The following is a 72089-nucleotide window of genomic DNA, read 5'->3' on the forward strand; positions in this document are numbered from 1 at the left end:
CAAAATTACACTGACTGAAACTGTCATCTGATTATATAAACAAGGTAGGATTTAGGGAGGATTTTGTGTTGAATAGAGGTGGTAAGTGTTTGCCCTCTTGGCTTTACTATTGTGTAGCAAGTGTGATGTTAATATTGATAATGTAATTACTATATAAAACTATGGAATACAGAGCTCCTGCTTTTAGACAATTACCATGTGAAGAGGAAATAATAACCTAATGTATAAAAAATTAAATGTGACATGCGGAATTATACAGACTTGGGTTAGAATCTTAGGTCTTCCATTTATTAGCTATGATTTACTGGATCTTACTAAGTCTCATTTTTTAAACCCTTTTGCTGCAATGGATATATTCAAATTAATATATCCAAAACTTTTATACATAAAAATAATGCATTTATATACAAAGCAGCTCAAATTGTTATTATTAAATGCATAAAAGAGTCAAAATATCAACTTTTTGTTTTTTGTTGATTTCTTAAACATTTTGGGAAAAAAACTTGAAATCCATTAATGCAGAGAAAGTTAATATGTAAAACTGGGATAGGTTTGTTGGGAGATTCAAATGTGATAATGCATGAGAAATGTTAAGAGCAAGGAATGTGGTGAGAGCTTAATAAATATTACTCTTTAATAATATTAATGAAAAATATAGAAAATATATACACATAATTATAATTAAAATCCTGAAAATTTGTGAAAATAGTAACTTAAATAGATTTGTTTATTGAATCACACACTGTTGTAATATTTGTAATGAGCAAATGCATTTAATTGAAAATTAATTTTTAAATAAAAATGTAGCCCTTTCTATTTGCAACTTTGCAGTTATCCCAGAAGTATGGAATTGCACACGTTTGTGATTTATTCTCACATAAGCCCTAGCTTCTGATATTTTTTCATGAAACCAGCAGCATGAGTAGTGTTTCCAGTTTGTGGTGGTTGATAAAATCTTGTCTACGAAATGCATCCCCTCATCTCAGTGATTCCCAAAGTGTAGCGTTCATAATGAAAATACATGAATTCATCAAACATTAAAATTGAACTATCCTAGAGATTCTAATTCAGGTTGTGGCAGACTGGCCAAGATGTGAATCTTTTTTTTTAAGTATCGATAACTCTGATTTCGGTAGTTTGGAACAACGCTTTGAGAACCACTGCCAAATGGTCTCTCTGCAATGTGTATCTTGGTAATAAAAACCAAGAAATCGAGGCTGGAGAGAGACCATCACTTTATGAAGAACAAAGAGACTGCTTTGGAGTTGATGTTCTCAACATTTTTATTTTTGAAAATTTATGATGGTCTCCAGTCCCTGTACTATAATCAGAAATGAATTGACAGTGAAATTGGTAGTCACTGGGTGAGGAAAAGAGGCATGTGTGAATGCTTTGTGTGTGCGATGGTTAGGATTAACTCAGTCAGGAGGCTTTCATGGATGTACTGAAAGTCTAATAAACTGCCTACGAGGAAGAACATAACATTACATTTCCTGGTAAGCCCACCAGCACAAAGGCCTTCACAAAGAGTACAACTTGAAAAACGGCACAACCAAGATTTAAATTTAGGTATTCCTGCAGGCTGTCACTAAAATGCTCATAGACATCTCTTGCATATAATATGTATTCAGTGTTTACTTCCAATTACATATAGAAACGAAGAAGAAGCAATCAAATGTGTAGTGATCTCTTTAAAAAGGGGACCGATACCATAGATTTGGAACTCAAATATATATTATAGTTTATGTGTAATTATATATATTATATATTAATTAGATTCCCAACATTAATGTCTTTACTTAAATCTCATTCCCCCAGCAGTGTTACCATGTCTTTAATTCATTGAGCAGCCCCAATAGAATGAAAATATGAAATTCCTGTGGGCTCAATCTAAATTGTCAGATGATTTTTGGTAGTGATGTCCAGAGAATGAAGTTACTTGGTAATCACAGGCCACGTGAAAACCTCAACATTCTTGTCTTTCTCAGCAAATTCTCTGTAATAGCCGTATTTACTTAGCAACCGAGATTTCTTTTCTCCCGAGAAAAGTTCAAAATAGTGTGTGATTTGCAATTAAATAGGATTTTTATTATTAAAATAATTCAGAATTAACTAAAAGTGAATCCTGTCAAAGTTCTAGTAAAAATATGCAATAAAGTTCCTTTTAAAATGACACTTAAACCATCTTAAGTTTGCAGCATCTAATTTTAATAGGTACACTGTCTTCTTTAACAATATAAAGTAATACATGCTAATTTATTTAACAAATGAAAAAGGAAAAGCTTGCTATAGGACTATCCCACCACAATAACACTTGTTAAGAAGCATTTTGGGGTAGCCTGTTAAAATCGTTAAGTCTTTAATTACAGATCATTTCTCCTAGCTTTATGGATAGTGGAAGTATGAAGCTAAATAGAGTGCTACAGACCTACAAACAGATGTAATCAAATATAATCAAGAAAATAGATAAATAAAGCAACTATATTATCCTTGCACATGGGAAAACATGGAATAAAAAATACTGACCTTAGCATGTTGTAGGCTAGAGTGGAACCTACCAAATGAGGCTAATTCATGACACAAACATAGTCCAGTAAGGTCAAATCGTTTTTTAATTCACATTTATGTTATTATTTTTTTTTACTTTCTTCTTACTTGTTATTTCTTTTACTTTTTTAATCTTCATTTTGTTTGTTTGTTTCTTCTTAGAATTCAATTTGGGATGTTACTTTCAATTTATTTATTATTCTAAGACAAATATAGATGGTTATCAACAACTGTGTTTCTTTCAAGTAGGTGCTTAGAAGACGATAACGATTTGATGATGAGGGGTTAGTGTTATTAATTCTAATTAATTTTTTATTAAAAAGTAAGGAATGAAGGGGAAAGAAAAACATGTCTCAGTAGGAAAAGGAACATCACACGAAAGCTTGTGCGTGTCATTAATAGCTGTTTATCATAGATAAACTGCAAGGAAATCATGATTGCTAAAGCATTCAAATACTCAAAAGCATGAAACCAGAGCGAGAACAATCAACTTAAGGGAGGCACATACTCCAGATAATAAGAAGCTCAAAAGAGGGTAAGTTGAAAAGTAAGAAAAAAATGTAGCACAAAGCGAGATAATTTAATGAAGATTCAAGTGATGCTATCCTGCCTAGGACTATGGTTTCCATAATTACATTTACATCTTGACATAATTAATGTTTATGTAAAATCATGGGGAATAAAAATTACCAACCTTTTGGCATGTTCAAATCAAGTCATACTTTGCTTTCTTAAAAGCTTGGTTTCAATGAGTAAAATTAATGGCCGTTAAAGGGCTGAGAAACTGAATTCCACAAAACAATCCATTTCTTGTTGATGCTGGATAAAGAACACTGCTGTATAATTTGGCTGTTATCTTTAGGGGAGAGAGAGGTGAGCAAGGGAATTTGGATAGGTAAGGTGGGGAAACTAAATTTAAATTTGCCATCTAAGGTAGTAGAGAACTCATTTTCCCTTTCAGAGAGAGTAGTGGAAAAGTACCGGTGTACAGGAAGGTATGAGGTGGGGGAGAGAGAACCACAGAGGCAGCCAGAGCAAGCAGAGGACAGGAGAAAATGTACCATTAGGAAACAGACCATCCTACTCATAAGATTATGCCACCACTTCCCTGTTTGGGACTCGGATGAATCAAATGAGGGAATTGCACGAGGTAATCTATACGGTCTTTACCAGCTCCAAATTGTAAAAATAAATGGCAAGGGGAAGACTCTTGATTCTTAGAACGGCCCATAACTTCTGAGGGGTTAAAAAGAAGATGGAGTTCAAGGCCAATCTTAGTTTCCTTTGTTAATTCCTAGTCCATTTCTTCCATAAGAAGCTTGTATGCATCCCCAAATAACTATGGTTGCTATGCTAATTCTTCTTCCTCAAACATCCTTGGGGATTACTGGTTCTCTCTATTTCTTCCATCTCTTATCACAAGAGAGAACTAGCCATTCTCTGTGAAAATACTAGATTCATATTTACTGCTTTATGATGTTTGCAGGTTCATAGAATGATAAACTGGCAGGAAATCAGAATTATAAATCAGCTCTCTCAGTCCACAGCCAAGAAAATAAAAATGAATCCCAGAGACACTAAGGAACCAACTCAGAGTCACACCTGCAGCTATCATAGATCTAAGAACGGAATCCACATTGCTTAATTTCCAAACTACTTATTTTCTCCTCTTTACCACTATGTAGCTGAATTATTATCACAAATTATATTATAGTATCACTTGTTTCCCAAATACTGTATTAAAATATGGGACCATATTTCATACTTTTTCTTTTCTTTTCTTTTCTTTTAATTTTATGTTTATTGATATTAGCTTTGAGAAAAAAAAAAAAAGGTTAATGAGTATTTCATGAATCTCATTTCTGGCCAATCCAAAATGCTTTTCATTTATCAGTTTCTCATTTTCGTCTTTGCTTTCAAGCTCATTATTCTACTTCATCTCCACTGAACTGTGCTTATCATCTGTTAACCAACATCTCTTGCAACATGACTTTTCCAAATATTAATCTAACTGACATTGGTGGTGATGGGCGGGGGGGTTGTGGGAGAGTTTGTTGTTGGCTGCCACTTGGTATCAGATTCAGATTTAGGATTTAGTTTCTTTCTATTCTGCAAAGACCTCCTTAATTAACCTTTCTGTTTTTTTTTTTTTATTTTTAATTTTAATTTTTTTATGAAAAGGGAGAAAAAACACCACACCAGTGACTTTCTACAATGCAAAATGATTTTGAATGATTATGCATTCATGGATTGTCATAAGTGGAGGGACTGTTAGTGTATAGCATTCTTATCTACTCATCTTTTTTATTGATTGCACATCAGACATTTATCAGACACTTTGCAGAAGAAACAGAGATGAAAGCACAGGCCTTCCCCTCAAAAAACTCACTTTGGATTAGGAGTGGCTGAAGGTAGACAGGGAAATAGTCACTGTCAGCGATCACTGCAAAGCTTTGTGCTCGATTGTCTCTTAGTATGTGATATCTGCACATAGGCAGACCCATGTCCAGCCTGGGAAAGTCAGGGGAGGCTTCCAGAAAAACCTGTATCTGAGCCTATTGGTGAGTCACAAGAAGGAGTGAGCCAAGTGAACCTGTAGCATGGCAAACGGTAATATAACACACACAATTAAAAAACCCAGCGCGAAACAAAACGGGCACATTCAGGAAAATATAATAGTTTTGGAACGACCAGACTGTAGGAAATTCCTGGGCAATAGACAGACACTCCTCATTCCTGCCGTTCCCTTTATGCCAATCCAAAGAGTTGGACCTTCATGTTGAAACCACAGGAAACCCTTGAAAGACTTTAATTGAGAAAGCAGTAGAATGAGATTTACATTTTTATAAGCGGCCGCTGACAGTGATATCAAAGAGACGGGGCAGAAATTGGGGTATATAAAGACATGAGACTTGAAAAATGGCAACCAGAGAAGAGCTTCTTATAATAATCCAAGTAAAAACAGATGAGGTCCTGTGTAAAGGTAGCCTCAGGAAGAATGCGAAAGGAAGGTGTACTGAAAACCTTTCAGGAGAGTAAATGGATAGTCCAGAAAACAGAGGGGCCTGCGGATGTGACATGAATCAGTCCGGGCTACACACTTAATGACTCCCAGTGCTGCATTTGGAACCAGGTGCCTACCTCTGGTCAAGGAACATTTCTGCAATGCCACTTTGCCTCTCTGAGTCTACGTTGTGATAATGACAATAATTAAATTTAAGATGGATTGCCTATTTATAGCAAAGGGCTATATTTAAGAGACCCAGTTTTCCTCATTATTCAAGGCAAGTAAATGCAGGCGTTTGATTCAAATAGAGTAGGATGCTAACAACCTCCTCAATACTTGTCCTTCTTAAAAACAAATAGACATCGGCTACTTTTGATTTAACCTTAGAGTAAATATCAGTTCCCTTTATCCATGATCAAGGTGACAAGAGATCTCCTGAATTTTCTCCCTGGATTTTTGTTTTAATCCAAAGCAACACAATATCAACAGGGACTCATGCCAAGAGTGAGGCAGGTCACATCAGCCCTCATTCCTAAACATATTTGGGGGAGTGGATAGGAGTAGGAGTCACGGAGAAGTATGGGGTTAGCCGCAAAGACCACATTGTTTTAGGCAAATGCATTCTCTGTAGCCTTTCCTGCCCTTTCTCCCTCTCACCAGCTTCGTTTTTCTAAATCCTGTTCATCTTGATCTATACCTAAATGCCCCCCACTCACGTTGTCTTCCCTGATGGCCTGTACTAGCGAAATCCTCGCATTCTAAGCTCCTATTGTATCCTACGTTCCCCTGTTGGTAGCATTAATTATACTTATGATTACTTGTCAAAAATAGACTATCTACATTCTGGGGAAAGAGTCAATGACAACCTTCTTTACTGCCTTTTTAGGCTCATGAAATTGCTGATATTCTATGGAGTTTTGACTTAAAAACAGCAATTTCATGGGCTTCAGACTCTTATATGCCTTAACTCTTAGCAGAGTACATGTCTGAATGATTAAACACAACGTATGTCTTAGGATAAATTCATCAAATATGCTTCTGTTAATGAACACAATCAAATAGGGCATTGGGGAGATTTGTATAAAGTGTATTTTTTCTCTAGATCTCATTTGTTAATGATGAACTAATTTATCTGTAACAAAATGATTCATTATATAAGCATTACTTATTTATGGGACATCAATGTTATAGAACACATCACAATAATTTTTAAAAAGAGATGGAAAGTTTAATAGTGATTAATGCTAGTATTTATGACTAGTGAATGCAATGCTCTCTACTTAAATCAAATGGTTTCATTAGATTAAATCAAGTGGATTCATGCCCTGCTGTCCTGATACACCCTCTCTTTTCTCATTCCCTCATTTGACCCAGACTGGAATCCTCCTTTTTTCCTAACTTTCATGGGGGAATCCTGGAGACACATATGGTCTGGAGTAGACAGCTTAAATGACCATCCTTAAGGTTCTTTTGGTACTTGGAGAAAAAATATTGAACTAAAAATAGTCATGGCCTTATGAAAACAGAAACAAATACACAAAAAACAGTATTATGTAAGGTTACCTAGAAATACAAGGATTTGAAGACTTTGGATAAAAATTTTAGCAATTATTTTAAACAGGCGTTGGCAAAAATACAGCCCTTGGGCCAAACAGCTCGCCACCTGTTTTTTGTCAATAAAGTTGTATTGGAATACAGCCTCTCTGATGTATTTGCATGTAACCTATTGCTACTTTCTCACTAAAACAGTGGAGTTGTGAGTGGTTGCCATAGAGATCATATTGTTGCAAGGCTGCAAATATTTAGTCTTTACAGAAAACAAATTTGTCAAGTCCTGATTCGAGAAATGCGTTTTCCCCTTCTTCCTCTTCCCTCCTCCACTCTGGTTCAAGCCATTGTTTTCTCAGTCTAGTTGTGTAGGACACAGTTCCCTGGCCCATGCTAGTATTATGAGCCTTGCGCTCCCCCGCTGGGGCAGTCGGTCGCCAGTCGTTGATCGGCCACTCACAGCAGCTCACAGCAGCTCTCGCTGGCTGCTCATGGCAGCACACGGCAGCCCACGGCCGCTCACACTGGCTGCTGACCACTCCTGACAGTCCACGGGTCGCCCATGGCAGCACACAGCAGCCCATGGCAGCCCAGCTCCAGGGAGAGCTGTTGTGCCCAATCTTAGCTCTAGAGGGTGCAGTTCACTGGCCCATGTGGGAATCTAACTGGAGACCTCAGCATTAGGAGTACCTGAGTCACCGGGCCAGCCTGAGAAATGCATTCCTATATCGGCCAAATTGTTTAGAAATTATTGGTTGAAAATCTGACATATATAGGAATGCATAGAGACAATGATACATCGTGCAAATGACTGGCATTATTATTCCATTTGTCTCTTACAACAAAAGGTAAAAGGTAATGGCATTGTCACCATGAGGGTTGATTTCCAATTAAGTTTGAGCTTATGGAGGATAGTGTAGTTTGTTGAACATGCAATGATTCATGTCAGAATGCTCATGCACTGACTCAAGATACAGCAACAAATCCGAATCACTGAAACTTCCTTTGTTCTTCCTTTCATTTCTTCAGAGTAGATTGACATAATGCTGTAAAAATCAAAACCCAGGGTCTGTGTTTAGATACTTAACTGGGATCTCTATGGATCCCCATTTCTTCTTTTGATGAGCTGTGAGATTTGCCCCAGTTAGACTGAAAGAATAATGAACCCCTACAAAACCAACGAACCAACCAAACAAATTCTAGGGGTTATGAGCCTCTACTTGATGTTGAGAGGTTTCCACAGGTATCATGAAGAGATTAAGTGTGGAGAGCCAAATGAAGGCCAAGCCCCAGTCAGGTCCAATCCTGTTGGTCACAGATGGTCCTCAGACTTAAATGGCCTCTACATCCTCTCAGGTCCCATTGGTGCTCCCAAACACCTTTCAATATAATAATTCAAGGTTTTTCCCCAACTGATTTAAGAAAGTTATCATTTACTAGGCAACTACTTCTTAAGTTTTCTTCCTAAGTTTTGATCAGAGTTGCATTTTCCACTTGTGCCATATCTTGTTTCCATCCTTGGATGACATTTTTAAGTCCTTGTGGTTTTTCTATGGCCAAGTTATTTACCCCATAACTGTCATTAGACAAGCATTTGTCCATTCATTGCTCACAGCTTCTGTCATATTACAGTCTTCAGTGTGTCCTATAGTCATTTATATCTGGTTTTTATTTCTGGATACACACACACACAATTACCAGTTATATCTGCCAATGTTTTTTTTCCATGCAGATTTTGTTATTCATTAGAGCATATTGTATTCTTCCAGCAATAATGGCTTTCTATTTGGCTTAGAAGTTAGTAGTTTTGTGCCATCTTTTTTCAATAGTAAATGCAAAAATCATAAAATAGTACTGACTCTCTGCGTCACTAGTTTTTTTCATTATCCTGGATCTGGATGGACCTGATTCCCAAGGTTCCTTATAGTTAAACAGTGATGATTAAATCAGCAAAGCAAATGGAAGTAATTCTTTATCTGTACCCTGAAACTACAAAATTGTCTGTTTCTGTGTTAGGAGTTGTTTAATATTTGTTGATTTTGTTTAGCTTTTCTGCTTTAAAAATACAATGTACTGGCTAGTTCTGTGAGAACCAGCATGCTTCAGTATAAAAGAACTACCCATTCTTAAGCTAAGAACAAGTGGAAAATAATATATATGTGTGTGTGTATATATATATATATAATATAGTATTACATATTATTCTATATATAATAATTCAGTTTTATTTAAATTTGAGGTAAAGTACTTCATTATGGCTGTAGGTGACACAAAGACCGAAAATCTTTTCCTACTCTCTAGAAACCTCCGTTATTAAAGTGGCTAAATAGTGGTTTGCAGACATAAGCACACATTTTTTTTTTAATTTAATAAAAGAAATATCTATCTGTCTCAATGAATGCACTAGATGTTGAAGATAGAAAGATGAAAAAAATACTATCTTCATCTTTAAGGAGTTGTTCTTTGTGGGCTACAAGAAAAAAAGTGAGCCCCTAATAGAATGCCACAATGTAAATACTAAAACTGGCATTAATACACAGACACAGTAATTCAGAGACAGAACTTAAGCCATTACACTTGTTGTCTTCTTGAAATTTAAATGGGCAAATCTATAAATTAGCTAAAGAAGCCTTAGAAAAACAGCTAAGAAAGTCAGCAGTGATCCATAGGAGAAAAATAAAAAGAAAAGTGTGAACTCTGAATCAAATGAGAGAGTTGTATCAAATAATCCATCAGAGCTTGTGTTGGTTGCAAAAACACAGAATAATTACCACCAAAATAATGAAAAGGTCAGAACATGTTAAAATAAATGAAGTGAGCCTGTGCCTGTTGCCAACATCTTTCACTTTAATTGGCATTTGTTTTTAAAGAAATACTGTGACATTTATACTTCAATTATATATGATAAGAATACTAACCAAGTGGCAACACAAACAAAAGTGCTAAAAAAGTAAAATTATACATTTGGAACAGAAACAAAAATAACAAAAGTTTACATTTATATTTAAGTCTGGGTTGACCTCCTACTAAATGCACTAGAATTACCATTGACTTAAGCATCTGAGTCCTTCACACTAATCAATAAGATGGTTTTTATTAACTGAACTAATAATGTTTAATTGATATATTTAGTTTTATGCCAATATAGACAATATGGAACTGACATCTCACATATATGCTGTACTTGGCATTAGACTATTATTATTTTTTTTTTAGAGAAGAATTCATGTTGTTCATTTGTATAACAAATCTTCAAGGTCTTTGACTGCATATTGAATAAAGTCTTCACTCCTTTTCAGTAACTTTAACCTATCCCAAATGTTGGACCTAGTTTACCAAACTTATTGCTTATTTCTCCCTTGTATATATTTACTTACATTTAAATCATTGACTTATTGCTTGTCAAACTGAGAGCTGCTTCCTCTTTCAGAGCCAGCATAGAATTTGGTTCATTTATAGCCAATGAGAGAGAAATGACTTGCAGAAAAGTATAGAAGAATCCAATCAAAGGATTTTATTCCCTATATACCACAGTAAATGCAATGCCAAATATTGCAATGGTGTCTCCCAACTATCTACCTAAAATGTGAATGTTTGAGGCTCTAAAGATATCTAAAATAAACCTTGTTAGATGATGGGCTCAAATGAATCGGGTTGTAGCCCCTGACCTACAGGGGAAGGGCAGGGATGGTGGGTATTTTACTTCTTGTATTGCTATGATTGATTATAGACCTACAGATAAAATTCTGATACCATCTGAAACAGTGCATGGCCATGTTTTTGTTTATTTTTATAGGACTACAGAAATCAAGGAAGCATGGAAAAAGTATTTTATTATTTAAGGCATTAACATGAGTTATATAATCCTATCCCTGGTTGCAGTCCAAGTCAATTGCTTAAAAGTGGCATTTCAGTAACTTCTGTATGTGTAAGAACTGAAAAACCTTACAAGGCATTAATTTTATTATCAACTTTTATTGAAAACTACAAGGACTTACAAGGCACTACCTAGCAGGGAGGGGTTTGGGAGTTGGGAAATCCATTATTTACGTGTGTGTGTGTGTGTGTGTGTGTGTGTGTGTATTTACATATATATGTATATATATGTAGTGTGTGTATCCATATATCAATTAATTTGCATTATCTACAATTTTTTTCATCTGCTTCCATGTCTTTCTTTAGATAACTTCTTCCATAAGAAATACCTATTCAAAATAGGTATACATATTTATCTCTAAAAGTCTCACATAATATTTTAAGGGCAAGAAACATTAAAGTACACTCTCAATTGCTAAATATAGTTTATAATTTTGTTTCTATTATGGCAAATATTCCTTATTCTAGTAGTTAGCTAATACACTACATAATTATAAGTTTACCGGTTTTTCAAGACAGGCTCTGAAATGACACCTATAGTACGTCCTCAAATAACATTGTTTCATTCAATGTCAAATGAGGGTCAAATAGGTTAATATGACCAATTAAAAGATGGAAAGAAATGTTCAGATAGTCTACTGGAGGCACATCTAAATTAAAATTTAAAAATCTCAAAAATTACAGAGAGAAAAAACATACTTCAGTCAAATAAAAAGCCAAAGAAAACTGGGGTAGCCATTTTATATCTCACAAAGAGAATTAAAAGCAAAAAAAAAAAAAAAAAAAAGTTAAGGTTAAAAGATAGCTGTTACATGCTGGTAAATTAAACAATAGTTTGTGAAGTTTTAGCTATTATAATATATGCACCTAATAACTTAACATATATCAAAAAGCAACTTGATTTTTGAATAACTTGTCTCAAATACTGAGAGTTGAAAGAGAAAACCTGAAAGTATCTGGAAAACATAATGAATGCCTGTAAATTATTAGATATATAGAGAAAACTACATCCAACAAAGAAGCTAGTTTGATTTAAGCACCATGCATCATTTATAAAAATATATTGTGTGCTGGGCAACAATGGAGCCCTGTTCCATTTGTTTTTAAAACTTATGTATTACCAAGTAACTGTTTAGTTAAAAATGAAATCACAAAGTAAATCAAGAAATATGACAATATAAGTGATAATATCACACTGAAAGTTAGAAGGCACACAAATAAAGCAGTATTTAGATAAAATGTATATCTTTAAATGTACTTATCAAATAAAACTAAAGATAAAAAAATAAATAACTGTAGAAAATCCCAAGAATCAACAACAACAAACCTTGAAGAAATAAACAACTGTAACAAGGTTGTAGAATACAAGGTTAATATACAACAGTCAATCATTTCCTATATAAACCAGCAATGAGCAATTTAAATTAAAAAAAGCAAACAAAAAAGCCCCCCCTAAAACCCTATAATACTATGTACATTAGCACCCCCAAAATGAAATACTACAAAATACATATAAGGTAAATATGAGAAAACTATAATGAACAAAATAAAAGAACTAAGTAAATTAAGAGATACTCCAAATTCCTGGATAGTAAGACCCAATATTCTCAAAATGTTAATTCTTCTTACCTTGATCTTTAAATTCAATATAATCCCAAACAAAATCCCAGCAAATAATTTTGTGGGTATTGGAAAATGATTCTAAAGTTTATATGTAGAGGTGAAAGACCTAGAATGTGTTATATATGAGGTCTGACAAGTAAATTCACAAACTCATTGCAACGATGTTGCTAACCTTTTTTTGATATCAGAGGGATTATTCATTATAAATTTGTACCAACTGGATAGTTAACCAAGTTTACTATTTGGAAGTGCTGAAAAGGCCCTGTGTGAAAACGTTAGACGACTTGAACTTTTCACCAACAATTCATGTCTCTTGCATCAAGACAATGCACCAGCTCATATGGCACTGTCTGTGAGGGAGTTTTTAACTAATAAACAAATAATTGTATTGGGACACCCTCCCTCTCACCTATTCTGGCCTCCAATGGCTTCTTTCTTTACCTGAAGATAAAGGAAATATTGAAAGGAAGACATTTTGATGACATTCGGGACATCAAGGGTAATATGATGATGACAGTTCTAATGGCCATTTCAGAAAAAGAGTTCCAAAATTACTTTGAAATGTGGACTACGTGCTGACATCAGTGTATATATGCCCAAGGGGAGTACTTCGAAGGTGACTATAGTGATATTTAGCAATGAGATATGTAGCACTTTTTCTAGGATGAGTTTGCAAACTTAATTGTTGGACCTCGTATAGAAGCCAACATGATATTGAAGGAGAAGAAAAAGTTGGAGAACAGGCACTATCTGACTTCAAGACTTGCTATAAAGCTATAGTAATCGAGACAATGTGGTATTGGTAACAGAAGAGACAAATAACTTTAAGGAACAAAATAGAGATCCCCAAAAGAGACTCATACAAATATAGGCAACTGATTTTTGACAAAGGAAGAAAGGCAATAAAATTGAGCAAAAATAGTTGTTTCAACAAATGATGCTAGAACAAATGGACAACCATGTGCAGAAAAGTGAATCTAAATGCAGACCTAATACCCTTCAAAAATTAATTTAAAGTGAATTACAGTCCTAAATATCAAATTAAACACTCTTAAATGATAACAGAGGAGAAACAGATTTACTTAGATATGGCTATAACAGCAAAAGGAATACCTCCTAATTCATTCTATAGGTTTAGCATTATCCTAACAACAAAACCAGACAAAAAATTACAAGAAACGAAAACTATAGACCAATATCTCCCATGGGCATAGATGCAAAAATCCTCAACAAAATATTAGCAAATTGAATTCAAGAATGTAGTAAAACAATTTTACCATGGTTGAGTAGAATTTATTCCAGTTATACAAGGCTGGTTCAACATTCAAAAAACCAATGTAATTCATTACATCAACAGATTATGAAAGCACATGATCATATCAATAGACGAAGAAAAATCAGTTCACAAAATCCAGCATGTATAATAAAAACTCTTAGTAAAAACTCTCAGGAATAGAGGGGGGACTTCCTTAAGTTGAAAAGAATGTCTACAAAAGGCCTACAGCTGACATTATACTTAATGATGAGTAACTTGAAGGTTTCTCACTAACATCAGGTACAAGGCAAGGATGACCCCTGTCATCACTCCTTTTCAACATTGTACTGGAAGTTCTTGCTAATGCAATACGACAAGAAAAGGAAATAAAAGGCATACCAGCTGGGAAGGAAGCAATAAAAGTGTCTTTGTTCACAGATGACATGATTGTCTATGTAGAAATTCTGAAGGAATATATAACAACAACAATAAAAATTTCTGGAACTAAAAAGTAGTTATATCAAAGTTGTAAGATCCATTATTAATATACGTAGGTCATTTTGGTTTTTGTATACTTGCAAGAAACAAGTAGAATTTAAAATTTTAAACAGTGCTATTTATAATAGCACTCTATAAAATGAAATTGCTTTTCTATATACAATGTCAAGAGACTGAGAAGACAAGCCACAGAGTGGGAGAAAATACTTGCAAAATACACATCTGATAAAGAACTATTATGTAAAATATACAAAGAACTCTTATTAGGTTGGTTCAAAAGTAATTGTTTCAAAAGCAATTGTTTCAAAAGCAATTGTTTCAAAAGTAATTGTTTCAAAAGCAAATTGTTTCAAAAGCAATTGTTTCTAACCTTTTAAACTGCAATGACTTTTGCACCAACCTAATAAAATCAAACACAGAAAACAGACAGCCCCATCAAAATGTTGACTGAAGACCTTAACAAACACCCCTCTATAGAGGATATACAGATGAAAAATAAGCATATGAAAAGATGGTCAACATCATATCTCATCAAAGAAATGCAAATTAAAATGAGATAGCACTACACACATATCAGAATGGCCAAAATCTGGTACACTGGTAACAAGAAATGCTGCAAGGATGAGGAGCAACAAGAACTCTCATCCATTGCTAATGAGAATGCAAAATCGCACAGCCAGTTAGAAAGTTTGGCAGTTTCTTATAAACCTAAATATACTCTGATCATGTGATTCAGCGATCCTTGGCATTTACCCAGTCGAGGTGAAAACTCATATCCATACAAAAATATGAATATTTAGAGCAGTTTTATTTATAATTGCCAGATATTAGGAGCCACCAAGATGTCCTTCAGTAGGTGAATGGATAAATGAACTTTTGTACATCCAGACAATGGAAGGTTATTCAGCAGTGAAAGTAAATGAGCTATTAATCCATGAAAATACATGGAGGGAACGTAAGTGCATATTATTATACTAAGTGAAAGAAGCCAATCTGAACAAGTTACGCACCATATTAATCCCACTATATTACATTCATAGAAAAGGCAAAACCATGGAGACAATAAAAAGATTTGTGGTTTCCAGAGGGTGGTGGGGGGAATGAATAGGTGGGGCACAGAAGATTTTTAGAGCAGTGAAAATATTCTGTATATGCTAGTGATGGACACATATTATTACACATCTATTCAAACCCATAGAATGTATAACACCAAGAGTAAACTGTAATATAAACTTTGGGTGATAAGGATATGTCGATGTGTGTTTATCAGTTGTAACAAATGTACCACTCTGGTGGGGATGTGGATAATAGGAGAGGATATATAAGCATGGGGGCAAGGGTGTATGGGAAATACACCCCTCTATTTTCTTGTGAACCCAAGACTGCTGTACTACTCAAAAAATAAATAAATAAATAAATGATAATACAAAAAAAACAAAGGCAAATATCATCTTGGCTAGAGTCAATAATATGTGTGCCATGTGCTTGATTCTGGGTTATAAGGAAACACAGGAAGCCCTCCTTGGCTCCTAGCTAAAGTCATTTCCTTACCTTATCCTGCCTTATTGTACTGGATAATATCAAATTTCATGTGATTAATACTATTATTATCAATAGCAAAGTATCAATGACAAGACTAAATAGTACATGCTTGTAAATTAAAAATGTTTTGATGCTTAATGGTTCAAAATGTTATCCCACCACATGGAACATTTCATTGAGTTTTTGTTTCCTAGGAAATTTGGTAGAATTGAAATAATGCCATGGTTTGGATGAGAGAAAGAAAAATTAAAAAAAAAAAAAAAAGAAAGAAATGGAGGGAGTGGCAAAAGAATCCCTTTCTTCAAAAGGCATTCTTTTTCTCTGGATATAAATAATGTCACTGATATTGTTTCTAAGGTTTATGCTACTGTATTTTCAAAAGTGACTAATCAGGAAGGCTGTGTTTTGGAGCAAATAAGGAAACAAACTGTAATTCAAGCCATGAGTGGGTGGACTAGTTTGAAACCTGGTGCTATTAATGACAGGTTCCAAGGTAAGCCTTCTCACGACTGCTAGCAGATGAATGAAATAGGTGGTTATTTGTTTTGTTTTGTATGCTTTATTTAAATAGACTATTTGCCACCATTCAGGCATACACAGATTTTCCTACTCTGAGGCCAAACTCTGGTGCTGCTCACAAAACTATCCCATTTTTAATGCAGCACTTTTGAATTTTATACTCCTATATCCTATACACAGCTTAGCTCTCAAGTGTGACACATGACACATGTGTATGTATCTTTTTTTTTTAATTTATTGGGGTGACAATTGTTAGTGAAATTACATAGATTTCAGGTGTACAATTCTGTATTACATCATCTATAAATCCCGTTGTGTGTTCATCACCCAGAGTGTATGTGTCTTTAATCATCTTGCTCCCATTGCCTCGTCTTTCTTCAGACATCTTCACTAGTTATTTCTCAAAATGAAAGAACATGGTGTCACAGGGGTTTCCAATGAGTTCTTCCAGTAGTATTGGGAGAAATGGATGTTGAGATGGGAAAGTCATATGCCTGTGAGAGAAGGAATGTTTTCTTTCTAACAAATGATGTTAGAGTATGCCTTAGGGTATCAATTAAAATTTTATGTTTTAAATAAGAAAAATAATAAAAAAAAAAGAACAACAACTGTGTATTCGCAAACACCTCTCTTTGCCTTCATTGCCTTGACACTTGTCAAAATTTTGTTCAGAGCAAATACTGATTTGTTCCTCTGTTCAAAATTATCACCCTCCTTCCCAAACACACACAAACATGATATGTAGGTTCAAGGCAATTCATCTCATAAATGTCTGCAGTGTATATTTTCCTCTTCTGTTTCTACTTCGATCAAATATTTTGGGGCGTGGTTCCTATACACTCAATGACAACTAGGAGGACACTTTCCTCTTCTCTGGAATTGTGCAGATAGATGTTAAGCCCTGAAACTGACCTATTGTGTGGGTACCAAATAAGCCACAAGAAAGATGCTCAGGTCTAATTTGGACATCTATTGAAAATTTGTTAACTCATGGATATTCTCCAGGCTCCTTCCACTAAAGACTATTTTGGGGCCATTAAATCTTGGTCCCTGAGTACACATCCCTTGAGTCATCACACAGACACCACTTTCCTCTACCTATCTATGTAGCCACCCAAATTTTTTTGAAACCAACTTCTCTTAAGCTTTCCTAACTTAATTTGCTCTTTATAGTTCATGTCCATTTTACTTGATAACCTCTTCTAATTCTAATGTGCATTCTTATATTTTCAGCCTCATTCTTCTTAATCTAAAAAGAAAAATGTAATTGCAGCTACTTAGTTTCTTAGAATTATGCAAATATTCTATAATCTGACAAATGAATGTTGTCAGTCGTAATACTGTTTGTCATAAATTGAAGAAACTGAAGAAAACTTATACTCTATTATCCCAGTTATCACAAAATTCTTAATGTTACATATGGAGAAACAAAAGTCCTTTAGTTTTAACATGAAATATTGATATTAACCCATTTAGCCTCATGCCAAATATAGTTCTCATTACATGAGACTTTGGCTCAACTACCTACTTGAAGTTCATTCCTTCTTTCTCAACAAGCATAGGCAGTGTATCAGGTAGTAAAGTTGTTAACGGCAAGCACAGAAGTTCCCTAACTATACTCATATCTCATTGGGGCAGACAGATAACAATAAAAAGGTCACATACATAGCCGTAAAATTACAATAATGGCCACTGCTCTGAAGTGTAAATATTATACATCATGTGATGGGAGTTTTGATGAAGAGTATTTGACCAAGTCAGTTAAATTGTAGCAAACTTCTCTGAAAAGCTAAAATTTACAAGGTAAGAATTATCAACTATGTGAGTAGGAACAGTAAGAATATTTTTAGCAAAGGATGTAACGTGCACAGAGACCCTGCAGTAAAAGACTGATTGGACACACAAAAATATGACATGGAAAGTGACGGGAACATGGAGAAGAACTGGCAAACATGGTTGGTGACACCAGGAGGGATCACCACACAGGCCTTTAGCTCAAGTGAAGGAGTTTTGCTTTATCCCAAAGGCAGAGGGACACCGCTGAGGGCTGAGTCTCACCATCTCTGCAGCAACTGCCCTAGACCAACCCCAGCTTCTCTCACCTGAATGTTACACCAACTTCCTCACGGCTTCCTGCTTGCTCCTCGTCCCTCTCAAGGTCTATTCTCAGCAGCCGCCAGAGGGATTGATTTAAACTCAGGTCAGATTGTGTTACTTGTCTGCTCACAGCCCATTGCTAACATCCTGTCTTTCCCAGAATAGCACCCAAAGTCCATCTGCTGGCCTTATGACGCAGGATGACTGTGTTCACAACTCCATCTCTAGTCATTAGCTAATCCTCTTTTCCCTGGCTCTCTCTGTCACAGTTATCAAACCCATGCCTATTTAGAACTCTTAAAGCATGCTCCTGCCTCAGGGGTTGGGCACTTTCTATCTTCTAGACTGGCCTTCTCCCAGGTGTGCACCAGACTCACTCTCTCGAGTACACAGGTCTCTCTCAGGGAGGTTTCTCACCAGAAAGGTCTTGCCTGACTTCCCTGTATAAGATAGCCACCACCCCGCACCCATCACTCTCCATCACCATCTCAGCTCTATTTTTCTTCATAGCATTGACAGCTACCTGACATATTATATCTTTTTGTTTCTTAGTTGTGGTCAACCTGCTTCTACTGAAATAGACGGTCTTGAGAGCTGGGACTTGTTTGTTTACTGCTTTATCTCTAGTGGGTAGAAAAGTGTCTGGCACATAGAAGGTGCTCAATAAATACTTGCTGAGTTAATGAATAAATGAAAGACTGTGGGATATTCTTCACAACAGTATTTTCACCCATCAAATCGTTTCCATTTTTCTTCTGAATGAGAATGTTCACTTGAGTCCAGACAGCATACAGATATATCCTTGCCATCAATCAAGAGCCATCTCAAGTCTTGCTTATTCGCTAAAAATTCTTCTCTATAGTCACCGTTTTTTTTCCTTTAAATTCCCAATAAGCTTTATAATCTAAACCAGTAATTTATAATTACCCACAGTCTTTTGTTGCTTCCGCCTATTTCATATCTGTTGAACATAAGTGATGGTAATTTGAAAATATTTACTCAACTTTCTTTCCTTTTCTTTCATGTGCAGTTGTCAATGTAATGCTATGTAGCGAGAGGTAAATGCATACTTGTCACTTGCTTGTGATAAATACTACCTATCATTTTTAAGTACAGCAGGAAAAAGCAGTGTATATTCATTAAAAAAAAGTAGTAATCAATTTTAGTTGAGGCATAACTTTTGTGTGATGGATTAGTGAAAATATACTTGGAAAGGTTAAGTTGGATGCTTTAATGTTTTGTTGAAAAACTTAGCATTTTTTTCTATAGCAATGAGGAAATATCAGTTATTGCAGATCAATGAAGAGCATGGTAATTCTACTCTTTCGCAAGATATTTCCTGCAGTACTGTTTATGCTAATTGGTTAGAATACAAAGAGAAGCTGTTTGGTTTGAAGTCCATCAAAGTAGGTCATGCTGAACAAGGGCACTGGAAGTACAAACAGAAAGAGAAGCATCATAATTTTTATGATCTTCACTTTTCTTCAAGCATTTACTAACTGGGATCACTGCTGTACTGTGTTAGCTGTTCGGATTACAAAGATGGAGCTGTGAGCTTCCTGGACATACCGGACAGTAAAATCACTTTATGATCTATGCTTTTTCCTTTCAGTCCCCAAATTTCAGTTCCTATTTACAATGTCATGATGCATATTCATTAAGACTAACAAAAGTAATTTACATTTGCATAGAATTTTACAATTTTAAAATAGCCCTCATGTGTATTATGTTATTTGATCTCATAAGAATACTCAAAGTAGGCTGAATGGGAAATGTTCTTCAATTTTCAACAAGAAAACCGCAGATCAGATCTGTTAAGTAACCGGTCCAAGGTTACACAGCTGCCTGTGGATTCAGAATTGAACCCATATGTCCAAGTTCTGAACACAATATGGTTTTCCTTAGAATTTCACTTCATGTATTTTTTTTAAAGTTCACGTGAAAGTAGTTTTTTTCTCTACTGATTCCACTTTAATTCCCTTCTCCATATCCTATGGTTTATTATCTAATTCCATTAGTTATTTTGTTATTGGTTTTATAAGAGATCCACAAAATGCCATGTTATATTATTTGTGTGATATAGTTGTCAGGCTCTACATGTCAAAATTATAAAATATATATATTCAAAGCATCTATTTTTGATATTGTTTTTTTTAAAAAAACTAAAAAACAAAGATATTTTAAAGACAGGTTTCATATATAATATAATATCACATGTCATTTTAATATTTTACAGTGAAAATTTATAGACTTTAATTTCAGTCTGTGTAAACATTTAACATTTGTGTAAACATTTCAAATTTGTTATTTTTTTCAAATAAATACAATATGAAATGTTAACAACTGAATCAGATGGAATAGTAAAATATCAAATTCTTTTGGAAAATGTAAAACTAGAAGCTATGACTCTCATCATTTATGCTCTTTGAAGACATAATATTGATTAGCTTAGCAGAAAGGCAAATTGAATTATGAGAATGAACTGACATGAATTTCAGATATTCATAAAAGTAAATATCAGTTCGTTATCATAGTTTTTCTTTTGTTTTTAAGAAAAATTATACCTAGCACCTGTACCTTCGTCTCCAAACAGCATACTGTAATAAAAGAAACTGGGGCTCCTTGGAGAAATGGTTGATTCGAGAGTTGGAAATACCCAAAATGAGCCTTGGGGAGCTCGTAGTGCCAGAAAATAAGGAAGTGCTCAAATAAACAAAGGTTGGAGACATCTTAAAAGGAACAGGATCCTGAGAGAAAGAGTAGTCAATGGGCAAAGTTGGAACAATGTAAACAACAAAATAAAGTAGTATTGTAATATAAACCAAGTAAAATGTTAATAAAATTAACATAATGAGACCATTCTGATATAAATGACCAATGTGAGAGAAGGAGGAAAATTTTAAATTACCCCCTTCGTCTTCTCCAGATTATAGCTCGCAACATGCAACAGACTATGATGCTTAGGAGCTAATGAAAACATCATAATTGAGGATGAGCTAGGCATGCTAGGAACAGTTCATATTGAATAATGAACACCTACACCTGCATAAAAGGATATGTCAAAGGACTGGAAAATTCAAACTGGAGAAGACCAACAGATAATTAACATGAATGAGTAACTATTAGGCATAATGGCCGTATCATGGACAATGAAGGTGAGAAGTTTCTCATTTTCATATAAACAGTAAGGAGAATTAAGGGACACTCGATCAGCCAGGGTGCTGCCAAATGCTGAACAAGTCTCATGTCAATCAAGGACGAGTAAACAGGAAACAAAACCTGCACTCGATCTTTGAAATGATAGTGAACAGAAAGGAATAAGAAATATTGTCCAGATGTTTCCACCAAAGAATGTCTCTAAAGAGCATATCACTGAAAACAATTTATTAAAGGAAATCGATGAAAACTGGAGATGATATATGCCTGATATCCCGAAAAAATGATGCAATAAAACATGAGCACAATAAATTGAATACGATACAAAAAGAACAATAGGAGTGGAAATTAGAGAATCTGTTTTGAAGGAATTAAAAAAGAAAGAATGAAAGTAAATTTAAATAGAGTAACCAAGTTATTATCTCTATTCATAATAGCAAAAGACAGAAAAAAGACAAGAAAGTATTCGAAGAAGTAAAGAAAATCTTAGACTCTCCTAACATGTAAAGAAAAACATGGATTAAATAAGTAGAAATATAATGATAGAGCAGTTAGACAATTGAAGAAAAAAGCATCATTCAAAAATATACTGAAACCATTTTTTTCTGAGCTAATGCAAAGCTTGAGTATCCAGATTAAAAAAATCATAAAATATTATTAAATATTGATACAATGGTAACACCATCAATCTATAACCTGGAAAATTTTTTGAATTGCAGTGAAAAGAAGAAATAATCTTTCAAGCATTTAGTTAGTAAAACATAATACCTACAAAGAAGTCATATTCAGAATGATTAAAAACTACAAAGGTACACAGCATTATCTACAGAATTTTGAAAGACAAAGCTAAAGAAATTTATACACCGGTATTCACATAGATGATGGGAGAAAGACGTGCAAACATTCAGAAAATACACCATTTAATTATGGTTTCTGAAAACAGCACTGGAAAATATTCTCCTGGTAGCTGAGGTATGCATAAAAATTAAGAATGAAAAATTCTTGAGATTAAAGAACTGGCAATGATTTTGAAAATAATTAAATGCAAATTTTACGAAAGATAATTTTTAAGTTAATGAGCCAAAATAATTTAGTGCTAGTTCTATTGATAAAATAGCACTGAGGATTGAGCTAAATCATTTAAATTATTTCTTGTCTCTACTTTTTCCATTTGCAAAACATTGCCATGTACCAGTAATGTCAAAGTACTAGTTCTTATTTTAAAGACACAGGGACATGTTGGCCATTTGCTTTTTTCCGCAGTAGTCTTCTCAGAAAGGCCCTGTGATCAGGACGGTCCCTGACCCTGCACGCCTTACACCAAATTGTTGCTCCAAAACGACATACTGCTGCTCTGTTTGATTTGAACTTCGCCAGGACAGGTAAGAATATTTTCATGGATTCCATTTAATTAAAATGACAGAACACAGAATAAAAGCTATGGAATGTTCTTGATTTTCTGCACATGAGTTTTTTCTTCTACAAAGTCTTTTAAAATAGTTTTTCTAAGCCAAAAAACTCTGTGATGTATCCATTGTCTTCTACGACTGCCTTCCACCTCACCACCAGCACTTTCAACTTCTGCTGTTTCCTGAATGCAGTGAAAAGGAGGCCTTAAAAACATGAAATAAGTTCTTCCTGTTTTCATGCCTATGTTCATCAAAAGGTGAAAGGCCCTTTTCAAAAAATATTCCTTCATAAATCAATTCAGAGGACATATGTCCATTCGTGTAAGGAAAATCATTTGAATTCAACTCATAGCAATCTGACCAAGTTCGGAGCTGTACATAAGGATAATACGAAATCTAGGTTGTTGATTAAGGCTCCATAGCTGCAGGAAGACTAACTCTTAATGAAAACTTCCAAAATTTCCAGACTTTCAGAACATCAAATGGTGATTGAAAAAAAGAATACACCATGTTCTGGAATGATTTCAAGTAAGTTTAAATGACATATAAACAAAGAATCCAAAAGAATTCAGAGGTGATTAGGGATTTGGTAAATCATGCCCTTTACATATCTTTATTAATCTCTGGAAGCAGTGCTAATTATGATCAGTTTGACTTTTTATAGCTATACGTTTATAATGTTAATAGTAAATATTTTATGGAATTTGTTCTATGTGCCAGGCATTTTTTATGTGTTTACATGTATTAACTCATTTAATAATTGCATTCACCCTATGGAGTTGGTACGCTTATTACCATACCCTTTTTTACAGAGCTTTTGTAAATGAAGTCATGCTTAGGGCCTCATAAGGTGAACCCATGCTTAAACCTCAAGACTGAAAGTGAGTAGTCCAGTCCTAGAGTGCTATTAACACACTTCACTGCCATCCTGTACTATGATGGGAAGTCACAAATCAGGGCTTAATTTCCCAACTACATTTTCCTTATTAATTTCATTTGGAAACTTGAAGACTGGATGCCAACATAACCAGTTTTATAATTTAGTTATTTTTAACATCTCAAGAATTCAACTTTGTTATTGTGATCCTTCAATATTAGACTCCACGGACTTTTAAAAGCAAATACGTCAGGCTTTCTACAATTTCAAGAGATGAGTCTATATGGCATAGTTTCAGTGCCTATTGTAACTTGGAGGAAAACCTTCATAAACTTTGGTTCTTTGAGATATAGAAGACTATTTTCAAATTCCTCTTGCAAGAACCTATTTGGATGGCATCAGCCTTGAATTCCAAATGGAGCAGTACATCAAAGAAAGGAAAAATGATGGTATCTGTATTATAAATCTGAAGGAGAACTGGGAGGAGCTTCAGCTGGCAACTTAACTCATTGTCGCCATTAAATGTTCCCTTATGTTACAGTCCTATCCTTCAGAAACAGGATGCTCTATTGAAATTGGCTGCCGCAGCTGCAACCCTACCCTGGGAATGACTGCTGGGCATTTTACTCAAGGGAACCACATTCACTAAATCTGGCCACCTTTTCATAATTCTCATTTGTGGGTGATTACTGGCTTAGGGCTGGTCAGCAGCCTCTCAGAACAGCAGTTCATGTTAACCCAATGTCACTGTCCATTGATAGTCCACAGACAACGCCTTTGTAGGAATCCATCAGAAGCTTGCTGTGGGTTGCATTTGTGCATGTTGACTGGTGCACTGCCCCCAAACTGGTGCCCTCTCGCCTCCTTAAGGACTTTGCTTAAGTCCTTTCTCTCTTTTCTGAATCTTTCTCAGCAGTGCACACATATGCTATTATTCTTCCCATCTTAAAACGTCCCTCTGTCGTAACCAAGCTTCCACATCAAGCTTTAGCCTCCATTACCTCTTTTCCTTTTTCAGCAAAATTCCTAATTTTATGTATACTCACTCTCATCACTTTGTCTCCTCCCATTTTCTCTTGAACTCACTTCAATGAGGCTTTTCCACTGAAACCGCTCTTTTCAAAGTCCCCAGTGACCTCCACATCACAACGCTGACTTCCAGATTGTTAAGCCATCTTTAGTTCTTCCCTTGCTCCACCTACCAGCAGTATGCAATCAAGTTCATGGCTCTCTCTACCTTGTAATGCTTCCTTTGCTTCCAGGACAGTATATGCTCCTAGTTTTTTTCCTACTTCTTTGCTGCTCTCTCTCTCTTAACCTCTTTTTTTTTTTTTTTTTTACTTCGAGACCTCTCTGTTTTGGAGTGCCCAGGGATCAGTCCTGTGTGTCTTTTTTTAAATCTCTACACTCACTTGACTTCACGGTCTTACACATTGACAAGCTCATCCCTTTCCCGTGAACTCCAGACTTGCATAGACACCATCCACTTCGAGGACTAACAGACATTTCAAATATGCCCCAAAGTAGCCTTCTGATGTTCCCCATTCCTCTCAGTTTTCCGTCTCATTAACAAACAACAAAATTCTTTCAGTTGCTTAGGCTCAAAATATTAGAGTCATCTTTGATTCCTTTATTTCCTCCATATATCATGTCCAACCCCTGAAGAAATGCTATCCATTCTATCTTCAGAATTTGTCCAGGATCTGACCAATCCCCATCACCTCTACATTTACCTCTCTGGTGGAAGCCATCATTATCTTTCCTTTGGATTATTATAGTAGACTCCCAGCAGATTTTTTTTAAGCCTTGCCCCTTTTCCATATCTGTTCTCAATACAGCAGCACAATGATTCTTAAATGTAAGTGAAAGCATATTATATCTCTGCTCCACAGGTTCCAAAGTGCAAACCTCACAATGATCCACTTGCTTCAGTATCTTCTGGCCTCATTACTTTTCTGACCTCATCTCTGGGTGATGTCTCCTCAATCACTGGAGTCATGCTAGGCTATCTATCTTCTCTTGTGTTCCTAGAGCACACCAGATGCACCTTCATCTCAGGGATTCTCTTTCTCAGGCCTCTTACCTCTTCTCCCAGATAGCAGCAAGCAAGTTATCACACTTTCTTAATGCTTTTACTTAAATTCTCCCTTTTCAATGAATACATCTGTCCATAATAACGCACATTAGAAGTCCTTTGCATATCTATTATGTCATTATTAACACTTATCATAATCCAACACACAATTGCCTCTGTTCAAAAGTACATGGCTCTTTAAGAATAGGACTTAATCCTGGCTCATAGTAGGTGCATAGGATGATCAACTCATTATGGTTTTCCTGGAACTTGTCTGTTTTTAGCACTGAAAGATACATGTCTCAGGAAACCTCTGAGGTCCAGGCACACTGAAACATTGGTCACACCAGATCAATTAATATTTGTCCAATGAAAGAATGAGAACAGAGGTATGAATGTGCACACTACCTAAATCTTAAATCCATAGGGTATTTAACCTAAAGCTTTATGGTTGACACAATCATCCTGAAATAGATAACATTTCAGGATGGATAACACCCATCCAACGACACAAAGGAAAAGTACAGGCATTTCCTCAATGATCACCAAGTGCTTTGTAAGAAGTATCCCTAAGTGGGTAACAACTGTTATGATACCCATATATGCAAGTCATATCTATGATTCTATTATGAAAGCAATTGCTTATAAGATGCTTATCCTTTTGACTGGTAGCTAATATATAAAAATATTGAATCCAACTATGAAACATACACAGTGATGAGATTCAACCTCATCATTACTGACTGACAGGAAATGGTGTTCATAAGTAAATGACAACAGAATATTGACTTTGCTGACGTAAATTACGTTTCCAATTAATAGCTGTGTGTGGGGTTAGCCATTACCTAATATCTCTCTTTTAGGCATGAATCTTTGTGGGATTCATAAGTAGGCTCATGTGATTATTATAGGCTCGTACAGTTAATATAGTATTATGTAGAATATTATGTTTTTATAATATGGCATAAGTATAATTGCTTCGCATGTTTATAATATAAGCAATTGATAAAATATTAATACTAGCTTAAATATGAATATTACAAACTTTTAAAAATTTAATTTTAATTTTTTTAACAGAAGCATGTAAATAAATAAACATCCTCCCCCAAAAACTGAACATAGAGAAACAAGAGTTAAGAGTTACTTTTCTTAAGACTTTTCTTAAGAGTGACTTCCTGGGATGCCCTTTTGTAAACTGGCTACACCTGAGTTCAGTTCATTTTGGTAAAGTGTGGGGTGGTAGCTATGGCAACTGGTTCTGCCATGTTGTACAGCTATAACAGACCTTCGATCATACCAGAGAGGGGCTGGTGCTCTATCAGCCATGACTGGAAAGAGACAGAGATGCAGATCGGGATATGACCCCGGTTACTCTAGGGGAGCAGCTACTTCTCATCATGCAGCTTAAGTGTACCAGAAACCAAGGCAGAATCCCTCACTACAATCATATGTCTGGTTCTGTTAGATCCCAATAAACTGCCTCCCAGAACTGCAATGGAGAACCGGAATGTCTATGACTGCTTCTGTCTGAGCATCACCCCTAGTAAAGTCTTTTCCAGAAGGCGTTGTGTGTGCACTGTTGGGTCATGCATTTTTGTTTGTTTGACCACTGGTACAATGAGTCAGACGTTTGGTCCAGCTCGTACCATGGATTTCTGGACATGAGTCAAAGATCAGACACCAGTGATTCATCGTAGGGGTGGGAGATATTTGCTTGGAGGGGAGCAGCCAGTCATCTTTAAGCATTAGCCGGACTTATAATTGACTAGCGTGGGAACTAGCTTTTTAAAACTAAAGGAACATATAATCTGGAGTGGTTAGAGTCCCCAAGGTAACAGTCCATAGCTATTACTGGAGAGGTTATCCAAGACAAAGTGATCCCTACCGAGGGAATGGCTAAAAGGAACCCCTTTATGAATCAATTTTTGAAAAGAATAATGGATAGAGTATACCCTGACAAAGTGCCATTTATGCAAAGCCTGGTGAATGTTCTTATTTGAAGAGAGCTAACAAACGGGCCACTTTATGACCTTGATCCTGTGACTGAATCAGTCTGAGAAGGCATAGTGACTGCAAACTAGAAAGGAGGTGGCCTAAGGGACGTAACCCATGTGACACCTCCCTGGTGAAGAGATAATTCCAGGGGTCCCTTAACTGCAAGGTAAGCCTCTCTTTTGTCCCGACTAGAGTCTCTCCACACTTGTCTGCCTTGTTGAGTGTCTAGGAGGATGAACCCTAACAATTGCAGCCCCCAGATATCCTTTCTGCTTGGTGTTTATTGGGGTTCATCCAATGAAAAGCACCAGTAGGACATAGGAGAGTGAGGAGAGAATGAAGAGTATTTTGTCCTTGTTCCTTCACCAAACTTACATTCAGCATTAGCTACATCCTCACATGACTACAGTTATATCTATTCTCAGTGGACTCCGGTAATTCAATTTTCTTCCATTGTCTCTTCAGCTTTGAGGTGGTGATTATTTCCCTTTGTCACTAGTCCCTTGGTGCTGCACCATCTTTTGCTTGTTCCCTTAATAGTACACACACCTCTGTAAAGTAGGCTTAATTAAGTTTCTATGTTTTGTATGGAAAGATAAGAGACACATTTTTCTGTTGTTTACTCTTGCTGATACATTTAAAATATTACCCCTGTATATGTTAGCTTAAAAGAAGTATTCGATGGGGATTTATCCTGGCCACAGGAATTAGATTGAATAGTGTGAACTGAACTACAGTGCACAGAAACCTAAACAAAATCAGATGAATTACCAGAAACTTAAGCATATTAGTAAATAAGATACTCATTTCTGTTTAAATGTCAAGAAAAGGAATAACACTATGAAAATTTAGAATGAGCTAGGATAGATAAAGATCAGCTTTGTCATCTAGTATAGTTTATAGTCATACTGGATATTCAGCACATGCTAAATAATGTCTGATGAGCAGAGTGAAATTTTACTGAAGGCAAAATAGTTGCATTGACATGGGGATAAGCAAATGAGATGGTAAGAAATTGGTCAACATATAAATTGACCTGAAAATAAAATGTCCTACAACTGTCAAGTATTCAAAAGCAGCATTATGCTGGAAGAAGGAGCTAGATAGTTGTCACCATCAAAGATCAGGAAAAGCGCAATGCTATGAAACTCCAAGAAGGTAAGTTTAACATTGACCATTGCTTTTATGAAAACCAATGGGGTAATAATACATTATTTTCTGAGAACTGAGTAAGTACCGAGTAAAGGGCATTAAATATTCACATTAGAGTCTATGAAATATACTTTCACATGATGCTTGCCGTTTGCTTCTGTCATAGGTTCATCCAAAGTTATTAAATTTTAAAATTGCACTAGGACTTTTTATATGTAGTGCAGTTATAGCTTCTGATTTATATAGCACTTTTCTTCCATAGAGCCATTATATTCTCATTCTCCAATTCAATTGTGCTTATGGTTAAATATAGCAAGCAATATATGTGTGTGCCTTAAATATATATAATGTTATATATATTTTTCTTGATTCTTTATATAACATATTTCCTGAAACTTTGCAGTGGTTCAGAATGCAATTGCAAGATAACTTGAGATACAGAATGGCATTTGCATACACAGGAATATGATATGTTTCAAAATTGCCTCTAAATAGCAATCATTATGAAGCAGGCAGCCTAATCTATATGGAGTCCCATTCTGTGTGCACTTAACTTACATAAAGTCAACTATATGTGCTTTGCAAAGAGAGACAGAGAAAAAATAAATAACAATGTAAACTGTAGAAACCATTCTGTCTGCTGTTCCTCTCTCCCTGAATGAAGCTGAGTTGAGGGATGCCATTTGGCCTCCCTTTAATTCGCCTGAGTTTCTTCACCACCTATTTTTATTCAAGTTCCATGGTTTATTATATGTGGCAGAAGAATGCCTAGCACATCATTTTTCTCTTCAGAGAAAAGTTGCTAGAATTGAAGTTGAAGATTTTTCCCTCACAGGTTCTTGTTTGTGAGATAACGAGTAATAAACATTATCATTTACTGAGATTTTATAAGAAACAAACACTGTTTAACATACAGACTCTGTTAACAGCTGAGGCATAAATTCGAAATCAGTGAAGATATTTTCAGACCGAACGGTATGACTGACTTAATCCTCATCACTCCTACAGGAAGAGAATCTTTGCTGGGTGAATAGGTTTCTAGTCTGTAAAGATACATATTTTTTTCACGCCCTAATCTTAATCCATCTACTACACTTAATGATAAACCAATGAAACAATGGTCTACTCCAAACCTACAGAAAATTTCTCGGTTGGACTCAGGGAATTGAAAGATGGTATGCCAGTCTCCAACAAGATGCACTGGCTTTTCTTGACATATATCATCTCAGTTGTAAAATCCTTAAAGGGAACAAGCCTTTCCATTCAAATGAACTGATTGGAGAAGAGTAATAATCTTGGCAGTTCCTAATTTCAGATATTTCTAAAAAAGTAAGCTGCTCGTTGTCTAATTAAGCCTCATCCTGAAGCTTAATATCTGTAAGTCATAAAAAATGTCATAAACTCCTTGCCTTTCTAAAACGACTCTATAGATCTCTCAAAGGAGGAAAAGGCTTGTTATGAAAAGTAAGGAGAAGTAGAGAGGAAGAGGGAGGAAAGGATTCCTGGAAGGTATTAATCTATATATCCAAGAGAAGGATATGGACTCTATTGTATTTTCCAGAATTTTCTGTGTGATTTGCTCATAGGATCATCCCCGTTGAGTTTCCATTTTGGGCTATTCTTTCTCAGGCTCTTATCATTTTCTCTTATTTTTTTTTTTTTGTTATATCAGCAACCTGGCCCTTTTACGTGCTTATGTTGTACAGTAGCATGCAGTGGAGATAGAGTTCACTGGAGTGAAACCTTATAAACCAATTTATTCAGTGCACTAATTACTAAAACATTTAACAAAAGAAATTCTTATAAGAAAAATACATAATGTGTTTCCCCGAAAATAAGACTTAGCCAGACAATGAGCTCTAACGCATCTTTTGAAGCAAAAATTAATATAAGACCTGGTCTTATTTTACTATAATATAAGACCGGGTATAATATAATATAATATAATATAACACCAGGTAAAATATATAAAATATGTAATATAATATAACACTGGGTCTCATTTTAATTTGTGCTTCAAAAGAGGTCTTTTGAAGCACAAATATATGGTCCTTTTGCTATAGGGAAATAAATACAAGGAAAATAGCAATTCTTTTTAGTTTTGTCTGGGTGGTAGGCAGATGGATTTGTGTATGTTATTATATTCTAAAATATGCACATATTAATATATTATTTTCTATATGTGTTGTATTTTACATTAAATATATATCTATATTTATATATATTTATATATGTATTTATATATTTGAGCATTTATGCAGAAAAGTTTTATTCTGTTTATTTTACTTGTAGCCTTGATTCTTTGTTAGATTATTTGGGAAGAGAATGTCCACTCAGGGCCAAGGAAATAGATGTGAGCATACAGATCCTCATTTTCATTATCACTATTATTTTTTTCCTTTGGCTTCAGGTACCACACTGTGCCTATTAGTGACTTTTTGGAAGAAAAACCTTCCTGAGAAACAAAATTATCTAAAAACAGAATTCACTCTTTTTTTTTTTCTATCTTTCATCATACAATAGCTATTAAATCCACATACTGACATCAGAACCTTTCTGCACCTTGGAATCAGTTGTCTCATCATTGCTTGCTGTCTCTTATTATTCTCTATACCAAGGGAGCCTGAGCAATAGTTCTGAACTGATTTTTATCACTTTTTACTCAGGAAGTCAGATAACTTTCTCCTCTTACATAATTTTATTATTTCTTGTATGCGAAAGAAATTGCCATTAGTAAAGGGAAGGAGAGATGAATATATGGTCCTTTTGCTATAGGGAAATAAATACAAGGAAAATAGCAATTCTTTTTAATTTTGTCTGGGTGGTAGGAAGATGGATTTGTGTATGTTGTTATACTCTAAAATATGCACATATTATTAATATATTATTTTCTATATGTGTTGTATTTTACATTATATATATTTATATATATATATAAAATTATATATATATTTAAAATATATATATTTAAAAACTGATATAAATTTAAAGAGATTTGGCTTTAATCTCTCAGCAATTTTACAGGCCAAGAAGAGCAAAGAGCTCGGTGTGAGATCCCACTGCGAGAACCAACGTGCTCTGGTAATCCTGGCGATCCAGAGCAGATGCTTAGGTGTAGCACAGGCTGTCCATTAAAGGCTCAGAAGGAACTTGCAATATTAGCAAGGTAGTCTATGCCCATCAAAATTCAAAAGCTAAGGTATACCATTATCACATAAGATATATTCATTTATTCCCAAAGGAAAATGTCCCAAAGATCTCATCTAATCATAGCATTATACTCAGATTCCAGAATCTGTGGCACTTGCTACATCACATGCAGATAAGTATCCTGTTGATGCAGAAAGTGATGAACCATAAAGGTAAATGATCTGTTCCCACACTCAATGTGGAATGGTGGATAGAAGGCAGGATAAACACAATCAACACTCCTATGGAGAAAGCTGGATAATTGGAGGTATACCACAGCTTCTGGTCCAAAACAACTCTGAAATCCTGTTGTGCAGATATTTAAAGAACTTTCAACCCTGAGAGTAGGGAATAATTTTTGGTTAGATTATGGTTCTCCTCTCTAGAAATAACAACTTAGTCCATTGTACTTTATGGTTCTTTAGTCAGAGGGAAAGAGAGAAATGGCAGAACCATAAAATGGCTCTTAAAGTTTCTGCATATGTCACTCTGTGTCCGTTGAATTGGCCAAAGCAAGTCATATACAAGCCTGGCATTAATGGGACAAAGAAGTGTGTACCTCCCATAGAGAATTCTCCAAGTCACACAGTAATAGTCTGGATGCAAGATCCTCTAGCGGGAGGGGAGAGGGGTAAAGAAAATACTTGAAAACAATCATGGACTCTGTGCCAGTGGATATTTTAGTACAGAATTATCACAATAGATGTCTCAGTTTTTGTAATTAATTCGTGGCAAAGTTGGAATAAAATGTACCTCCCCTGACCTCAAAAGCAGATCACACAACTCTAGGTGGTTAAGAGCCCTCAAAAGATATTGACAAATTTGGATACAGAACTATGTTTGCTAGTTAGTTCGTAGATAGTGGAGGTAGGAATCAATGTCTATTATATTCCATTTTCAAACAGCATTAATTGTTTTGTTAGGTCCATTTTGTTTTCAAGAGTATTAATCATTCATTATAAATAAATGATTGTGGTGTGGTTATAAATCAAATAAATGCAATTGGAATTCAGTTATTAATTCAACACTTTTGAGTCATCCCTACTGTAATCCTAAGGGCCTAATGCATGGAAGGGGATAGTCTAATAAAATACCAGCTCTGGCCATCTAATAGGGAATCGTGTACTTCAATATCTATTAAGCTCTGAGATAAATTCATAACTGTCAGGAAAGTAAAGCTGATGCATTTTTAATGGTCATTGCCAAAGAACAGCTCTTGCTTTTACTGGGTGTCTTAAGGGTAGGTGGGATGAGATGTATACTTTAAAGAATGTTATGTATTGCAAAAAGTGGAAAGGTAGGCAGAGTTTGAGAAAAGGTGTGCAGGAATGAACCCATAAAGAAGCAGACCGTCCTTGGCTCCCCTGTAATTCCATTTGGCCTTTTCATTCAAGGGAGCCACACACAAGACAACAGTGAGTAAATTTTGCACTAAGAATTAGTACCATATGTTATGTGGGAGAAGGAAATCCAATGGTAGGGGATGATAAATGGTGGGATATAAGATTAAAAATACAAATCAACCAAGTAATAAGAAGCAAATCCATTCAATTAATGTAAGACATCATACAAACCAACAATAAGGAAAAACCTTTTATAAAAGTTGTACCTATAAATTGGGATCAGTTCCAGCATTTCCACGTGGTAAACGGAGTGTATATGTTCTTTACCGTGCAATAGGAAGACCAATTGTTCATAGCTTTAAAAAGAGCTTTTGAAAATACACAAGGTAGCGTGGATCCTCTGACTCCCGGGCTTCCTTTCTCTTACCCTCCCTGCTGCTAAAAAGTATCTGGGCAAATAATATACATAGCTAAGTCGGATCCCTTCTGATATTTCATTTTTAAAGGCAATTGTGATTTTTAAAAGACTAATTTTTCTAGCATTGTTCCACTCATTTGATAATGCTAATTAACTTCCCCTTGAAGTGTTCCTTTTAAAATTCCAGCTGCATAAATCAATGTCTCTAAATTTTAGATCTATCTCTAAGAGTGAATGAACAGCTAGTTTTTACTGCATCTCCATCCGCCCCGCAGCAGGAGAGGCCCCTCTTGTCATCACACTATCAAACTCTTAGAAGAAAAGAGTTTCTCCTTTTAAACCTGATGAACAAAGCCCTTTCAGTCACTCAGAGCAACTTCCTTCACCGTGCACGTTTGGTGATGCTCTGGAAGTCCTTTTCTTCTTTCCCAGGTGCAGACCTAAGACCACACCAACCCATAACACCTACTTTGTCCTGCCATGATTACAAATGTGAAGCCCTCGTCCCTGAATCCCAGGTGGGTTATAAGTATTAATGAGAGCCAGGATCTCTTTGGACATCAGCTTATAATTACACAGCTTATTGTTATGATGACAACTGTGAAGACGATTTACGGACACTTTCAAAAGAGGCTTATGGGATTTCAGGGCTAATTTAATTTGACCTTCACTTTATTATGCCATCAACCATGTGTTGACCCTTATCTGTAGGTAGTCCATTGGTATTCCAGCACACCTGCTGTAAGTTAGGATTACGAAAATGATCGGTTTAAAATGTAGATGCAAAACGTGGATAGGAGGATTGTGAAATGGTGCAGCCTCTTTGGGAAATAATTTGGCAGTTCCTCAAACGATTACATATAGAGTTTCTGGTTGTTTTATTTTTTGTTTGTTTGTTTTTTAATAAGGTGGTCAAAAGTGGCCATTTATTATTTATTTTTTTATATTTTTTATTAAATTTATTGGGATGACATTGGTTAATAAAGTTATATAGGATTCAAGTGTACGTTTCTACAATACATCATCTATATCTTGCGCTGTGTGTTCACCACCCAGAGTCAGTTCTCCTTCTATCACCATATATTTGATCCCCTTTGCCCTCTTTACCACCTCCTCTCCATTTACCCCTAAATTCTTGTCTGCGTCTATGAGTTTTGATTTGTTTGTTTGTCTTCTCTGCTTGTTGCTTTCAGTTTTATATCCCACATAAGAGTGAATGCTAAACAAAATGAGTCTGACAGAAAAAGTTGAAAACAATATAATTTCACTCATATGTAGGATATGAAACATAGAGTTCCTATGTGACCCAGTAGTTCCACTCTTAGGTATATACACAGAAGATATAAAAACATGTCCACACAAAACTGGAGGTTCATAGTAGAAATATTCATATTAGTCAAAAAATAGAAACCATCCAAATTCCCATCAACTGAGTAAAGGATAAACAAAATATGGCATATCCATTGAACGGACTATTATTTGACAAGAAAAAGGAAAAAAACACTCATATACGCTGCAACATGGATTCACCTTGAAAACATAATGCTAAGTAAAAGATGCCAGCCACCAAAGGGTGCATATTGTATGATTCCATTTAGATGAAATGTCCAGGATAGGCAAATACATAGAGACAGAAAGTAGATTTGTGGTTGACTAGGGCTAGGAGGAGGGGGATTCTTTGTTAACGGGTAACAGAGTTTCTTTTGAAGGTGATGAAAATATTCTACAATTAGGTTATGATGATGATTGCATAACTCTATGAATGTACTAAAAACCACACACTGTACACTTTAAGTGGGTGAATTTTATGGCATGTGGATTACATCTCAATTAAAAACATTTTTTTGACAATGTGGTTGCATAGTGAAACAACAGTTGGGACATTTGTAGCATCAAATGTTTCTTTGGTTTTAGCTGTTCTTCTCAGATAAGCTTCACAGTAAGTGACTCTTAGAATGCATGTATTCATTCTCTTTTTCTAATTAACTGTGACTTTCACCTTAATAAATGAGGCATTGTTCCACTCTGCCACTGCTTCTTTCAAAAGTCCCCATCATGAAACTTCAGGATTTCATTTTAGAGGAGCAGAACTAATTATCAGAAAATGGTTCTGCATTTCATGGTGCTTATGTACAGATGGACTTCCGTTCAAGGGTTAGGGAACTCTGGGGTAAAGGCTGCTTCTGTCCATCCAGAACATGACTGATTTTATCCTATGACATATTCCAATGCTGTCTTTTGAGGGATTATGTTTTATTACTGTCAGATAATAGAGTTTCTTTTCTGTGTCTTTCCTTCTGACCTCAACTTCCTCTGAGTTTTATTGCTGACCCACACCAGTCTCTTTAGTTTTAAAACCAGCATACTCTGAATAAGCTCAGCTTTGTATCCTTTCTACAGAGCCTTCCAGGAAATTCAGTTTTCTCAGCTTCTTCATTGACCTAGCTCTATTTTTCAGAATAACAATAAAATGAAAGTGAGAGTAGGGCCATAGGTTTTGAAGACTCAGACACAGAAACCTCTTGATATTTTTTCTTAGATTTTTGGAAACAAAATTGGCTATGGGAAAAAATAACTAATCTTCTGGGGGCACAACTAATGAAATAACTTCTTGTTACAGGAGCATAGGGGCTGACCCTTGTACAAGACAGGAGGACCTGCAATGTTTGGAAACAACTTTCCTTTTTATCCTTAAACTATGGTTTTATTGTTAGCTGCTGTTTAAACCATATAAATTCTAGTTGCATGAATTTTCACTCAACACTGTTGAACCTGCAATAGCTAACTGGCATCAACCATAAAAATAAAAGTAGATCTAGCTTAGTTTTTAATGGGCATGGCTTCTAACTTTTCACTAATATTTTTGGTTGATGTGAGGAAAAGAGGCCAAAGTACAGTATTAGAATTAACTGCTCAGGAATAAGAGGCATTTGTCTATTTCTCTACCTTATAGGTTGTTATTCCATTTGGGGGTTTAGAAATGAACAACTTCAAAAAGCTTGGCTCATTCAGCACAAGACCAAATTGTTCTTAATTGTGTATTAAAATATCCACTGGCACAGAGTCCATGATTGTTTTCAAGTATTTTTTGTACCCCTCTCCTCTCTCTCTAGAGGATCTTGCATCCATATTATTACTGTGTGACTTGGAGAATTCTCTATGGGAGGTACACACTTCTTTGTCCCATTAATGCCAGGCTTGTATATGACTTGCTTTGGCCAATTCAACGGACACAGAGTGACATATGCAGAAACTTTAAGAGCCATTTCATGGTTCTGCCATTTCTCTCTTTCCCTCTGACTAAAGAACCATAAAGTACAATGGACTAAGTTGTTATTTCTAGAGAGGAGAACCATAATCTAACCAAAAATTATTCCCTACTCTCAGGGTTGAAAGTTCTTTAAATATCTGCACAACAGGATTTCAGAATTGTTTTGGACCAGAAGCTGTGGTATACCTCCAATTATCCAGCTTTCTCCATAGGAGTGTTGATTGTGTTTATCCTGCTTTCTATCCACCATTCCACATTGAGTGTGGGAACAGATCATTTACCTTTATGGTTCATCACTTTCTACATCAACAGGATACTTATCTGCATGTGATGTAGAAAGTGCCACAGATTCTGGAATCTGAGTATAATGCTATGATTAGATGAGATCTTTGGGACATTTTCCTTTGGGAATAAATGAATATATCTTATGTCCAGAAGGGAAGGAAGCTTTGTGACAAAAAGAGGTGGGCTATGATAGATTGCATTATCATAATTATTTTCAATTACCTTCCGCCATTTTTGTAAGAGGATGTTTAATATGCTCTTACCCAAGACCATGTGAAAATGCAGTATCTCCCTATAAGGTGATTGATTTCCGCACCACTGACATCCATCTTGGTCATAAACTTTGGTCAGTGCCACATGAGAGGAAGTGATGGGTGACATTGCCTGAGCAGGACCTTAAGAGCTTTAAGATAACAAGGTTTGCTTGTGTGCTTTCTCTCTCTCTCTCGTGCTCTCTTTCTCTCTCTCTCCCGTCTTGCACAAGAAAGGCATGTTCAGCTATGGACAGTATCTTCAGCCTAGGTGTCTAAATAAAGACAATATTGATTCAAGTCCCAGGAACAGGAAGGACATGTAACAGCACTGATACATAAGCCTTTGTGTTGTAAGTCACTAAAACCCAGGAATTGTTTTTCACTGCAGAATAACCTACCTAAATCTGAACGATATACCATTAAACATAAAATGAAGCTTAATTGATAAAGGCCTATAAGTTAAACTTTGGTTAAAAAACACTGTGTCAAAAACTGGGGGTAAATTTCTCTAATAAGTTTATCAGTATTATATAAAATTCTGAACAAACTCTTTACATTGGTCATCCCTCAGCTTCCCAAAACAAAGCATCACAATCTTAGAGAAAGTAGGAAGAAAACCCATTGACTCATCATTTCTCCTTTTACTCTACTCTGTTTTCTTATTGGATGTGGGGAATAAGCAAACCAGAAAAATACAACTTCTCCTCCCAACTTTGTAGGACCTGGTCTCTCAGGTGTCCATTGCTGGAATTTTTCGCATCTTCATACACTGTTCTACCCAAGCCTGCTCCACCCCAGTTCTCTACAAACACACTTACACACACACATACACACATATATTTTAAAAGCTATGATATATATGTACAAAAAAAGCATATGAACACACAAATATATTTATAAGCCTATTTTCCATTGGCATACTATTAATTCTAAAACTGTTTCTCTCACTGAATTCATCACAAACAATTTTTACGTATTCGCAAATCCCTCCTTTTGGAGATCTATTAATAATATGGAAAAATGCTCCTTTTACACTGTTGAACCAAAGGACAGAATGTCCAATTGCATTTTAACCTCAATTTGGTTGCTATGAGTTGAATTGTGTCCTCTTCAAATGTATATGCTGAAGTCCTAACACCCTTTAACTCAGAATGTGATCTTATTTGGAAATAAGTTCTTTACAGAGATCTCCAACTTAACGTGAGGTCATTAGGGTGGACCCTAATCTAATCTGCCTGGTGTCCTTATAAATCTGGACACAGAGACACACACAGAAGGCAGATGATGTAAAGACATAAGGGGAGAACCATTTGCAAGCAAAGGAGAGGCCAGGTACAGATCGTTCCCTCATATCCCTCAGGAGAAACTAATTCTGCCAACATCTTCATCTCGAACTTTGGGCCTCCAGACCTGTGAACCAACAAATTTCTGTTGTTTAAGCCATCTGTTTGTAGTACTTTGTTACAACGGTTCCAGCAACCTATCACATAGGTAAAAAAACTAGAAAACATAGACCAAAAGTATCAAAGAAGTTAAACACCAGGAGGTTGTATGACCATGCTTGATTTATGTTTACTTCTAATTTTCTATAATTCCTAAATTTTCTATAATAAGAATATATGATTTTGATGAAAGACAATATTTTTCAAATGTCAAATGTACAAAACATAAGCTTGAAAGTTTTATGAGTTGGCAAGACAGATCAGTCATGAAGGAAAGGCATTTCATTTAGGAATGTGTTCTCAAAACACAGAATCTTTAAATCTCATGTCTCAGCCTCGTAGAAAATCTCTACCTGCCAACTCAGGTATTTCCAATACCCCTCTTCTGATAAAATACAGGAAGGAAGGGATTATAAAACTAACCTGAGGATAAGCATTTTTGGGTTTATTGGATGTAGGAAAAGAAGGAAACAAAACTGAATTTTGCAATGATCTTTTGGTGCTTTGACCAGATACCCTCTATGAGGACTAGCCACAAGAGATGAACTCAAAGAATGTAATTAAATCCAGGTTTCCCCCACCCCCTTGGAGTTAAAACTGCAGAGCAGCTACCTCACTGTACCTGTAAGACTTCTCTTCTTATTTGCCCAGGGTTAAGGCTCATGCAGTTCTTGGAATATTGTTTCAAGCCAAGGGAAGGTGCAATGGCATTTTGGGTAGCTGTCACCAGTATGGTTAGAACTGTGGCAGACAAAGAGTGTCATAGTGTTTGAGGAGCACATATGCAAACTCCGGCTTGAAAAAGGACTTCTCTTTTTAGGAAGTTGTCAGGGAAATAAAACAATCCCAGGCCTTAAATATATTTTGAAATTCTGTCAGTATAAAGTTTGAATGCCTTTTCTTTCCTCCACTGCTCTTGCTTGTGTGTGTGTGTGTGTGTGTGTGTGTGTGTGTGTGTGTGTGAAGTCACTGCATGGCAGTCCCTGTTATGCTGCAAATATATAAAACCATTCTATATTCAAAATGCATTAAGTCATCCAGATGTTAGTCCATGATCTCTTGCTACCTGGAACACCTCCCACCCTGTCTGAGAAATTAACTTCTCATCTTTTCCAAACACATACCAGGAGTTTCCTCCTCCTAGAAACCTTCACTAAATCCCACAGATGAGTTAAATAATTCTGGAGATAAAAGCCTCCACTTGCTATAACAAACTTCCAGCAAAGTATTAAACACACTATACTTTTAACATTTATTATTCAAACTTCCTAGAATGCAGTAACTGTTTTTTTTTTTTTTAATTTACATAATCCTGACACCTAGTATGTTATCTGGTGCTTAAAAAAAAACATTTAGTATATATATTTTGAAAAAATACTCATGCATTAGGAAACATCTTGAAGTGTGACACATTAAAATTAAGAGAACCAAGAAGGAAAGAGGTTTGAAAAGTAGATGTAAGGAAGCTGCAAAATAGACACTCACAAAAATACTTACTGAAGATTTAAAAAAAAAGTATTTTTTCATTAGCTATCTTAGTACTGCAGGACTTAAGAATCAGAAACTTATTAAAGATGTGGAGATGTTCTTAGCCAGCTTTCTGCATGCTGAGGAAGCATTTGTAACTTAATGAAAGACATTGCAGCTCCTCCAACCAAAACTCCCAGGCCAGCCAAGAAGAAGAAAATGATCTGAAAACACAATGATCAGGAAACAAGGAAAAATCTTTTCCAGACTGAACACACAGTTTAAGCTGTTAGAGGCTTTAAGACACGACTAAACTCCATTGTCTCAAAAGGAGACCTTCAAATACCTAATTAATTTTTCATTTGTTTTATAGCTCTAGCAGATGTTGCATTTTTTATAGATTAGCTCGTCACTGAGGTGCAAGAGAAAAAAAAATTCTTTTGTTAGATTTTGAATTAATATACTTGAAGTGACATAGAAAATGTATGATTTGTGCAATCCAGAATGGTTATCCCACCTCATCATATGCATTTTAACATACCATGATTTAAATATAAATAGAGATAAGATATTTAAATTTATTTTTAGGGGGAGAAATGGAGTTTGGTATTATAGGAGTGCATTTCTATTTCCTTATTCATTTTGCAGAGAGATCGCTGGGCCCAGCTGAACACTGTTACCGACTATGCCATTTATATTTTGCATCTACTAATTATCAAAGGAAGACATAATCAGATTTGAACTTTAAAAAACTGGATAAAAAGGAACAGTGAGAAAAAAGATGAAATATGACTAGAACATGGCTTTGACAACAACCTCCAAGGATCTCTGATCATCTTACGAGCATCACACCCCGAGCTTAGTGATTTGTCATATAAAGTGGCAACCATTTTATTTCTCCAGGAAAGGTAAATCAGTGGTTCACAGCCCTCTCATGTATACCTCACCCTAACAGGAAGTGCGTGGATGTGAAATGGTCAACATGTTCTCCTCGTCCTAAATTCCCTTTATAGAGAACTCGTCCAACTCACCATCTTAGAGACAGAAGTCTTGAACAGGGGGACCCTTCGCTACCTGCTACCTACTTCCTATCACCAACCCCTGCCATCTGCCTAATTCACCCAGGGAAAATTGAACTAGAGAGGGACTTGTGACCCAGAGTCGGAATCAGGCAGACAGTTTGGTCCAGAAGCAACTACGTAGCTAACTTAGCTGTGGTCTCCGGATCAGCACATTCAAATAATTTGGGGCACTGGGAAGTAAAACTACTTGGGGCCGCCAGGTCAAGCCATAAGAGAGGAGAACACGCCGGTCTGAAGAAGGAGAGGATAAACATTACCTTCATAGCCAATGACATGCCAGTTGCTGTGACCTGCCCCTCAAGCCTTGTGAAATTTCCATGACCTTCCAACAAACCCCCTTTTTTTCCTTAAACTATTTTGAATCGGTTTCCTTTCCTTGTAAGATCTGATTCTTGGATAAGACAGTAGCCCAGCAAACTAAATATGGTTTTATTTTACCTTTTCAGGGAAATCTATTTACATTTAAAGTGAAAAATATAAGCCAGCTGAAGAGACTCCTGAATTTCTGAAGTCAGATAATTACATTCTCCTCCCCCCAAAAAAAAGATGCCAGGAAAACAATTTATCAAATGTCAGCTCTGTGACAGGGAATATGTTAGATACTTGTACATAATTGGTATAATTTAACCTTCACAATCACACAGCAAATATAATTATAATCCCTCTGTTTTTCGAAGAGGAAACTGAGGTTTAGAGAATTAGGTGGGCTTTTACAAATTTTGAGTCCAGAATTGTCTAACCAGAAACTCATGTTCTTTCCTCTAAACTATAGTACAACATTAAGAAAAAGATGCTTCATTTTAATATATGAAAAACAGATTCACGTGGACTGGGTGCCAAGGGGTTGGGCCTTATTTCCATGAATTGATGATCCTGTAGGTCATCAATAGGTTTGTACTGGTTTTATCTCATAGATCTCTAAAGAAGATCCTGTCTGATTATAGGTACCACTGGACATTCAGCTATTTTTCCTTAAATATCTAAGTATTTCTCTCCAAGTGTTAGAGGAGCGTGACCCCCTTAACCTAATCTCTAGAACTTATTTTTCCTGACGGCCTTGAAAAATATGTACATAGATCAGTCCTTTTCCTGATGACTATAGTTATTTTCAAACCCTGGTGTCTAAACAGCTTCTAGAAACCAGCCCCCTTCTGAGCAATAAATACAACCCCAAATTACTCTGGAAAGGGTCCCAGGATTAGTTACGTTGTTTGACTTTCTTCAGTCACTCACTCAGGGCTAAACTGGAGGAAGAAAATTTATAAATTTTTCTTTTATGGAAACCCTCTATCAGCAAGTATCACAAATTAAGATCAGATAAAACAAATCCCATTTAACAGGAATTATAATTTACTTCTACCTGTTTTAAACTGGGTGTCTGAAATCAGATGTCATTTAAAAGCTATTCCCATTCTCTACTTATGAATGGCCTATTTGCATACTTCCATAAATGTGTATTCTGTAAAACATCTGAAAAGAACTTATCCAAGCAGCCACGTGCTTGTCTGTGGAGGCAGAACTTAAAATGCTATAGCTTAAGAAGAGAGCAAAGGCTTTAGTTCTTAAGAACTCAAAAGTTGCCTAGCAGGGTTCTCTCTTTTTTTCTAGAACAATTGAAAGGCTCCTCAGATTGTGCAGAGGTAAGGGAAGAAGGCATCCTGTTGCAGACATTTTATGATCTAATGAAGGTTACTTTCCAAAGACCCTGGGTAACAGAGCTATTCCCTGAGGAGGATAATGGCACATTTGCATGAAATTTAATTAGCCTCTTGGGAGGCAAGAGATGATTTCTCTGACCTTTTACCTTTTGAAGTTCAATATTATTAGAACCTTTCTTATGAAATGGGATCATACTTCCTGAGGTGTTTTAATAGGGAAGAGCGCAGAAAACTCCAGTGGAGAAACTTTGCTCAGGAAATGATGTCTGAACTTGTTGAACTTGCAATAGGAAGTGAAGAGGTTTGGTCATGCAAAGTTTCAGGGGATGAGATTCAGAGAAGTGAAAGGTAGAGAGAAGAGGAACAAGAACAGGTATGTGTGAACAGTGAGAAAGTGTGTAGGAGTGTGTGAGTGTGTGAGTATGTGTGTGTGTGTGTGTGTGTGTGTAGAGTTATAGTTTTAAATAACAGGTTTTAGACTTTGTGGTTAAGAGTAGAATTCCCTTTAGCGTGACCACTTTGGAATAGTGGTGATGCTTTCAAAAGTGGTTGACCACATCAGTGTGTAGTAAAAAATGCTTCAATGTGATATAAGGATTGATCATAATTATAGCCTATTCAAGTATCAGAATCAATGAATTCTCCTATGCACTAGTAGACAGGTGTCCTTCATGCAAATTATGACTATTTCTCCAGAATAAAAGTGGAAGGGTAATAGCAGAGTATAAACCAACAGAGAACTTATCAGACTCTCCAACTACGACACCCCTTGGAAATTGGAGACAGGTCTGAGTAAGTGTTTAGAGCTCTGTAAAAATGTGGTTGATGGGATGGGATCAGGTCAGGGTTATGGAACAAAGCCTCAACACAGAGGCTCTGAATTATTAAATAGCTCAGGTGGTTAAGACTTGGACCTGAGAAATACGAAATGACTGGGACTTACTTGTACTTCCAGTTGGTGAAATAGAAGATCAATGCACAGTTAAGAGGTCCAACTTGATACTTCTACATTTGTAGCAATATTTTTATTTAAACAAATAATAGTCGTTTGCTGTGTTATTCAGCTTTTGATGACTTGAATTAATTACATCTTAACTTTACATTTACAAATACATTTTCTATTTCTAAAAAAAATGTACACCTTTGATCATATCCACTTTTGTTTGGTTCTCTTTCCTCTTCCTTTATGCTTTCATAAATGCTTTTTCATTCATTTATATAAGGTATTTTCAGGTTTATAACTGGGTCCTTCCTCACTAGGTGATGGGATTCTTTTTTATGTAATGAAGGGGAGTCTTGTATTATAAATGTCACATCTGGCTTCATACAGTGCTAAAATAAAATAATTCTAAAGTTTTCATCCTATTGAGTTAAGTTCAGGATCAGTGATAAAATTTAGTGAATTGATATGATTGCATATAATAGTATATACATATGTTTGAATATTCATGACTGTGTTTAAGGGAATGTACATATTAGTAATTTGAGAGGATAATAGAACATCAGAATTTATAAGAAAAAACTTGGGTTGAAGAGGTAACTTGTTGAAATCAACAAAAATAAGCTAAAGAAAAAAAGAAAATTACAGTAAAAGGAGCGTGAATAAATATGTTAAGATAAAAACATAAGCATATCACATTTTGCATAAATAGGAATATGCTGGATTCTTCTATTAAAGCGAAAGATAGATTGTTTTGAAAAGAGATTGCAAGTGATGTCAGCAAGTTGACAAACAAGGAGGTCCCAACACATATCTCCCTCACAAAAACAGCAAAAGCAATGAATAAAAAACTACAAACTGGTGAAAATAGCTCTGGGAAAGCTCTGGACTACAGTGAAGAAGCATTGGAAACTTTGTGTAGCAAAAAAACCCAGGATGGCCCCATGGAAAAGTATAAGTTATTTTACCTGTGTTACCTCATCCCTTAATCAAGTTTGACATAATGGCTATACCAGTTTACATTCCCACCAATAGTGTACATCTTCATCAGTATATTTTTGAAACCTTTATCAAAATTCCAAAAGCATTTTTCACAAAAATAGAAAAAAAAATCTGAAAATTCACATGGAACCTCAAAACAATCCAAATATCAAAAGCAATATTGAGAAGAAAGAACAAAGCTGGGGACATCACACTTTCTGATTTTAAATTATATTAGGAGCTACATTAATCAAAACACTATGGTACTGGCATAAAACCAGGGACATAGACCAATGGAACAGAAGAGAGAGGCCAGAAATAAATCCACACATATGCAGTACATTTATCTTTGATAAGAGCATCAAGATCACAAAACGGGAACAGGATAATCTCTTCAATAAATGGTACTGGAAAAAATACATGTCTATATGCAGAAGAATAAAACTAGACCTCTGTCTTACACCACTCATATAAGTTAACTTGAAATTGATTCAAGATTTAAATGTAACATGTAAGATGTGAAACTGTAAAACTCCTAGAAGAAAACACAGGGAAAAGTCTCCTTGACATTGGTCTTGGAGATATATACATACATACATATATATATACACACACACACATTTGATATAATGTCAAAAGCACAGGCAAGGAAAAGCTAAAACATATATATGGTAAACCATGTCTGATAAGGTGTTAATATCCCAAACACATAAGGAACTAATAAAACTCAATAGTAAGGAGAGATTCAAGATGGCAGAGCAGATAAACACTGTGCCTGCTTCTTTTCATGAACACATTAAAATTACAACTAAATTATAGAACAATCAATCTGAGAATATGAAATCCAGCTGAACAGAAGCTTTATAACTAAGGATAATCAAGCCATGGCTAGTCTGGTAGGACAGGTGGAGACGCAAAACAGGCTGACCCCAAACATCCATGCAGTGGTTGAGAAGCAGTAGAGATATCTCAGCCACGGAGATTTCCCCAAAGAAGCAAGAGACCCCAGCTTCATACCAGGCTCCCCAGCTCAGAGTACTGGTGCCAGGAAGAGGAGCCCCTGTAATATCTGGCTGTGAAAAACAGCAGGGATTCCAACCATCCAGGTAAGAAGGAAGGCTGCAGGAAACTCAGGCATCCTCTTACAGGGCTTGTGCACAAATTCATTCCCTCGCAAGCACTCACCCTGGGCTCTGGCTGAGGGATGGTGACTCAGAGGGTGGCAGAGGCATACAGCGTGGCATACTAAGGGTGTGGCTTCAGGATAAGGGTTGGAAGGCAGTCTACATTTTTGTTCTATGAGGTCTTTCTCCACTGCAGCCGGCAGGCGGGAACCATCTTTCCTGTTTTGAGCCCAGCACCACATGTCAAAATCTGAATCTGATTGGTCGGCAGAGCTCTGCTTGGACTCACGGCCCACCCACCTCCCTCAGTGTACTTCCTCAGCAAGCAGCTACACTGTACTCTTTCTTGAAAAACTATTGCATTCTCAACAGGCACAACAGGAGAGATTCCACTGGGGAGAATCCCACTCAGTAGGGTAAGTCCCCTGCACAGCAGCCTATAAGCTGTGGATGTGGCCAAACTCCACAGACAGGGATCCTCAGGTTCAATCCCAGCCACTGTCATGTCAATAGCAATCAGGGCTCAATTACAGTAAGAAGGCACACACAACCCACACAAAGGACTCTCCTAGATCACCTGGAGCAGGTGAATGTCAACTACAATTGAAAATTTTAAAAAGTAGGGGAGGTAAAGGAGAATAAAAGGTTCAGATTTCCAGGTATAAAACAAGTAAGTCATGGGGATGTAATGTACAGCATGGGGAATATAGTCAATAATATCATGCTACTGTGGTACAGTGTCAGATGGTTGGTGGGCTTATCATGGTGATCAGTTCTTTAGGTCTATAAATGTTGAATAACTGGTGTACACCATAAACTAATATAGTGTTGTATGTTAGCTATATTTTTAATAAAATATTTTAAAAACTGAATAGCAAAAAACAATCTGATTAAAAATATGCAAGGGCTACTTTTTTTTTTTTCAAAGAAGATATGCATATGGCCAACATGTATGTGAAAATTTACTCAACATCACTATCAGGGAAATGCAAATAAAACCACAATGAGTTTTTAATCTCATACCTATTAAAATGGCTATTATAAAAAGGACAAGAGATAAATATTGATGAACATGTGGAGAAAAGGGAACCCTTGTGCATTGTTGGTGGGAATGCAAATTTTTTGCAACCATTATGGTAAAGAGTATAGAGGTTTTTCAAAAAATTAAAGGTAGAACTACCATATGACTCAGTAGTTCCACTTTTGGTTATGTATCCATAGGAGACAAAATGAAGGTTTTGAAGAGCTCTTTTCCCTCCCATGTTCATTGCAGCATTATTCACAATAGCCAGGATATGAAAACAACCTAAGTGTCCATTGATGAACAAATGGACAAAGAAAATGTTTCATCTATATCTATATCATGTCTATATCTATATATATGAAACTATATATATACTATATATATATAGTCTCTGAAGTATTGTCATGGCTGCCTCAATGTCCTGAATCATTTCAAAACATTTACCGTTCGTGATCATTTTGACTTTGACTTTGGGGAAGAACCAGAAGTCGCATGGTGCCAGATCCAGTGAATAAGGTGGATGAGGACATACTGTAATGTTTTTATTTGACAGAAACTGCCATATACCAGAAGTGATCTGTGACATGGAATGTCGTCATGATAGAGGATGAAGTAAAAACACTCCTGAAAGAGGACTTCCAGGACGGATTCGGAAAGTGGCAAGAACCAGGGGATAAGTATATTCAAAGTGAGGGGGGTATTTTGCGGGGGGTGAACAGCAATGTGTCTTTTACTGTAATGCTTTATTTTATTTCAACATTCAATATTTGATCACACCTCATAGATGAACCAGAGGGCATTATGTTAAGTGAAATAAGCCGTGCAGAGAAAAATTCTTTATGCTATCATTTATGTGTGTGTGTGTGTGTGTGTGTGTGTGTGTGTGTGTGGCAGAGAGAGAGAGAGAGAGAGAGAGAGAGAGAGAGAGAGAGAGAGAGAGAGAGAGAGAGAGAGTAAAAAGGCCAGTCTCATAGAAACAGAAAGTATAATGGACTGGGTTTTGGGGGAAATGGGTAGATGTTGGTCAAAAGGTAAAAATTTTTGTTTATGCAAGATGAACATATTCCGGATGTCTAATGTACAGCATGTTGGTAGTTAATAACACTGTACTATACATTTTTTAAAAAATCTTTCCGAGAACAGACACACAGGAAATACACTCAGTGCCAGTTATCTGACTGGTTTTGAAAAGTGGTAAACAAATAAAATAAACATATTTATTAATAAATGAATACTCATTAAATTAACAAAAACATTCAATTAAATAAAATTAATTAAAAATATTCGTTACACAAACAAAACATATAAGGATTTAAAAATCAGGAAAATAGAAATATAGTAACCATGCTATATCCATTTCTACCCATTATCTTGACCCATTTTTTAAAAAATGGTAAGACATTGCCAGCTAGTCAAAATGTGAACTGTTACAACATTTCGGGAATGTAATCAGTGAGGATATATTTTAATATTTAAATAATTAAATAAAAAACACACCAATAATCAATCAATTTAGACCTAAAGAACCTATTGCATAAAGTAAAGATCACTTACATGAAAGAATTCAAATATAAAGATGATTTTCACGGTACTCTTTTATAAAAACTGTGGTCTATCCATACCATTGAATGAAGCCACATTAGCAAATGAATTTGACCTATAAAAGTTGACTTAGAGAGATTTCCAAGATGTACATATTACATGAAAAACAAAATTTTATGAAGTTTATAGTGTATGATCAACTTATACTATAAAACATATATTGGGAAAACATATATTGACTTCCCTAAACTTCTATATGTATGTATGTTCATGAGTATGTGTGTGTGTGTGTGTGTGTGTGTGTGTGTATGTGTGTGCATGTTAATGTACGAAAAAGGCATAAAAAGTAATACATCAGATTTTTTAGCAAAAAGAACACTTGAACAGGCAGGAGGGTAAGAAGTAGGAGCGGAGCAGCGTGATCAAACCACTCTCACCAAGCTGCATCTCTTCTCCTCCCTCCAAAAGCAATTGCTTTTGTAAAAGGTATACACACACACGCGCGCGCACACACACAAACACACACCCCTACACCAGAATATTTGCTATAATCTCATTTATACTTTGTGTACAAATTCATAAAAGAGATGAATCAAAGAATGACTCTGAAAATGCAAAATAATTATCTCCAGTGTGAGACTTATCTTTCTATTTACATGGTATAATATAATATAAATATGTATATTTTCATATATGCATACACATTATATATCTATACATGGTCACACTTCTTTACAACGACCATTATCATTTACATTTAAGAAAAACTATCTATTTTATCGTGATGGATAATATAATCTATCTGGCTGATACACAACATATGCAAAATGCCCTGTGGACCATTTGGCATAAGCTAGGCACCACTAAAAGTCTCCATTATCATTATTATTACTTTTACAATTATATACCTATTATATGCTTATTCTCATGACTGTCTTTGGTCGGCTTCCCACTGCTCCACTCCAATTTGTAATAATTTCCCCCAATTCATTCTAGTTATTTTAAATTTTGTCACTTTGTTTCTGACACTGCTGTAATCCTTCCTCCTACATGAAGCCTTTCCTGACTGCCTGGTCCCACAGGAAATGCAGGCTGTTGAATCAATGCCATGTTTAATACAAAAGATTGTATATGTTACTATTATTTCCTCAGCCAGACTCAAGACTCCTTACAGTGCAAACATACCTTATGTCTTTGGTTTGCTCATCAACATATCAAAGACAGTGACACCAGGCACATTTTAAGCTTAGGTCAATTAATACTAGTTTAATGAATTGATTGAGGAATGAAGTTTTTTCAGAAATTTAGATAGATGGATAGCTAGATAGCTAGATGATAGATAAATAGGCGATAGATAGATGATAGACAGACAGACACACAGACAGATAGATGATAGATACTGTGTAAAGACAATCCCCCCAAATTAATTTTTTTGACATTTGCATTTTTGTCAACAAATACCATCAATGAAAAATGTGACAATTTTCAGAAATGTACAATTCATACTTTCTTTTATCAGATACAGTCTTCCACATTAATATATTTGATCAAAATAAACCACCTGCAGAACTTGCTGATCTGAAGATTGATGTAAAGGGGTGTTATGGAAATGTTTGGAAAGTCATTCATCAGGGTGACTGAAAGACTGCAGGAGAAAGGTTTCACAGGCTCCCAAGATGAACTGATTAGAGACCAGAACTCAAAGAGGGAACAAATGAGCTGCAAGCAGATTCCGCTGGGTCCTGCTAGGGCCAGGATCAAGTCCATGGTTCTTACAAGACAGGTTACATATACAAGAAGAGCAGGAATCCTTTTTCATTATCATTTCCTTGAAGCCTTGAAATCTCTGCATTTTAGTTCATAAGAAACAATATTTTCCAGGCCAAAAACATGTATTTCATTTTTTAAGTATTTTTTAAAACGGATATCTTTCTCAACTCACCAAGAAGGCCGATAATTGAAAGCCATTCAGAAGGAGTCTAAGAAGGTATGAGAGTTGAGGTTAAGTGTAAGAATTATGGAAATGATGAAGTGTGAATTAGAATGATTGGATCCTTAATATGGTGCCGTGAGAGGTTCTCAGGCTAAGCCATACTACATTTTGCACAAATAAGACACAACTGGACAGAATTCCTAGAATTCTGCTTTGACACAAAAGGAGAAGTTCAACCCACAGCATGCCAATGTTTCTCCTCTAAAGGGCATAAACATCTTTCTATTCTTCACATCAACCAATGAGAGATGTTTAACTTGCTTAATATAAAGAGCCTCAACAAATTAAAAAAAAAAATTACCATCTCCAAGTTGCTATCTTTGTCTAAGGATGATTGAATTGGATAGAATGGATTGAATGCTTTTAGTAGCAAGTTATAAACACTCTACACAACTTTTTGAAAGAAAAATAATTGACACAAGTATCAGAAAATAGCAGCAGTATTTCAAGCTTCCAAAAAAGGTGTATCTAGTCACTTAATTAATGATGCCATCAAATACCCAGCTTCCTTTCATCTCTCTGCTCTGCAGTTCTGTTTTCCTCTTCCCAAGACTGATTTTTCCTGGGGTTGAGGCAGCTGCCGGTAACAATGAAAGCTGTTGGCATCGTCATCCATGTGCAACAGGAAGAAACGTTTTCTTTCAATCGTGAGACAAAAAATCTTGACCAACACCACTCATATTATATAAGCCTGGGTTAAATTTCCTCCTCTGAACTATTTACTGAGGCATAATTGATTTTAGTTGCCAAGTACTCAGATCCCTCTATATCCTGTTTTTGCCTCAATAATAGCATATACCGTGTTTCTCCAAAAATAAGACTTACCCAGACCATCAGCTCTAATGTGTCTTTTGGAGCAAAAATTAATATAAGACCTGGTATTATATTATATTATATTATATTATATTATATTATACTGGGTACTATATTATATTATATTATTATACCGTATATTATATTATATTATATTGTATTATATTGTATTGGTATATTGTGTTGGTATATTATATTATATTGTATTATATTATACCAGGTCTATATTATATTAAAATAAGACTGGATATTATATTAATTTTTGCTCCAAAAGATGCATTAGAGCTGATGGTTCTGCTAGGTTTATTTTCGGGGAAACATGGTAACAAATATATCTAAAATCTGTAATGATTTTGCTTCCATTACCTCTAGCCTAGCATCTGGTACTCCATAGGTACTCATCAAATTTGACAAATGAACTAATGAGTTAGTGAATGAACGAATATATGAATGGATGCAAGAAAAAATAAATGCATGCCATAAATAATGACAGACTAGGGACAGAAGTAAGAGACCTAAGAACTTTGGCTTCCAGAACGCCACTATTTCCTCGATACTTCACACAAATAAACACATTATAATAAATTGTGTTCGTCAATGTTACAAGGACACACAGTTTCTGAGAGATCATTGAGATGCAAGGGGACAAACAATTCAGCCACCAATGTAAGGAGGATGGCCAAGGGAGAATTCCCATTTTATTCATCATTTATTTCAGTCACTTTATTTGTTTAATGACCATGAAGTCTCTGTTCTAGCCTTTATTATGAGGTGTTGTTGGTCAGTCTCTTTTAGCTCCTACTTTGTCTTAAAGGCAATAAAAAAAAAAAAAAACAGAACATATAGCTCTGTTGTAAAAGATCTTAAAGTTATTTTAAGACTATCACTGTTAAGGTTGAAATCATGGTTCCGATGCATATTATCCTTTGCCTCATTATATTAATATGCTTTTTCATTTATTTATAAGCCGTGGTGATAGAGTGAAGTAGAGAGACAAGAAACTATCTTTTATAGCAGACTGGAAAAAGAAGTTACAGGTCTAAATGAATACATAATCCGTGGGAAAGAGAGGACTTTTAAAAATATAGATAGTAGTATCAGGGAAGCTGGAAAATGTTTTCTAAGCAAACTTTCTCCACAACTTGTCTTTTATTATATTTCAGTCTGTAATATTATTGCTATGGGTTCAATTGAATGGTGTTCCCCCAAAATTCGTATGTTGAAGTTCTAACCCCCGATACCTTAGAATGTGCCCCTATTTGGGGATAGGGTCTTTACAGATGTAATTAGGTTACAACGAGGTCATTAGGGTGGGCCCTAATCCAATATAAATTCCCCTTACAAAAAAGGGAAAGTTGGTACTTACAGACACAGGTAGATGGAAAAGGAGGTGAGGTGACAGAGAAAAAAAAAACGTCATCTACATGTTGGGAAGAGAGGCCTGTAACAGTCATTCCCTCAGAGCTCTGAAAAGGAATGAACCCACCAAGATTTTGATTTGGCACCTTTATCCTCCAGAACTGTGAAATAATAAATTTCTGTTGTTTAAGCCACCCAGTTTGTGGTACTTTGTTATGACAGCCTTAACAGAGTAATATAATTATAAAGGTGATCTTTCACATAACAGATCTTTGTTTTCAGGTTTCTTTTGTTAAAAGGAGAACAGTTTTCAATGGGGAACACATTTATTATCAGTCATTAATATAATAAAATGTAGTCTATTAGCTTGTTTTAAATATGCTTTCTAGGAGGAAATGAATGAATAGCTACTGGAAACAAAGAGGGAGTTCTTGGGAGATGTTAAAAGACAAGATCAGAACTAGGGAGAAGGAAGAGAGATTTTTGCAAAAGAATGTCAACAGGGAGAAGGTGGCTCTACGAGTGGGATGGGGGACACGGCAGAAGGTGAACTTGTACCATATCAGGTGTACCTCCTCTTGAGAAGCACTGAGTGAAGGGAAGGGAAGAAGAACATGAATTCTGGAGTTAAACTTGAATTCAAATCCCTGTCCTGGCACATATTGAATAAGTAAGTGTACATTAACTTTCTAACCTTTCTGATTTTCAACAGTTAAATGGCAATGATGGTCTTTGGTGCAAGGCCGACTACTCCATCAAGCACAGTGTCTACAGCCTGGAAACATGTTTTAATTTCTTTTAAAATCAGGAGGCAAAAAAAAAAAAAAAAGAAAAGAAAAGAAAAAAAGAAAAGAAAAGAAAGAAAAAGAAAAAGAAAGAAAACAACCCTGAAATTTTAGATCAAAAATAAAAGTTTTAATAAATAAATATGTATATTTGCCTTTCTACCAATTTAATAAAATATAATTTTAAAAACCTATAGAAGAAGGGGCCCAAGGAAGTCATAATGCAAACTGATTTGAGGGGGTGGGCCTAAGAACCTGCGTCAGATCAGATCCTATGCCAAGTACTTGGTACACACTAGAAGGTAGACCTTAGTTATCCTTCCTTCCTGATTGCTGTATACTTTGTATTTTGTATCTGCTCTGGTTACTGATTTTAGGTTTATCATGTCCCACGCAGTATTCTAAGTGACTTACATACATGAATTCATTAGATTCTCACAATACCTCTATGAAAGGGTATGGATATCATCCCATTTTTACAGACAAGAAAACTGAAACACAGAGAATTTAAATAACCTTTCCAAGTTCACAGACTTAGTAAGTGGCAAGGCTGGACTTTGAAGGAGGAAATTAAAAGCCCTTCATTTTTAGGAACTTCCAATGATACCTGCTGTTTAAGGTATTCCTGAAGCCCTGCCGACATTTTTCTCATTGAAAATGTTTCCACATTTAGAGTAACTCTCAATGTTGTATGTAGGTCTACCTGGTGGGGATGGATTATTTCTGCTTAAATTATTCACTCAGACCTTGTTTAAAATATGGAAAGGCTGTAGAAAACAATTGTGAAGCGCACATGTTCTGCAGTCATTTTTACAGTGTAAATACCCAATACGATCCACCATCTGCACTGCATCACTCTTCTGCTCTGGTTATCGATAACATCACCAGGATTCGTTCCATCTCTGTATGCATTAGCAAGACAAAGCTGGACACAGGGCTTGCTGCACATCTGGATTGTTCTATCACAAGATCAACTGCGATGCCAAACAACAGTATCACGGATCAGACATTGCAGTGTGTAAAATGGTTAAGTGCCAAAGAATTCCATTCTTTCCAGATGTGTCATCAAGGCACCTCAAGAACTGAATTTCAGTTGTTTTAAGTTTAAAATGTGACTCCATAAATTAAAATTACTTCATCTGAAGCCCAAATTCCAGAGCAACAAAGTGCACTAACATTGGATGGTTTGTTTTCTTATGGAATAAGCAAAGTTGAGTTGGGCTTGGTTTAGATTTAAACCTGACCAAGGTTAGTTGTAAGGATCATAGTGTTACTATTACTTAAGAGCTAAGAGTTACTGAAAATGCATTATATATGCCAGACTCTGTGATAAGAAATTTTATGGAAATAATCCATACATGTTTCATAGAAAGTTCAAAAAATAGGAAATTAACTCCCTTTTCATTTAGGGAAACAGAGTCACAGTCTGAGATAAGTCATTTTCCCAAGCACAGGAACCTGTAAACCAGCATCATGGATTTGAACTCACAGGGCCAGTTCCCAAATCCCATACTTTTAAACACTAACGACCATATTGCTGCTGGAGTGCTAATGGATTCCCCTTTCTTCTTTCCCTCTCACTATTGGCTCCTCCTCATTCCTCTTCTTGTAGTTCTTCACAGAGAATGAATTAAAATTTAAAAAATTCTTGAATGCAACATCATTGAAAGCAATAAACATGCTTTATTTTGGACTAAGAATGATAATTGAGGCAAGCAATTGGAGGGGCAGGGAATAGTTATAACTTCAAAGTGATCAGGGCCTGATTTGTTTTGGAAAATCAATGACTCTAATAAACTAATGGCTAATCGTTTCTGGTTCAGGAATTGTTTGGAAGCTTCAAGTAAGTTTACCAATGATAGACCTATGAAATCTAAGAACATTTAAGCTAAATACTTGTTCACTGTAAGCAATGACTTTAAATGTTTATGTGTATATATTTAAATATGAATAACAATGCTATAAAATTCTTTATTGAGGGGTAACCTTACTATATGTATGTGATATTAGCGTTCTCATTTATGAAATGAAGATCAAAATGTACCAATCCTGTAAGGCTTTACAGCATTAATGCATCTGAGGAACTAAGTTAATTCTTAACATATTTACTCATTTTCAAGCATTCCTCATTTAGGAAAAACTAAGAAAAAGAAATGACTTTACCTGGAGATAGCTTAAAGTAATCACTTTTAAATTATAAATGGAGGCGGCCTGAATGAGTGCCTTCCATAGGAAAGAAATTATTAAGTCGGGTAACTCACCCACAGATGAAATAGCCATATTTATATTTTTAATTTATTTGAAATATTGTCCCCTGATTGTGAGAGTGTGCATTAGAAACATACCTAAGCTATGGCTGACTTCTCAATCTCCCAAAATGCCCTTCTGGAAAGCTAAATACATATCATAATGGCATGCTTATGACAAGCAGAGCATGAATTCTGATAAAATACAGCAATGAGTCACAATAAGGATTGGAGAAATCTATGCTTCCTCTCCTCCAGCCAGCACTCACAATACAAAGGCAAATTTTGTGCTCTGAAGCTTTCAGAAATATAAGCTTTTCAGAAATGTAAATGCTCATTACTGTATAGTTCCTACTTTTTCAGAATGTGATTTTTCTTCCCTCCAAATGAGTTGGAAAGCACGATGAATTTCTTCAGCTGGCTTCATATAGCATTTGCAAGATTGAACTTGTCAATTTGGATTTATGAAATATGCGAACATTTTTAACACTCACAATTGGGCTACTGTGCCAGCATGTTCATGAATTTTTCAAGAAAATAAAATCTTTTGCAGTTTTTTCTGCTTTTCAATGCTTAAGCTGGCCTTTGTTTATTGCTTAACATATACATCATGAAGATTAAAAGTGGGAAATGTCACAGTTGTGTGTTCTAATGCAGAAGTTCATACACTATTGCAATGCATTAATCTGAGAGGAGAAAAAGGAGAGCCAAGACACAGAGCTACTTGTTTCCACAATCTTAAATCAGGAAGGATTCCAGATCCCATTGATATAAAAGACTGCCGTGTACCATTCTTGTTATGAAAGATGTAAAACAAGCAAGTCTCTCGGTACATTACTAAATTTCCTTCAAAAAATAAAATAAATTTGATTTGAATAAAAGCATTCCCACTCTTGAAGGATAACAAGTCAAACACTTGGTATAATCATCTGGATGCTATTTTCCTCTTTTTTATTTCCAAGTATATTTTTCTATTTTTCAAAATTACTATTAAATTTTTTAAGGGAAATCACATTTCCACATTGATTAACAGTAGCCACATTTTCCCATTATGTGGGTAATGAGTTCAGGAGCAATGACCCAGAAAATGGACAGGAGACTGTTCCAAACTAATGTTAATAATATTTTGGTAGTTTGAAAAAAAAGAAAAAGAGTGTGGAACTAATGATGACAGATCTTTGCTGTTAATTAATCAAATCTCCTCAAAATAGAGTTCAGCAGGTGGAAATAATTATCAGTTAATTGTCTCCTGTTTATTACTCTTTGGAGATGTAAATCTAACCACTGTGTTCATTTTACAGTATTTACCAAAAGGCTAATAATAAATAAGTCAGAAGCATGAGTGTTGTTATGGCAACAATATTTGTGTTTGCTTTCTGAGACAATACAAATAGTATAAAACAACAAATTTCACTGGATTTAAAATATCTGTTGGCCAGGTGCACAAATTTGCCTTTAAAAAATTATTTTTCTTTTGTTTGTGTTAATATGTTTAAGTAGCTGATATGAAACAAACAAACAAAAAGACTTTTCAGCAAGAAAAAGGTTGTTAATATGAATCCTAACAAGAAGACAGTGAGTGTCTTTGAAAGTTTAGATTTGGTGAGAAATACACACCTGAGAAATATGACTATTTGCTATGTTTAATCCTAGTATTCAGAACAAAAATACTCTTAGTATATGTATATATTGATTAGATATGTATTGTGTGTATCAGATACAAATTCCAACTCTGAAATTTACTCTCTATGTGCTACTAGGGTTCTCATTTATGAAATGAAGATAAAACCTATAACAATCCCATAAGGCTATGAAACATTAATGCATGTGAGGAACTAAGATAATTCTTAACATTTAATAAATGCTCAATTAAAACATTTGTTTTATTATTATTTATCACTACTATTATAGTTTCAGGTAATAATCTTAGTATTTTAAAATTTGCCTATTAGCTAAATTCTTAATTTTGTTCTGAAGCATTTGAAATATTCAGAATCAAATATTAATATAGTGTCTCTTAAAATCAACATTTTCCTAGGAAATAGATACACATAATTAAGACACGCAGAAACATACATATGTCAAATATATCACCCTTAGGATGACAGAACCATCACCTATTTACTCATATGTGTGTACATTTTTTTATATATAAAATGTAGCATCTCCTATATTTATTAGGATTGTTTAACAGAAACAAGTTTATTAGAAAAATATGTCAGCTGTGCCTCTTAACACAAATAATCACACAGAAAAACATGAAGCATACCATTGGGTTGTTATACTACAAAGAATGGGAAAGAAATGAGATTTTTGTCTTTTCCCCCTTGCTTAAATATGTAACTGACATTGGTGTGTGTGTGTGTGTGTGTGTGTGTGTGTGTGTGTGTGTGTGTGATGCACAGTGGTTGATGATCATGGTGGTTAAAAGTTTCAGAAAAGATACACAAAAAAGGGATAAAGAGCTGTTCTAGAGTTTTAAAAAAGTTATAAACATTAACATCACTTTTTCTAACAAAACAAACATAAAATTAATCATATACATCACAGACATAATTCTTTCTATATTTCTCAATATTTGTTAAATGTAACCGTATGAAATAAAAAATATAAAAGAACATTTCTTAGTACTAATAAGCAATGTAAAATTGCTGATATAAAATGTCTATATTTGTATTTAAATTTATATGGTCACTATAGTAAAAGCCTGAAATTCTCTCTTCCTGTAGACCAGATATCTCTTATACCATTATAGGAAACTTAATAATAAATTTCAGAGCAAGTTATACCACATTCTGTGTAGTTTAACCAGTTTCTTTTTAAAAATGTTGATACAATTTATTTCTTCTATTTGAGATTAAGGTATAAGATCAGGGGATTTGACATCAGTAGAGAAATGGAGATATAAGAGTTGATTTACGTATTGACTGTTTGGCTACATTTGATAGGACCCTTAGTATCTCTGTTTGGCTACATTTGATAGGACCCTTTGTGTCCTTCATGGTACCAGGATAAATTATTAGTCCAAAGCACTTCATAGAGTTTTATGAAGTTCCCTCAATTAAGTCTATATCTATCTATATTTATATCTACCTATATTTATATCTATCTTTATAATATACTGGGGGGTGCCAAAAATGTATACAACTGGACGTTGTGGTCGATGTTGCTCAAGCAGTAATTTGCCATAATCAGAAGTATCTGGACACTGATGGTTAAGTAACCACTTTGAGCACCTCTTGTAATTGAGGAAGTCAAACGTGACTTGTATTCATCTTTTGTTATTGGTATACATCGAGTATTACAATTTTAATACAGTTTTCCTTTCTTAAAATGCATATACATTTTTCGGCACCCTCTGTATATTTGTGTTTTTTTGTTGTGGTTGTTTTTTTATTTAACTGTAAAGCTTTATGTAATTTTAAAGTCAGATTATTATTGGGAAAATAGTATCTATCATTAAAATTTAGTGGTAATTTATTCTTGTTCATCCAAAATGTTCCCATGTATTTGAATGAAACAGTGTTAATTCTTAGAACACTATACCAATTTCCCCTTTGGATAATTTCTCATTGTTGGTATTGGCTTGGGAGTTTTTCCACAAATGTTAATGAAAACAGCTAGTGAATTTGTCGATGCATCTTTTACTTGTGATATAGTCAACAAATCTAAGATTTCTTATAGTGTACATTTTATTCCTTATAATCAATTGTATTTATATCAGAGAAAATTACATGTATATGATCAAGTAACATTAAATAGCACTATTATTCATGTAGTAAAATAACTCATACAGCTGCTCAGTCATTCCTATTACTCAAATTCAGGTCCCCCCAAAATGACTGTCAACCCTTTCAGGTATGCTTTTCTAATTCTCACTTCCATTTCTTTAAATGAATATCTATACTGCTATTTCTTGATTTGTCAAGTTTGGACATTATCTGTTGACTTCCCTTTTGGTAGTTGTTTAGTCAGCTCTCTAACACTTGTTCCACCACATACACTATTTCTCTTCTCCATATTCTCTCATTGAATTTCTTTTATAATACTTCATTAGATTGTGTATATTATTATGTCAACTAACAATCATTTTCTTACATACTCAAACACAGTTCCAATATCTCCATCTCCAAATCTCCCTCTCCTTCCCACCCCCTCTGTCCCCTGCCTCTTTTCTTCCCTCCATTATATTGGAAGATCTCTCTCCTTAGCTCTCTATACTACTGCTCCAATCTAGTGTGGCGATGTACTGGTTGAAATGCACAATTGCTCACTTGGCTACTTCAGTCAGCAATCTTTTGTGTTGTGTTCTGTTCCCTGGATATCTTTTTCTTTTTTCTTTTCTTGCTTTGACTCACTGTTGGAGGAGCTCATTGACAGGATATGACTACTGGTTGACCTTCAAGCTGGATGCAGGAAATTGGAGGCCCCTCTCCCTCTTCTCTGCCCTTGGAATGTACGTTCTACACACCGCTCCCATTATAGGAGCTGTTTTAAGGACACAGCCTCCTGAGAGAAACATACTGTCTAGACCATCTGGTCTGAATATGGGACTGAACCCAGTAAAGGCCTCTATCTAAACTTGTGTGTGGAGATTTACTCCTTTTGCAACTGCCCAAGACAAGTCTCATAAGTTCCCTTGCTTATTAAACCTTCCCCCTACCAATCTGGAGCGGTCTGCCTTTTTCCTTTGGTCTCTTGCCCTCCATGTACGGGAGCCAGTTTCAGATTTCACCCAGAGAACCACTGAGGTTTCAAGCCAACACTCACTTTTCACAATCAAAACCTCTAGTAGTTTTCTGAAAAAGGACATGTCCTCGGGGTGAAATTTTTAAAATGTTTTAGGCCTGCAAATGTTTTGATTTCAACATACTTTATTCACAGTTTAGCTAGGTATATTATCTCCTCCCTGAATTTTAAAGAAATTTGATCGACTGTATCACCCCTTTCTTCTTTCTAGCTCTGGTCTCTAGTGTCAGGTTTCTGCAAGTACCTATCCTCTTAGGTTTTATGTCTTCACAAAAACAAAACAAAACAAAACAAACTCTTTATCATCTTGCAATGGTGAACAAGAAGACCCCACCTAACTTTCGGAGTTTTGTGTGTTGGAGAGAGTTGAGGCAGAGATCTTGACACAGCGATAAACTCATTCCTGTGTTCTGAGGTCTACAGTTGCTTAGGTTGCATCTCTCAAGTCCATAATCTCTCTAGGATCCATAAATCAACATCTTGTTGCACACATTGATTTCAATTTTCTATTCTCCATTATTAAGTCAGATAATATTTTTCCTTCATCTGATTTCCAGCCTCACAAATCTGTTGTTTTTTTTCTTATTTATTGTTGTCACATTTTCTATTGTCTTTTGACTTGTATGTTTATGCATTTAAAATTTATTTCTTCATTATCATCATTATTATTATTATTATTTTTAATTTGGAGGAGTTTCTTAGAAGAGCCAACATATTCAACTGTGCTTAATCTGTCGTATTTTATTCCTGTTTTAAAATAGTGTTCCCCATATAGTTTGAAAAAGGTCATAGAAATTGTAACCTCATCTCCAATAAAGTTCCTGTACCAGGAAAGAGCATATAGTGTGCTGATTTGGGGTTCAAGATGAATGATCCTACTAAAAATGACTATTCTTAAAGACCTATGGTAGCACTATTTGAAAATAGCACACACAGGACAGAACCACTGCTAATTAAACACTTTACAAAAATCAAATTACAAGTCTAAGCTTCAGAGTATCTGGGTTACATTGTAAATGAATGCATCTAAACCTGTCATATATCATGGGGATTGTTCCTTACATTCAAACTTCAATTTATATTATAAACTATTTCCCATGAACCTAGGAAAACAGACATCACTGATGGGGCTATGGGCAGTGAGTGGTTGGGACTGGACCACAAGCAGAGTTGAGAGAAGGCTGACAGTAAAGAGCGGGGATGCTGGAATGAGCGGGCGTCAATCTATAAAAACGATGAAAATCATGGTAGACCCATGAAGACAATGTAAATGTAATCAATACAATCTGCCCACATAAGGGCATGGACATCATGTTGGAGGGTGGTAATGACCTCACACTTGAAAGAGCATCCTGATTAATCAAATACAAGGAACAGTACTGTTGAATAGTTAGGTGGGTAGTACTGGAATACCTGCCTGGATTTCAGTGTCAGCTCTCACGCATACCAGTTTTGGTGAATTTGGGCTCAACATAAACAGGTGTTGCATTAATCTCTTCATTAGTAAAGTGAATGTGATAATAGTACTTAACTTATATGGTTGTTATGGATATTAAATGAGATACAGCATGGATAGCATTTCACATAGAAGATAAAACATAAATAAGAACTCAGTAAACTCTGGCAGCTGTAATTGAATTATGTTTTACTCACGCCCACAAATTCTACCTTCTCTGCTCCTGCTTAATGTCCCCACTCAACCTGATCCTCCTTGGCTCGTATAATTGAACTCCACATGACCAAGTCCTGCTTTGCTTAAGCAATGAGAATTGTAGATGCTTAATAGCACTCCATTGTTTGTGTGTGTGTGTGTGTGTGTGTGTGTGTGTATGTGTGATATATATGTGTGTATATATATATACATACATACATATATATATATATATATATATATATATATATATATATATAAATATATATATCACATGTTCTTTATCCAGTCATCTATTGAAGGACACTTTGGTTATTTCCATGTCTTGGCCACTGTAAATAAAGCTGCAATAAACATCGGACCACATATATCTTTACGGATAAATGTTTTCAGATTTTTTGGGTAGATACCTAGGAGAGAGATTGCTGGGTCATATGTTAACTCTATTCTTAATTTTTTGAGGAACCCCCACACTGCCTTCCATAGTGGCTGCTAAGAAAAGACGAAATACTGCCATTTGTGACAACATGGATGGATCTTGAGACTATTATGTTAAGCGAAATAAGTTAGAGAGAAAAAAGTCGAGAACCGTATGATTTCACTGATATGTGGGATATAAAGCTGAAAGCAACAAAGTAACAACACAAACAAACAAAGAATCAAAAACTGATAGATATAGACAATAGTTTAGTGGTTACCAGAGGGTAAGGGGGGAGGGAGGTGTTAGATGAGGGTAAACAGGGTCAAATATATGATGATGGAAGGGGAACTGATTCTGGGTGGTGAATACACAATGTGATATACAGATGATGTATTACATAAATAGTACACCTGAAACCTATGTAACTTTACACCCATTGTCACCACAATAAACTTTAATTTTAAAAAATGAGAAAACAAAATGTAAAAAACAAACAAAAAAATTGTATAACCTTGTGTTGTCTCACGTATTGAGGGTCTTGTTATCTAACGCAAAGGTTTATAACTGAATCAGAATTGTAGTACTTTTTATTTGCCTCATTCCTTATGATTAGATATTTATCTTTCATATTGCATTGATGTTTAATTCAAATTCAAATATAACTTTTACTTATGCTGCCGTTATTCCTTTCACAAAGACACAGGTATGATAAACAAACAAAATGAAACCATGCCTATGCTTTAAAATATCTCTGACATACCTCGTCTTCCATGAAGTCTTCCTATAACTACAACTAATGTTTCCCTCTTTTGAATCTCAAAGTTATTTCCACTTTATTGATTATAACATACATATCACAACATTGACTTATTTGAGTACGCAACACAATGATTTTTGGTAAGTTCAGAGTGTTGCCAAGCAACAACACAATCCAGTTTTAGAACTTTCCCATCAGTCCAAAAAGAAATTAGCACCCACTCCTTAATCCAAACCCTGGCCCTAGGCAACCAACAGTTCGCTTTCTCTATGTACACATTTCCGTTTTTGAACATTTTAAGATAAGTTGATCCATACAGTAAGTGTTCTTTTATGACTGATTTCTTTATGTGTTTTTTGGGGGTTTATTCATGTAGGAGCATATATCACTAGTGTGTTCTTTTAGTAGTATTCTATTGTATGGACACACCATTGGGCTTTTACTTTCACTGACTCATGGAATTTTGGCTGTTTCCACTTTCTTGCTAATATGAATGCTGCTATAAACAGTCGCATATAAGACCTTTTGTGGACATATGTTTTCACTTATCCTAGGTGGATGCCTATGAACTCCAACAAAACTGCATATCCCTCTTCTGTGTCATGTATTATATTACATTTTATATGATTATTCTGGGGTATGTCTTTACCTACAATGGTCTTTTAAATCTAGGAATTCTCCAATGTCCTTTTCTCATCATTTTTTTTTTTTAATATAACATGTCCTTTGACAAGGTTATCCATTCCCAAAGTGTAATTATAATTTTTACTTGAATGACTCAAGTATCTTTATCTTCAACCTCTTATATACCACTACTTATGTAATCCGGTTTTGGGGAACACTTGCTAGAATGTTAAGTAAAGCATAACATTTCGGGTGATAGAATATCGTGTGTTATAAGGCTTTCAGTAATCATTATTTTAAAAGTATCATCATCTTTAGGCAGTAAATAATATTCATAACGACTATAATAAATGTTCAAAATAGTTTCTAAATATACTTTCAAACCATTCGCATTTGCTCTTTACTTCATCTTACACTGTCATTTAGGAAGAAATCCCTGAAGTAAAAAGAACTGAGAAACTTCTACTTAGACTATCTTATCTGTAGTAAGTGAAAAACTATTTCTTTAAATTGCCACACTTTTGTTGTTGTTGTTATTGATTTCTTTTTCATTTTAATTACTTAAAAAAAGTCATTTGTGCCTGAAATAATTTTTGAAAAGTGGCAATAGTTTTAAAGTAAGTGGTGGTTCTTGCCTTTTTCTTTACATAAAAGGAAAAAAAAAGTTATTTTTAATGGCAATTGTGTGCAAATTTGGTGTTGGTGGAGTTGGCGGAAACATCCATTATATAAAAATAAAGTGTACCTGGTTGGCACATTAGAGAGGTTGTAATCTCATCTATTGGCTCCCACTTGCAATTTCTGACTTCAACAGTTTCAATGAAAATTACAGCTTGAAACCCACACAGTGCACTTTGTTTTCTATTCTTAAATCTTGACAGGGTAAGGAAGAACTAAATTCATGGTAAGGAACCCACGGTAGTTGGATTCATGCTGGAGAATATACTTTCTAGATAACAATTCAAAACATAACCTGGTAAGATTCCTTTAATGTTGTTATTTGCTTACCTTTCCACTTGTATTTTTCAGTTCATTACTTTACAGTTTCACCAATCTAAAGTTGAAATCAGAAACGGTCCATTCTGATGTGTAGGTGCTATGTATTGAAGAGAAAATTGCAATGTATATTCTAATTTTTAACTGTGAAATTAGATACCCTAAAACTGGAACTGATTTTACACTTTTCTGCTAAATGTTTTTATGAGTAAAATTTGAAGAACAGTTACACATTAGAAAGACAGAAGAAAACGATGTTGGGTCTAGTTATACTGATATTACAGGTGGTTAATACAGAGCTTAGGGCTTTAGCGCAGTCTTTTAAAACTATAAAGCTATATGAAAATTCTATTATTCCATTTTGTTCCTATGCTATGAAAGATAACTTTGTTTTGTTAAAGGTAACCAAAGTTATCCTGGGAAATTTGAGACCTGATGGTACACATTATTAGTAATACATATTGCAAATCCCAATAAAAACTAGGTACTTTTAGGCCAGCGATAGAAAATGCATTCTTTGAAAAGTGAACTGACAGTTTCTACCCTTGTATAAATGTGTATAGATCTTTACACAGGGAGAAAAATCTAAATTTTTGTTTTATATCACAAGCCCATCCAAAATTTAATTTCACATCAACAGATTTTTTCTTTCATTTCTTATCACAGTGAAATCTAACTAGACATTCAAAATTTCTCAAAAAATATACTATTGTTAATAACACATTAATATGGAAATGTGCACACTGATTATTAATGTGTAAGTTGATATAATCTTTATGGAAATAATCAGGAATGCATCTTTGTATGAAAAGTTGTAGAAATATTCTGGGAATTTTTCCAAATAAATAACTCGAAATAAATTAAAAAAAAAAAAGAAACTTCTAACTAAAAATATGTTTAAAGCAGTATCATTTATTTTGGAAAAATAAGAAATAATTTAAATATTTCAAAATAGAAGTATGATTTGCTAAGGCATTACACGATCATTCAATATTGCATAGTGATCCATTGTTTAAACTAATCTTATAAAGAAGACCTAATCATATAGAACATTCTTATGATGTAGTGTTAATGAATAGGATGTTAAAACTGGACTTATAGTTTAATTACAAGCTTAGAGAGAAATGAAGGAGAAATTGACAAATATGAGGCTTAGTCCTGGTTGTATCATAGTGGTTTGAATATGGTTCATTTAATTTACTTATATGCTGATTTTTAATGCATCAATCATACCCACATACATTTTGTTTATTAGCTGAACATGAAACAACCATACTTATTTAATTAGTTCAAAGTTGGGTTTTAAAACCTGCTCTATTCAAATATTCTCTTCTGTCTATTCAATTATTCTTCTCTGTCCTTCGGTTAATTATTAGGAAGTTTACATTGCTTTTCTGGTCACTTTCAGGTATTAAAAAGGCCAGTTCAATCTCATAACACAAGCACCAGTCTCTTCTGGACTCTCGGTTGCTCTGGACCAGGCCCTATGTATCTCTTCGCCTGTTTGTTCATTCCTAGTCTTAAATACATTTTCTTGCAAAAAACTTGTAATCTAGTAAGTAAACTGGTTTTCTGAGTTGTGTGAGCTGCTCTAGCAAATTAATCAAACCCATGGAGGAGGCCACAAGAACCCTGGTTTATAGCCACTCAGGCAGATGAACAGGTGAAAACATGGACTTGTTTGTGATTGGAGACTGAAGTGGAGGGAGGGGCCAATCTTTTGAAACTGATCCTATTTCCAGGTTAATAGTGTCAGAACTGAGTTGAGTTTGTAGAACCCCCGCTGGTGTCACAAAATCCTTTAATCTGGGGAAAACCCACACATCTGATGTCAAAAGTGTAGTAGGGTTTGGTGCAGTATTGAAAGTAGAGAAGACAACAGAAGTGTTTTTCCTTTTCATTCCATGGAATGTTACAACATAAAAGTATTAATTGCTACTCCTCTTTCTTTCTTTTTTTTTTTTTTTTGTTTTTGTTAGTCTAATTTCCTAGGGTTGTTGATTATGAAATGAATTAGACTCATTACTAGACCCACGGGAAATAGCAAAGAATTATAATCTGAATTAGGAAAATTTACCAAAAGAATCATTTTTGTTAAGACATGCAAGTCTTATGTATGTAGTTAAGGCATACACGTTCTCATAAACAGATGTTAAAAAATAAACTGAGGCCTATTAAAGTTTTGAAATACCCATTCAAATAAGTAGCACCAAATAGGAAGTGGTTAGGAGTAGTCCACCAATAGGATCTAAGGAGCAACATTTTTACAGAAAAGATGCAGAAGCAAAACAAGAATCATTTGATTGGCTGTAGTTTAAATGGGTGTTTTATTTGGAAAAGTTGGCTGTTGGTGATTGGTTCTTCTTCTTAACCTGTGGCATTTACAGAAATTGATTCTGTCTTAGGTTTTGATTAGCTTAAGTAGGTGACCAAGGCATATAGACACTATGTGTTTGGTTATTTTAACACAGATATTATATTATTTACCATGACATTCAATTTTATTACCACGGGAGCCTGCTGAATTTTTAGGCTAAGATTAATTCAAAATGAGGTAAAATAATAATCATGTAGCTTTTCTAATTGAAAAAAGAAGGGTCTGAAGAACTTTTCAAGAATTTTCCTCAAAAAAATGGAACTGACCTGGGATATTTTGAGTTCCCATTTTGAGGGCATATCGCTGTCTTTCTTAAACATTGCTGCCAGTTTTCTCATCTTCTGTGACTCTTTTAGTGTCTTTTTGTATATTGTGTTCCACCTACTTTTTCATTAACATTTTTTCTCATTGGTTTAAGTATTAATATATTTTATATTGACCTTTTATCCTGTGACCTTTATGAATTTATTAATTCTAATTTTTTTGTGTGGTGTGTATTTATGATTTTCCACATAAGGGCCATATCAACCATGAGTAAAAAATAATTTAATTTCTTTCTATCTAATTTGGAGAATTTTACTTGTTTTCTTGCCTGATTGCATTGGCTGGAATTCTGAGTAAAATCCTGAATAGGATTGGTAAGACCGTACATCCTTGTCTTGTTCCTGATCTTAGGGGAAACATTTAGTTTTTACCAGTAATGGTGATCTTGTCTATAGGTTTTATAAATGTATTTTATCGGGTTAAGGAAGTTAAAGCTGTTTCTAGTTTTTAGAGACGTTGTTGTTTTAATGAATGAATGTTGGATTTTGTCATATGTTGTTTCTGTGTCACATGGTTAAGATACTCACATGGTTTTATCTATTATTTTATTAATAAGTGCGTAACTTTAACTGATTTGGCATGTTAAACCAACTTTGCGTTACTTAGATACTTAGATAAATCTCACCCATTATGTTTTATTCTTTCACAAATTACTAGATTCAGTTTGCTAATAGTTTTGAGGATTCATATATATTCATATATATATATATATGTATATATATATATATACACACACACATATATAGATAGATAGATAGTTAAATAGATATAAATTGTAACACTCAATGTATACCGATAACAAAAGATGAATAAAAGTCACGTTTGACTTCTGCAATTACAGTAGGTACTCAAAGTGGTTACCATCAGTGTAATTTCAATACAGTCTTTTCCTTTCTTGAAATGTATATACATTTTTTTTGGGTGCCGTGTGTGTGTGTGTGTGTGTGTGTGTGTGTGTGTGTGTGTTGAATCTCTCTCTCTCTCTCTCTCTCTCTCTCTCTCTCTCTCTCTCCCCTTTTCTCTCTCTCTCTCTTCTTTCTCATGTGCCTGTATCATATGAGAAAAAGAGAGAGAACAGTGGATCAATGAATCAAATGTAGTAAATTGTTAACAATTGGGAGATCTGGGTGAAGGTAATTTTTTTATATTGCTCTTTCAACATTTGTTTAATTTAACATTATTTCAAAATGAAAAAAAATAAAAATAATTTGTGTTCTGTTTTTCTTTTTTTATGTTTTTACCCCCTTTAACCTTTATGTAATACCCTGTTTCCCAAAAACTAAGACCTAGCCGGACAATCAGCTCTAATGTGTCTTTTGGAGCAAAAATTAATATAAGACCCGGTCTTACTTTACTATAAGACCGTGTCTAATAATATAATATGATATAATATAATATAATATAATATAATATAATATAATATAATATAATATAATATAATACTTGGTCTTATATTAATTTTTTGCTCCAAATGACACATGAGAGCTGATTGTCTGGCTAGGTCTTATTTTAGGTGAAGCACAGTACTTAAGTGTGTAGTGCCCTGTTCTAGATAGGGGTTGGAATTTCCTGCTCTGTCTCTCTGTTAACCATCTTACTCATAGTTTTGTCTTTTTGCTTCCAGTAGAATAACCCCCTTCAGTATTTCCTGTAACGCAAGCCTTACGGTGGAAAATTCCCTCAGCTCCTATATGTCTGGAAAGGCCTTTATCAGTTCTTCATTTTTAAAGGAAAACTTTGCTGGATATTTATTCTTGCCTGGTAATTTTTCTCTTTTAATAGTTTGAATATTTGATTCCACTCCTTCCTAGCTTGTTGAGCTTCTGATGATAACCTAGTGCACTTTCCTTTAGAGGTTACTGTCTTCTTTTCCCTGGCTGCCTTAAGAATTCCTTTTTGTCATTAAGTTTTGTCAGTTTTAATATAATGTGCCTTGGAGAAGGCCATTTTGGATTGAGATAATTAGGTGCTCTGTTCGCTTCTTGAATTTGAGGATTCAGTTGTTTCCATAAATTTGGGAGGTTCTTGTCATCTATTTATTTGAATAGGCCCTCTGTTTCCATCTCTCTCTCTTCTCCTGCTGGTATAATAAAGGACCATCATACACTGCTGGTGAGAATGTAAACTGGTGTAGCCACTATGGAAAACAGTATGGAGGTCCCTCAAAAAATTAAGAATAGAATTATCATATGATCCAGCAATCCCTCTTTTGGGTATCTACCCCAAAATCTGAAAGCGTTTATCCATAAAGATATATGAAACCCTATGTTCACTGTAGCATATTTAACAGTCTCCCAGACATGGAAACAACAAAAGTACCCTTTGGTAGGTGATTCGATAAAGAAGATGTGCTTCACATATATAATGGAATATTACTTGGCCATAAGAAAAGATAAAATACTGACATTTGCGACAACATGGATGGACCTTGAGATTATTATGTTAAGCGAAATAATTCAGAAAGAAAAAGTTGAGAACCATACGGTTTCACTCATATGGAGGATATAAAACTGAAAACAACAAATGAACAAGACAAACAAACAAGCAAAAAATAATAGACACAGACAATAGTTTAGTGATTACCAGAGGGAGGGAAGTAGAAGATGGTAAAGGGGATCAAAGATATGGCGATGGAAGAATAGTTGACTTTGGGTGGTGAACACAAAATGCAACATATAGATGATGTATTACACAATTGTATGCTTGAAACCTATATAATTTTAATAACCAATGTCACCCTGATAAATTTAATTTTAAAAAGGGAAGGAAAAAAAAAAAAGAATTCGGCCAGCATTTATTGACTATTCTGTATACCAAGAAAGAAACTTGCTCTCAGGAAAATGAGACATATGCTGTCTGACAATTAACTTTGCGAACTCATCCTAGAAAAAGTGCTACATACCACATTGCCGAATATCACTATGGTCATCTTTGAAGTACTCCCCTTGGGAAGCTATGCACTGACGCCAGTGCCTAATTCATCCTGCAAAGCAATTTTGGAAATTTTTCTGGAATGGCCATCAGAGCTATTGTCATATTACACTTCATAACCTGAATGTCATTAAATGTCTTTCTTTCAATATTTCCTTTATCTTCAAGTAAAGAAAGAAATCATTGGGGGGCCACATCAGGTGAGCAGGGAGAGTGTTCCAATACTTATTTGTTTCCTGGCTAAAAACTCCCTCACAGACAGTGCCGTGGGAGCTGGTGCATGGTGATGCAAGAGCCATGAACTGTTGGTGAAAAGTTCAGGTCGTCTAACTTTTCCATGCAGCCTTTTTAGCACTTCCACATAATAAACTTGGTTAACCGTTTTTCCAGTTGGTACAAATTCATAATGAATAATCCTTCTGATATCAAAAAAATGGTTAGTAACATCATTGTAACAAGTTCGCAAACTTAATTGTCACAGCTTCATACATGGAGCATCACTTAACCGGAAGCCATTGTGTGGAGCTGAGTTCAATCAAAGCCCCTCTACCTCAGCCAAACCCCAGCTGATGTTTATAGCCTCCGCCGCCTGAGACAGAGCCACGGCAGCTAACTTGTGAGCATGAGAATGAATCATCATTGTTTTAAGCCACTGAGTTTTGAGTTGGTTTATTACAGTGTTACAATGGATATAGCTAACTTATCTATCTGGTTTTCTTTCTCTGCTCTAAATAATTTTTGAGAAGATAGATCACTTTTTCATGCATTACCTCACAGCTCATTGGTGTGTGGAAGGATGGAACTCTCTTTTTGCCTGCTGCCAGTTTAATGCTTAGAGAAAACTAAGATATTTCAAAAATTTCTTTGG

Source organism: Rhinolophus ferrumequinum, chromosome 6 (genome assembly GCF_004115265.2).
Source record: "Rhinolophus ferrumequinum isolate MPI-CBG mRhiFer1 chromosome 6, mRhiFer1_v1.p, whole genome shotgun sequence".
NCBI lineage: Eukaryota > Metazoa > Chordata > Mammalia > Chiroptera > Rhinolophidae > Rhinolophus > Rhinolophus ferrumequinum.